At 51.8% G+C, this 70,244-nt stretch overlaps 1 protein-coding gene and 1 long non-coding RNA gene across 5 annotated transcripts; one reads left to right on the forward strand and one right to left on the reverse strand.

The window, feature by feature from the left end:
• Positions 1–13,610: 13,610 nt before the first annotated feature.
• On the reverse strand, positions 13,611–52,309 carry Olfm1 (olfactomedin 1). 3 transcript variants are annotated; one of them, XM_052722652.1, is made up of 6 exons: positions 52,125–52,309; positions 36,483–36,632; positions 31,890–32,045; positions 29,603–29,822; positions 21,690–21,796; positions 13,611–15,274 (listed from the first exon to the last, which is right to left on the reverse strand). In XM_052722652.1, exons 1-6 carry the CDS (start codon positions 52,188–52,190, stop codon positions 14,600–14,602), a joined length of 1,374 nt encoding a protein of 457 aa, XP_052578612.1. In that variant the 5' UTR covers positions 52,191–52,309; the 3' UTR covers positions 13,611–14,599. The 3 variants fall into 3 exon arrangements, with proteins under 3 accessions (XP_052578612.1, XP_052578610.1, XP_052578613.1); XM_052722650.1 differs by lacking the exon at positions 52,125–52,309 and adding an exon at positions 38,600–38,855; XM_052722653.1 differs by lacking the exons at positions 13,611–15,274; positions 21,690–21,796; positions 29,603–29,822; positions 52,125–52,309 and adding exons at positions 30,001–30,336; positions 38,600–38,847.
• Positions 52,310–52,650: 341 nt separating this feature from the next.
• Positions 52,651–59,133, forward strand: LOC128100475 (uncharacterized). Of its 2 annotated transcripts, none has more exons than XR_008214810.1 (3): positions 52,651–52,787; positions 53,406–53,492; positions 55,882–59,133. It is a non-coding gene; the product is annotated as an uncharacterized LOC128100475 (long non-coding RNA). The 2 variants fall into 2 exon arrangements; XR_008214809.1 differs by having other exon boundaries at positions 56,695–59,133.
• Positions 59,134–70,244: the final 11,111 nt, after the last annotated feature.

The raw sequence follows: 70,244 nt of genomic DNA on the forward strand, positions 1-70,244 counted from the left end.
TCCAGGGAGACAGCACGATGCTTCTCCGACTCCCGCCGCTCACCATCCCTCCTGCCTTATCCTTGGATTAGTTTCCTTCATGCAAGAGGATACTGCCAAACTTCACATGCAATCATCACACTGAGCCAGCTCTCAGATGTCCTCTTGGCTGGACTCTGAAGAACAGGGACCGTGTGTGTCTCACTCAGGTCCAGGTTTTTCGCCTGGTGCATCACCCCAGCCATACTTTGGTCAAAGAACAGGCCCAAGGACCTTTGAATGCCGCTCACCTGGCTGAAGCTCTGGGTGGTTTATTTCTGCACACCTGCACCAGGAGGCTGGCGTGCGGCACTATCATCGCCGGCTGCGAAGTGTAATTATAGATGTAAAATAAATGACATGCTAACATGGACGATTACCCGCTGCCTCTCCTGCTGTCATTAGTAACCAAATGACATGGCCAGATGCTCCTAAATGGGCTACTGAGGCAGTGATGGAGGACATAGTAGCCTGGGCCCCATAAGAGGTCAGGGCTGCTCAACCCTGCTTGCCTCTCACCAGATGCAGCACCCCCACCCTCCCTTCTAGTAGCTCTTGCTTGAAGGGCAGGTTTGACTCAGGGCTGAGGCAGCCTCTGACCCACTCCCTAGCACAGCAGCCTGTGGAGGTTCAGCAGCTGCCCATGACCCTCAATCCACTCAGAGTCTCCCACCCCCGGGTGAAAGAGTGTTTGTTCCCTCAGTCTGTGAGCTGAGATGGAAGGTCATGGGGCCAGCCAGCAGAGGGTGAGGATGTAACTGTCCCCCAGTAGCCCACACACACTGGCTCGTGTTGTGAAGCAAGATTTTCACTCTCTGGACAGACATGAAGCCACTGCTGCTGCAGTGTTGATGAGAACTGACCCGGTCCATGTCCATTCGTGAAGGGATTAAGAGAGGACCTGCTAAAGATCGCATGTCTTGAACATACATTGTAAGCTCTCTGCTGGGTCCGGTGTCACATACACCCACTCCAAGCAGCCCTGCAAACCTTAAGGGAGCCTCTCCATTTGGGTATTAGAGACTGCAGCTCAGAGAGGGTGAGTCACCTGCCTGAGGTCACTCAGCTTTGCAGCTGGCCTCACTTCAGCCAAACCCAGCATTTCCTGGTATAGTCTTGGAGGTTCAACAGTTCCCCACAAAAACTCCAAGAGGTGAATTTTTTGCTTTTTGTTTTTAAAGTGAGGGTGGCAGGGATGGTCCCTCATCATTTCCTGCTTCCAGGAAACCATGCCTGTCAGCTTCTCTTGAGCTCAGGCTGGGGTCACATAATCTGTGTCAATGTGACATGCCTGGAGTCACCCTTTCCTAGGAGGACTCAGGAGGAACAACCTAGATCCCTACCTATCACGTGGAGCAGAACGGAGGTGCCAAGAACAGAACACCTGGGTCATTAACCTCTGACATTTACTGTCATGAATCAGAAAAATGCAGCCCGCCAGTCAATGGGGGTGGGCGGGCTCTTTCTCAAACAGTAAGTGATCTTCAGCTCAGCACAGGTGGTCCCTGGGGATAGCAGAATCCAGAGGCTGGGAGCTGTTCTCAGCTAGAGGGGACCCGTGTCAGGCCCTGATGCTGCCCTGGAGGTGAATGTGTCCCCCAAAGCCTGAGGGCTGGGGTGACATGGTGCCGTCCTCTCTGGCCTTTGCTTCTTAGGAAACCCCATCACTTCTCCTGGGCTTCTCCTGTTTGTCCCCATTGCCCGGCAGCCTGGGGATACTTAGGTCGTTTCCCTCTTGATTTTGAAGTCAAACGTTTTCTATCCAGAGAGAAGGCGTCTTCTCTGAACTCACGGCTCTGATTTATAAAGTCAGTCAATTCCACGAAGCTCGCGGTGGCCAGTGTTTTATGTTGCCCTTTTATATGCACAATCCATTTTACGACCTGTTTAAGAAAGAGACAGGAAAATGCATGCCTTTCCTGTGTAGAAAATCGACAGGCCCAGCGTCTCCAATCAATAAAATCACATTCTGCTGACTTGGAGCCGGAAGCTGAAATGTCGTCCGTAGGGGGCGTGCCCCAACTGTGGGTGGGGTGGCTTGAAGGTTCTCTAGGTTGATGCTGATTTATTGGAAAAAAAGAAAAAGGAAAGAAAGAAAAGCAAACAAAAAACCTGATCTGGCTCAGTGCACAGATGACTCAGGGTGGGGCTCACACTCCTGGGGTGATGCTGGGGAAATGACCAGCTCCGCCAGCGCCATCCCCCAGGGTGAGCTGCAGCCTTGCAGGCTGCTCAGTAATGAAGCTTAGTGGGCAGAGGCTGTGAGCCACACAGATTTACATATTATAGGGGTTGCGGTTTGTAGGGTGATGGGAGGACATCCAATCCTGTCTTTGGTGCCGTTTGCAAATTTTCTCAACACCCTACTGAAAGGCCTGGCCTTTGAATACCAGCAGCAATGGGAAGCTCACTCCTGTTGCACTCCCCCCCCCATTTTGACTGAACTGAAGACACCCCCATGCTCTTCCTGTCCTTGGTGGGTTCATGTCTCAAAGTTGAGTGGCCAATGTACCTTGGGCCTCATTTGGATCTAGGGGCTGACACTGACGTGGATTGAGGGGCAGACAGTACCCACTCCAGGTCCAGGAAGCTCTCCAAGGCCCTGCTGTCTCTCCAGGCTGCTCTTGTCTCTGGTTCACAGCTTTCTGCAGTCTGTATTTCTCTTGACTTCTGCTCACTCTATGCCCCAATGAGATAGTTCTGTGTGCGCCCACTTGGAGGTGTCAGGCATGCATGCTTACGTGTGGAAATGTCAAATTCTTTCTTCATAGGGTCTGTGTACTTTGGGCACGTGGCTTTGGACACAGTGTGGCCTGGCTAACTCCTGAGGGAGCTAGGGTGGGCAGGTATGTTGAAGATGCAGTTCTGATTTGGACTCTGAGGCCCTGAGCTAATCCCAGCCAGCCCAGCACAGTGGATGTAATGAAGCAAGAGGGAGGGAGAGTCCAGGCCTGGCTGGGTCTGCCTTTGCCTCTCCAGCCTTCCTGGCAGATCACCTCAACAAGAGAAGTGACTTTGGTCTACAACTTGACCCCACAACTGGGGTCACCACTGGCTATCACTGATGGGATTTAGGTTTTGTCTCCCTGTCTCTGGCCAAGGCAGCTCCTCCTACCCTTTGCTCTCAGGACTATGGAACCCAGGATTGGAGCCGCTGCACCCCCACACAGTGTAGAGAGCCAACTGTCTGTGGTTTGGCCTACAGTCTTGAAGTCAACCAAGGGTCATGAAAGATTTGCCCCCTGAAATCGCTCCTGGTCCTGATCTCATGGTCCTTCTGTGTCCTGCTGTAGGCCTACAAGTCAGCACTGTCATCCTTCCCAGTGTCCCGCCCCTTCCTGTGCCCAGATCTGGCCTCCCCACTGCAGAGCGCCAGCTCCTCTGAGGTTGCTTGCCTCAACATGCATCTCCTTCACTTGTTGGTGCTGAGATCCCACTGTGGCCTCAAGCCCGTCAAGGTTCCTCCAAGTCTTCCTCAGGCCCCTTCCTTACCCTGCCCAAAGCCTTTGGATTTCCTTCCAAGGTTTTGGGCTCCTCCTTACATGATCCTGGCTACTCAGGTTATTGTATTCATTCAGACCTCAAGCCTGTGTTTGGGCCACATTCTCACGGTGACCCTCCACCTCTCACTTTCTGCCTTCCTAGTGAGCTCCATGGCTTACTCTGGTCCCACCAGCTTAGATTCAACTCTGGCCTCTTTGCTGGCTGCCTGGATTTTGTGATCTGCTGCCTGAGAACAGCCCAGCTCCTGGACATGTCCCCTCCTCCCTGCTCCTCATCTGGCATTGACCCTCACTCATGCTCCACCTGCGGCTTGGAGCATCCACCCCCTGCGTATACCATCCCTCCCTTGGGTCCCAGGCACTACATCCTTACGCATACCGGGGCCTCCTTTCCTTTCACTGTCTTTGACTGTCTCTGACTCTTACCCCTTTCTTTTTTTTTTTTTTTTTTTTTTGGTTTTTCGAGACAGGGTTTCTCTGTGTAGCTTTGCGCCTTTCCTGGGACTCACTTGGTAGCCCAGGCTGGCCTCGAACTCACAGAGATCCGCCTGGCTCTGCCTCCCGAGTGCTGGGATTAAAGGCGTGCGCCACCACCGCCCGGCCTCTTACCCCTTTCTTATCACCACATCCTTTGGTGCCTCTTTGGACTCAGCCTCTGTACTATCCACCGTGTGAATATTTTGGGGACTTCCGGTCTCCTGGAGCCGTGGGACCCAGCAGGTTTCGGGGAGATAGATAACAGCAGCGGCCATGCCAGGGAAGCCCACAGAGCAGCGTACAGTGAAGCTGCATGGAGAAACCCGGCTTATGAGTATTGCTTTTGAAACAACCAGTGGCGTCTAATCAAATAACGTTTCCTGTAACTCACAGCTAATTTGTTTCCAGGATCAACCTTGCGAGCTTGCTCCAGTTGGGATCTGTTTGCTGTCTCTCGGTGTCTGCACACGTCGCCTCAGTTCCTCATTCCATTTTGCCTGCTCTGAATAATTCACACATACCAAATTGCTTCTAGCTCCTGCTGCTGAAGCCTGGCGAGAGAGCTGCGTGGGGTGGCTTGGGGCTGGGAGCTGGCTTTCCGCTGCCGTCTTTGACCAGGGGCTCTGGGCCGTTTGAAGCTAGAGCAAAGGGCCAGAGGTTTGGAAGCCGTGGCCAGACGTCTGCATTTTCTTTGCCTTGACCCAATGTTCTGTTCCCAAGGGCAGAGAGGATGCATACGAGGAATCCATCCTTGTCTGGTGGCACGTGCATACCATCTTGGCTTCTCAGCAGGTTAAGGCCTAGAGGATTTACAAGTTTGAGGTCAGCCTGGGTTACATATGAGTTCAAAGGCGACCTGGACAACTTAGGGAGGCCCAGTCTTAAGCCAAATAGAAATAAGCTAGGGATGTGATCCACGGCACAGCATGCAGAGGCCCCCAGCAGCCCCTGGTGTATGTGGCAAGCCTTCCAGGAGACGGCAAGAGCCAGAACCTCAGTGTCTTGTGCCATTACTCCTGGCTCCCCTCAAACTCAGCACACAAAGGGTGTCTCCTCAGTTGTTTAGCTTGAACTGTTTAGGGGGACCCCAGGCAGTGGGACCGGGACCTGTCCCTAGTGCATGAGCCGGCATTTTGGAGCCTAGTGCCTGTGGCGAGACACTTTGCCACAGTCTTGGTGCAGGGAGGAGGGGCTTGGACCTGCCTCAACTGAATGTACCAGGCTCTGAAGATGACCCATGGGAGACCTTGCCTTAGAGGAGGTGGGGAATGGGGGGTGGGTTAGGGGGGAAGGCTGGGGGGTGGGAGGAGGGAGGACAGGGGAATCTGTGGTTGATATGTAAAATGAATGGAAAATCTCTTAATAAAAAAACGGAGGAAAAAAACGGTTGTCTCCTACAAAATGTCTGTTAAACTGTAATGAATAATGGAATGTTCTGGAAGCCAAGCATGAACTCCCAGTGGATTTAGTCTTCCCAGTGGGCAGCTGCATTCCTCTTCTACTTTTGTGGTACCCAGTGGCCATCCATCCATCCATCTTCCATTTGTTCTCATACGGTCTTCCTCTTATCAGAGGTTTCACTTTTTCGTGGTTTCAGTTTCTTGTGGTCATTTCAGGCCCCACAATACTAAATGGATCATTCCAGAGCTAATCCAATCCTCAGCTTTATATTGGTCATTCTGACATGAGTGTGGGGTGGGAGGAGGGGGAGGGATCTCACAGCATCCCAGTATGTCCTGCTAGGTGTGAACAATCCTGTGTCCAGGGCACCCTGGGTACTCACAATGGTCTGCTCCCAGTGCGACTGCCGAAGTATGGTGGTGTTTGTATTCAGGTAGTGCTGGTCTCACTTGGTTATGGCCCTAAAGCAAGCAGGTGGTGCAGGGCAGGTGCCAGGAAGGACAGACTAACTCAGGTGCAGTGGGACATGTGGGGGAAAACACAGTCTTCAGGGGTGTCCTACTCCCCTGTACCTCCAGTCTTCCCTGTGGTGGAATGTCTACTAAAGGGCTGAGTGTACTGAGCCCCTCCTTCAGGCCAGGTATACAATGGGCCCCTGGGTGAGCTTAGGACCAGGAGGGAATTTCTGACTCCTGTGAGGTCAATGTCAACATGTGTACAGGTGGCAGACACATCCATCCACCAACAGTTGATGGGCAGTGGGCTCTGCTCCTGAAGACTGGGTGTTCCCACGTAGCCTGGGAGTGAGGGATCTGAGAGCTGGGTTCTCCTTTCCCGTCCCTTGCCTTATGTCTCCACAGTAGTGCCCTTGCTTTATCAGAGAGGCAGACTCTTCAGTACAGCAGGGTAAGCTTCTACCCACATGTAAACTTAGTTTCCTAGTATGAGGAAATGGGGAAGGGCTATTGATGGACAAGATACTGAGTGCCCGAGGCTCAGTCTAGTGCAGGGCATTGGAATTAGCAGAGAGGAAAGGGCCAGCAGCTGGCCAGGCCATCCTGTTTGAACCCTCTGCATTGGACATTAGAATCTACCTGTGAGTTGGATCCCTGCCATCTTTACCCTGTTCCTGGAGACCCCCAAGGGCATCCTGGGACAGCTCCTGAGTTGTCACTTGCCAAAGGATTGGCCCAAGAACTCCTTAGGAGGGTCTCTGAGTGAGTCCTTGCAAATCTCATTGAACAGATCAAAGTTTGGGACTCAGGCAGGTCAGCGGGCAGCTGGGGCTTTGTCTGGTTCCTGCATGTACCCGACACCCAAGTCAGTGCCCCAGTTGCATCCATACTATGTTCCTTTCTGCTTCCTTCATGGAAAGCTGATCTCTGAGACACTTAGAGTGGTAAGGGGCTGGTGTGTGTGTGTGGTGCAGGAGTGTGGAGAGGGAGGGTAAGGTCTCAGAATACCACCATTAGGTGGCTGAGCCTGCATTTATAAGACTGTGCCTAAGTGTCTCTTGTCACATTGCATTTTTAGAGCAGCAAGCAGGCTGGAGAATCAGCTTCATAGCCAAGACCTGGAGACCTGGGAAAGCCCTGGAACTGCTTCTGTCTCCCCAGGGAAGTCAGGGACAGTGGATCTGGGGGTGGCCCCAGCCTCCCAGAGCTGGTGCAGATGGGCGTCTTCCCAGAAGGAAGGGATGCCGAGGAGGGGTATCTGCACAACAGCCTGGCTCCAGGAAAAAGAAGGTCAGGTTGAGCTGCAGTGGCCTTTAATTGAATCTTTCCTCTCCCGGTCCTTCCTGAGGTAGCTCCTCTGGATGACCCATGCAGCTGCTGTCTGTCTTCTTTATTATGGCTTCGCCACAGCCAATTTAACAGGGACAGTGCCAGACTGGGCGAGACAAACAGCCTGGAGCTGATAGCAAGCCCATCCAGCTAATTATAGGGGTGGCTTCAGGGCAGGAGGCGGTGGGAGAGGAGGTACCAGTGCCTGTCGGCTGCATCGGACTGTGCATGTAAGCGGTCTTGCTGGTCTGAATGGGTCTCAGATGTTGCGGGTGTCCCAAAGGCTGCAAGTTAAGGAAGGCCCTTGCTGGGGATGAGGGTAAGGGCCCTCCAGGAATCACCCAAAATTCAGTCAGCAGAAATAAAAACAACCTGGAACTCATGCCCAAGACATCATTCTTGGCGACCTTATTTTCCAGGCCTTGGTGGGAAGAAAGAGATCAATAAGGAAATCCATTCACTTCTCCAGTCTGCTGGGCTCTTCTGGTCCCTGTGGGCCTGGTGCAGAGGAGGAAAACAGGCCTGGGCTGGGGCTGGGGAAGCAGCCTCAGTCCTCCAGGACTCCCAAAGTCAGCCAATTAGAAGACAGTTGCTGTGTGACAGTGCAGCTGGTGTCAGGGGACCTGGGTCCCTCCTTGAGTTTGTTCCAAACAAGCTGTTCTAACTGGAGCAGGCATTAACTGGTCTCTCCGGGCCTCTGTGTCTCTACCTGCAGAGTGGGGACAACAATGCTTCAGTGACAGAACCAAGTACTCACGTGTTAAGGGGAGGGCACCTTCCCCAGGCTCAGAAGTTAGAGCTTCCCAGGATGCTGGTCCTGCTGGCTATGAAGGGGTGATCATGATACATCTCTTAGTGATGTATGCTTGGTGCTTCTGCCATGATGCTTGGTGCTTCTGGCAGCCTGGTGGAGACACCGCAGCTCTGTGGCTGGCCCTGCTAAAGAGGATGGCTACTGGCAGAGGTCTTGAGCTCTCTCTCCCAGGGCCCCTCCCTTGAGGCCAATGTTGGCGTTCCAAGTGTTGGATGGTGTAGGGCCAGCAGACTGGACAACACTTGGGCCAAGCTTTGGGTGACCTACCAGGGCGTCACTTTGTCTAGCCATAGCCGTACGGTATCAGGTTAGAGAGGAAGCCCCTGGAGCCCTGAGCAAGTGGAAGGTAGCAGAGGGATGCCATGGAAGGAAACATGTGCCTGGAGGCAGGAGGGTAGAGCACCTACTCTGTTGCTGGGAGAGTATGGTCCTGAGGGAGCAAGGTTGAGTTCTAGGGCTCATCTGTTAAAATGGAGGGACTCTGCTCCTGGCTTTGCGCACACGAGAGAGAGAGAGAGAGAGAGAGAGAGAGAGAGAGAGAGAGAGAGAGAGAGAGAGAGAGAGAACAGTCAACAGGATAAAAGGGAGTGAAGAAAGGCCTCCCTCCCCACTTGCCTACCCCTCCCCACCAAGGCAGAGGAGGAGATAGGTGATGCCCAACTCTATGCTTCATGTTCTTTGGCCTGAACCGTGACTCTTTCCAAGGCCACTCTCAGTGCCAAGCCATAGTGACTCATAGATTCTGGGGGCTAGAGGACAAACCCAGCTCCTTTTTGCACGATGGCTCTCGCACATTCTCCTGCCTGCAGTGTGATGAGTAAGGAGCCGTGACTCACCTGCAGAGTGCTCCTGTGTCTGGGGCACAAAGCCTGGTTGGTGGCTGTCCCTGCCACCTGTCAGCCTGGTTCTGGCTTCTGTTTTACTGCCTTGTGCCCATTTCTCGAAGAGGAGGTGATGCAGCCACACACAAGTGAGGGAGCCCCTGAAAGGTTACTTAGAGGAGAACTCAGCTGGTCTTTGAAGCTCTGTGAAGTCTCAGGAATTTGGCACTAGATTTAAGACAAAGATCTACCTCAGAGAGATCTAGTATCTCAAAATCACCAGCTCTTTACAGACTCGACAAGATTAATGAAAGGAAAATTCCTGCTTATATTTGTAAATAAAGTGTCAGAATCAAGCAGGTCGTGGAGGTACATGCCTTCAATCCCAGCACTCAGGAGGTAGAGGCAGCTATATCTCTGAGTTGAAGGCCAACCTAGTCTACATAGTGAGTTCTAGGACAGCCAGATTACACAGAGAGACTGTCTCACAAACAAACAAACAAATAGAAAGACACCAGAACCACAGGGACCATGCCTGGGGGCATTACTTAAAGATGTCACACCCAACTTGCATAAATGGACCTTGGAACCTCAGAATAAGGTTTCCAAGAACAGCATCAGACTGAGTAAGATTTACAGTCCAGAAACAGACTCAAGAACGAAGATCCCTGAGGAAATTAACTCAAGGAGACAAATTTGCTTTGCTCATGGCTTCAGGGGCTCCGTCCATGGCCTGCTGGCTCCAGTGCTTGTAAGTCTGGGTCAAGGCCGTGATGTCATGGTCTCAGGGCACGACTAGGGAAAGCTGCTCACCTTGCACAAGCCAGGAAGGGGAGAGAGAGAGCGAGAGAGAGCACAAGGACAAGATCTATCCTTCAAAGGCATACCACAGTGACTTTTCTTTCTCCAACTAGGTCCTGGCTCCCAGGCACCTGTTCAATGGCGTCCCCTGGAGAAATGTATTAATACTCTCACGATCTAGTCACCTCCTAATAGCACAGGGGGCCAGACCTTCAACATTTGAGCCTTTTGCGGGGACACTTTATATTCAAACAATAACAGGTTCAGTGGAGAAAATCAGCCAGATTAATAGGAATATAATAATAACTGGAATAAACGGGCAGCCTTTGGACACAATAAGGGTGGAGCCCACTTCACTGTGGAATCTCCAAAGCACTGATGGTCTCAACAGCACAGGAGCCTGCATACCCAGTGGGTTCCTAGCAACCTAGGGGTGGGGAAAACAGGACATACTATCTGGATGTCAGATGCTCTAATCATAACTGATAATTCTGAGTACAGTAGAAAAATCTGCAACCGAGCTGGGAGGATTGGCTGGTAAGGTGATTCCTGTACAAGCATGAAGACGTGAAATCAGATCCTCCCAGCACCGACAGGAAACCCATGCAAGGTGGTACGTACCTGTCACCTCAGCATGGGGACAGAGATGGATTCTGGGATTTGAAGCCCAGTCAAACCCAATTGGTGAGATCCCATCTCAAAAATGTGTGGGGCTGCTGAGGCGGCTCAGATAGCTGTAAAGCCTGATGGCATGAGTTTAATTCCATATAGTGGAGGGAAATATCAATTTCAGAAAGCTGTCTGGCTTCCACCTGCATGCTATGGCATGTGTGTGCACATGCGTACACACACACACACACACACACACACACACACACACACACACACACTGAATAAAAATTCAATTTAAAAAGTTGAAGAGTGATTTAGAAAGACGCTTAATGTTGGCCTCTGGCCTCATGTGTGCATTTGCACACAGTTGCATATGCATACACAAATAAGTACACAAATGGAACACATACATATGGTACACACACACACACACACACACACACACGTAAATAGTTTCATATGCTTAAAAAAATCTTAACAAGAAATGAGTGGGGAAAAAACAAACAGTATAAGACATGGAAGTTTGCAGTAAACAGAACCAACCACCTGATGGCCCATTTAATCCTCCCACTGCAAAAATGAGTGCCTCACCTGTCCAAGGCTGATGCCAGCACCAAGCTTCCCACTACCACTTACAGGAGCCCCAAGATGGGATCCAGAGGCCAGCAGCTGCCTTCTGCAGCTCGGGGCTCGAGCATGGGTGGGTAGAAGAGTTCCTGCACACCAGACGTGTGACTTCTGCAGGAGCCAGGCCTGGGAACTCCAGCAGAGTGCAAGAAAAGCCACAAGGTACCTGAAGTTGGTGGCCGGACATAGTCTTGCCACAGAACAGAACCCCTGTAGAAACCGGGGAAAACCCATGCCCAGCTGTGAACAGAACCCTAGGCTTCATGCTCTGATCTCTGAGCATCTCAAAGAACTGCAGGAATTTGATTCCAGGCCAAACTTTTAATAAAGAAAATTCATCCACAGATGCTCTGCTATTGGCTGATATATCTAGTTATTGGAATCTGGGAGATTTAGTGGCAGGGGTTGTTTTATTTGCTCTCTGGATGGAGCCATTTTTCTTACGTATTTAATCTCTGAGCCGAATATTTTCCCTAGCAAATACACTGTCTGAGACAGCAAATCCATGTGGCCCTGTCACATCCTTATTTTGTCTTTTAGTGACTCACAGAATGGGCATTTGCTCACTTATGATTTTTTTTAAACTGTGTCATTAAGGAGAAATTATACAGAAATCAGCCCACAGTTACCATCCATAATCACAGAGCCGTAGTCTGACGGTGTGTGTACAGGGCTCCATCAAAATGGGGATGGGGCAGAGGCCTCACAGCTTGAATGATGGCTTTATCGAAACTTGGGTCTTTTAGATGAATAAGCAGCCAGTCTGTCTCATGGGGGTGGGGTTCTGCATGCTGTCGCACCCCCAGATAATTTGTAAACATGAAAGTATGAAAAAATGCCTCCCACCTCTGAAAGTTTTAATTGGAAGCTCCTCCCGTGGCCGTGTGGCCCTGAGAGCTGACTTGCTCAGGGAGCCTGGCAGTTAATGAGGCTGTAATTAAGGATTAGCTTTCCCCAGACCTCCCCCTCTCCCCTCCTTCCTCCTTGTCACCTCTTGGTGGATCCTGCAGACTCCCAGGCAGAAGAGAAATCAAGAGAAGAAAAGACTTCTTCTTCTTCTTCTTCTTCTTCTTCTTCTTCTTCTTCTTCTTCTTCTTCTTCTTCTTCTTCTTCTTCTTCATCCCCCTCCCCCTCCCCCTCCTTCTCTTCTTTTGAGACTTACCTATTTTGGATACCTAAGCCACTTCTCCCAGATCCCAGAATATGTCAGATAAGAATAGTTACAGGAGAACTGAGAGCCTTCGGGAGGGAGAGCCTCCAGCAGGTTGGGAAGAGGGGAGGCCTCTAAGGTGTGTGTGGTGGGGAGAGGGTTCTGAGTCCAGAAATCAGATGACCAGAGAGCATGCTAGGACCCTGTGTCTGGGGTCTGGTGAACACAGTGAGAGAGAGCCAAAGTGGGCCCTGTTCTCGTACAGGAAACTAAGTGTGTCCAACCTGAAGGTTGAGTTCTGTTACATTCGACCGAGGACAGCTATGGATGTGGCCAGAACAAAATCATGAATTTACTTGAAACACTAAGAGATAGTATTGCAATTTTTTTTTTTTGTAACTTGAACTTTGTAGATAACACTGTGTTAAAATGTCAAAAGACTGCACACACCAGATAGGCTATCTGTATAAGAAGCCCACTTAATCACCGAGGAAGGAGCCTACAGTCCAGGTTGTGGTCCTTGGAGTAGCAGTGGCTGGGAATGCCATGTCAGGCCTGGCTGGTCAGTGCTCAGCATCCCTCTAGAGGTCTCCCAGGTCCCTTCTTACCATCGTCCTGTTGGTCTAACTTCTGTCAAGGACCAGGAAATAAAAACGCCTAATCTGACCAAGCTGGGTACAGTCCATACAGCTCTCGTCCATAGCTACTTCCTTCCTAGTTGCTCACCATGGCAGTGATGCCAGCTTCCAGACAGAACCGTTGTCTGTCCTTAGACATCCCCAGACTCTCAATTCCACAGCAGGATTGAACATCACGGGTATCAGTTTGTCCCGAGTACCATCACTATCTTGTCTGGGGACCAGCCAGCTGCATGGACATGCATGGGAACATGGGAGACTAGTTTGATCACTGGTTGGTGAACACGCACCCTGAACCATGTCCACCCTGAGTGGGGTGACAGGTGTAACTGCAGAGGTGAGGTGAGAGGGGCTAGCTGTCACATCCCAACCCACAACAGAACATAGACAGCGGCCACCTTGTCAAATCTAAGGCCAGGTACATCACCATATGCAGGGAGAGTTCCTCTCATGCATCACTTCTCTAGATGGCATTCAATTCCAGGGCATTCTAGAAAGGCTCTCGACCTGGGGCTGTGATTTGTTCCACAAGAACCTCAGGACTTTCTTCGACACGGGGGTCCACCTGGGTGTCCCGGGACATTATCTGCATGTTGAGCTCTTTGGAATTGCCAAGATATGCACATCTAGGGGTCCCAGGGAGCACTAGGCTCCTTCTGTCTAGATCTGTGGCGACCCTTGGTGAAAGGCTGGGCCGGAAGCGGGGTAGGTTCACCTTCACTGACTGGCATCGTCTCAGCTGGTGACTACCCATGGCCCTGGGGCTGTCTGACATGGGTGCCTGCTCCAGGAAAGAAGTGTAGGCGAGGGGTGGGAGCCCCCGGGGCAGCTCTGGTGGGGGAAACTCCAAGCCTTTTCTGGCTTTGGGGAGTAGGAGGCTAGGGTCCACCATCTAGAAAGTAGCTGTGAAGACTCTGTATGTCCATCACATCTCTCCTGTCACAAATGATAAGCAAAGCGAGGATGTCTCCTAATGTCTTTATTGTTCCTCAGATAACCGAACAGTACAAAGTTGCCCTCTTCTACTTATTTTTTTCTTAAAAAATGACCTTTCCACACATGGCTGCCCTTGGGGAATTTCTTCCTGTTGGAAACTAAAATTTCCCAAGATGCGTCCTTCCCATCCATGGTTACACGATTCAGATAACTTGACAAGAAGAGAAGAATTCCACTGGGTTATTATCAACATGAACTTGACTATGTCTCCTATGAGGGCAAACACTGATTTTTTTTTTTTTCTTTTTAGAAACAGAAACCATCCACTTATATCAATCCAAACTACGGCATCGCATGACAACATTCATTGCATAAATTGAACACACGGAGTTACCACCTTGGGGTATAACAGACGGACACCTCACAACCTAGCTACAGGGTACGCAAGTTCAACAACGTGGGTACGGCAACTTCACTCTACGCACACCCACCATCGCTTCGGGAAGGTACTAGACACAGGTCCATGAGCTACCGGGAGTCTCAGCACAGTTAATCTAAGAGACAACAACACAGTCAAGAAAAAGGCAGCTGCGATACGTGTGGGCTAAAGCAGCCTACACTGAGCGCCGCAGGGGCTGGGGGACTCCAGGTCAGGGGAATGGCCATCACGTCATCGCGCTGATCACGACCTAAGGAAATGTCCATGCAATCCTAACAGTGGGTTGTTCTTGGGTGAGAAGGGCCAACAGTCATCGCCTTGCTTCTTTGAGTTATTTGACCAGAGAGGGATGGGGGTGGGATGGGGACAGCCAGGGAGCCTTGGGCTGCAGTTCCATCCACGTCCATGGCGGTTTCTTCGGAAATCTGTGGCCCACCTGCATGAGTAGGAGGAACACAGAAGGGACGCCATCCCTCGGCGTCAGGACTGTTAGTATTCTTGGAATCATCCTGGCAGCTGTTTCATGGAAATGTCCTCCGGGTGAGGACTTGGACCCTGGGCTTCTGGGAAAGCAGGAGCTACAACTCATCGGAGCGGATGACGTGGAAGAGGGTGACGTTGTAGAGGGTCTGATGGCCGTTGTTCCAGGCATACAGCGCACGGTCCTTAGGGTTGTAGTCCAGCATGGAGATGTGGGAATATTTGTTCTGGAAGGGGATGTCAATGTACTCGTAGGTCGAGGCATTGGTCTGGTAAGCATAGTGGACCTTGGTGCCCCCCGAGTAGCCATTGGTGACGTAGAGGGTCCCGCAAATGATGAAGGCCTCACCGGCGCTGCGCTTGGGGTAGCTGGTGTTCCATGTCTGCAGGATCTGCAGTGAGATAGGATCCAGCTTGCTGATGACAATGTTACCGGCATTCTGGTTGGTGGCATAGACGGCCCAGAGCCCATTCTCGTCCACCATGAGGTCGATGTCTGAGTGGCCACCCCAGGCATAGTGGTACATGTTGTTGTAGCCAGCGTAGTCCAGGCTGCGTGTCTTCAGGATCGTCTCTGTCTTCAGGTCAAACCTGATGATAATGTGACTCTGGAATTTGTTAAAATAGATGGAGCCATTGTAGACCACCTGGCCCGTGCCTGACCAGGGGTGCGGGAGACGGTGCGAGGTAAAATTGTCCGTGTTCATGAAGTCCACCATGGACTTGTACTCACGGACAAAGCGGTTGTTGTGATAACCATCCATGTACCAAACCTGTGGGGAGAGCAGACCTCGTTAGTGTCCCACAGCAGGAGGGTGTGGGAACAAAAACAGAGGGATCTGGAAGAGCCATCAAGACTGTAGAGCATTCTGTCCTACCTCCAAGAACACTGGACTCCTGCCTGGTCCCCACTCAGGCCTATTTTCAGAACCCCTGGGAAGTGTAGGACACAGTGGAGGGACACATGTGGGGACAGGCAGGAAGGCGCTCTGGAATCTCACACATACACAGTCCACAGCCAGTCTATGCAATATACACCAGTGGTTGGTATGGGAAAACCCACCAGGTCCCCAGATGGAGCCCTCTCTGGCGACATGTTATAGGACAATGGTCCCATCTGTTTGCTCACTGTTGGATCCTGGCCAAGGGCTTGGGAGTGTCATCAAAGCTGGGACGCAATGCGGGAGTCAGCCTTGTAAAGGGTACAGCTGCTAAGTAGATGCACACACACTGGGCCGCTCCTGTTTGCAATGACTATTGGCTCTCAAGGTCACTGCGAAGGGCCATTTTCCAGTGTCACGATGGGACACTGAGTGAGTCCTCGCCCCGCCACCAGGCTGTTACCCAAGTACAGTCTGAGTCATCATCCATGCTGGGGGAGGTGTGCAGGGAAAGGTAATTAACCGGAGCTTTGGTTGGCTGTGGGGGGCAATAGCGCATTCCCTAATCTGGGGAAAACACTTTTCAGACTGGAACCTGGGCCTCACAGCCGTGGAAATCAACCAAGTAACAAACTGCCGAGGCCTGAGTTTGAAGGGTTACAAAGGAAGTGATTTCCCATGACTCTTTGCATGCCAATTGACCTGAGAATCGTCCGTACTTGGAACAAAAACCTTGAGTCATTTTGAAGCAATTTTGTAGCAAATGAGATAAGGGTGGGGCTAGAAGGGGAGACCTGGCAGTGGTATCTGCCTGGCATTAAGACAGCTGCTTTATCCACAGATAGCTGGGAAAGCTGAGCAGGGATTAGGGCTGCGGCAGCTCTCAGGCTTGGCATGACGTTTTTGTAAAAAAACAAAACAAAACAACCAAACCTGTGTTCCTGAGACATCCGTTCAGATGCTCAGAAGCAGATGTGCCTTTGTTTTCAATGAGATTAAAAACAACGACGATGACGGCAGTAGCAGGGTCTCGTCTGAGGTGGTTTTTATCCCCAGTCTCTCTCCGACCACCCCTCAATGATATGGGTCACGGATTAGAATGGAGAGGAGTACCGGAGGACCAGGACATGCACAGATCACCCCTGGTCTCTCTGGGGAAGAGCTGCCCACCCACTACGCCCTCACTGGGCTGCCCCGTGGGACAGGGAGTTCTCCATCTCTTTGCAGCTTTTGCTCGAACCACCTTCCACTAGCCCTCCCCGTCCACTTCTGAAAAAAAAACCCTCCTTAGCGCTTTGGAGCGGGCCCTCCAGGCGGAAGCTGGTGACTGGTTTCTGTGTTTCTGGAGTCCAGTGTGTGACAGGACGATACCAGTTTCTAAGTACTTCTAAATGCTCTCTTCTCCCATACACTGGCAAATCAGACACAGGACACACCACTTTCTGAAAACACAGATTACGATGCATCAGGGGAGTGGGCTCCAGAGGCTGAGATTCAACCACACGCTAGGGAGGCTGCTTGGGACATGGGCCATTCTGCAGAGGAGAGCGATGTGACGCCTCATGGGAAGGAGCCCCATTCGTGTGTGTGTGTGTGGAGGGGGGAGGTTGCTCCTCTACTCGGCACTGTGACCTTCTCATCTGAAACGCCCTTGGTTTCTGTCCCTTCCAAGGTTGATGGTTTAGACCAAATTCAGCCAACCTGGGCTGATGCTGTCCCTGGGAAGTGACCCCAGAGAGTTTCTGGCTCTCATGTCCTCTGGAAGGATCAGTGGTTCTTTCCAACCAGACTCAAAAATGCCCAGCTAAAGGTGGAGGGCAGAGTAGAAGGGGTCAGGATGCCTACACAATTGCGTGACTTTATCTGGAGGACACTATTGGACAATGTCATGCACTATTAACCCTCCTCATAGGAGCCCATGGACCAGCTGAGCTGCCGTTGAGGCAAGACAGCCGGTTAGTAAATAGAGGGACCAGAGCAAGAAAAGCCACCCCACCTTCACTCTTCTGTCTCTCAATAGCTGACCCCTGAGAATTCGGACATAACTGACCAGAACACCTGCAAAAGAGAAACACACACTCCCTTTTCTAAGTAACTTCACAAGCGAGACTGTTACAACAGCTCATGAACCATGCCTCAAGTCCGACCCCAGCGCGACCTGTGCATGAACAAGGATTCCTTTGATCCATGTTTTATCTCTCATCGCCCTTCTCCAGCTGTATAGTGGACCTCTAAAAAAGCCTGCTCTTCAGGGAATGAACTCTGTGGATAAGGAAAAGGAATATGTGGGCATATCCTAACACCAAACTTAGTTACAGATTTAGTAGTTTCCAAGTCCCCAAATCCCATCGGTGGCCGCTGCCCAGGCAGACTTGGGTGTCCTTCTAACATCTGTGCTTATCTTTCTGCTTTGTCAGTTAACTTGCTAACTTTGCATCTGTCTCACTCTGTCGCTCTCTCCTGGGGTGGAGGTCAAGGGCCTGGGTTGCCTGTGTAGAGGTCCCCGAAGCTTTGTGGGGCTCCTTGAACTGTCCTGCACATCACCAAGTTGTATCCCCATTACTAGTTTCACCATTTTCTGATGAGAAAACTGATGCCAGGGAGGTCTGCTTAACTGTACCAAATTTAGTTGCTTTTCAGTGAGGAGGGTGGCCAGGGTAGGGCTGCCAGGGCCTCTGTCCAGCATCTTACAGTACAGCCGAGGTGTTAGGTGATGCTATTTCAGGGCCTTTCTTAGTAACGGGACTTTAGTTAGCTCTTCTCTCTGGCTTGGCAAGTATTTGACAAATGTCCTCCTGAAACTGCTAACATCAAGGAATTCAGCCTTGGAAAAGATGTTCTAAAGGGAACTGTTAGTGAAGGGGTGGAGAGAGCCTCGGTGGGAGGCTAGGAGGAAGTGGCAGGATGCCAGCCGCCCCAGGAATGTCCCAGTAAGTACTCCCACTGAGAAAGGATTAGAAGGGATGTCTAAGCTGCCAGCAGACAGAGCTGTAGGCACCAGCATATCTGCATAATCTAAAGCATTCTGGATAATTCCACCCTCTGTTCTAAGGATCATCTGCTGGCTTTGATGCTGTTTAGATGAAGGGAAAGGGCCTTGAAGTACAGAGCTAAGTGAGGGTTTGAGCAATACGCCACCTCTCTGAACATGAACCTCCTGGGGGTGGTGGGAGCATGGATACAAGCCTCCTTGCTGATATCTTGTGTAAGCTAGACTGGACTTTAAGGTGGGGGACCAGTAAGGGATCAGAAAGAGGGGGTGAGTGGTACACGACTTTGTCGGGGTGTCCCAGTGCAAGTAGACTGTGAGCCTTAGAATCCAGAATGGAGTCTTTGGAACTCCAGGGTCCTGGAGGTGTGGCAGGGTGGTAGGCTGATGTATTCTATGCACAAGATGGGAAATACAGCCAGCTGCTACCAAGATCTTCCTGCTTCGAACGCTGGTGAAAAGGGCCTGGCCTCTGTTGGGGGCTGAGGGGCTCTGGGAAAGCACACAGGCGGCTCACTGCTGAGGGAGGTTTCTTAGCACAGCACTGTACACAGTTGGTGCTTGATCGACACAGAGAGGAAGGCCCATGCAAAAGTATCCCAAGCTAATTTTGTTCTAACAGCTTACGCAGAGGCAGTGGGGGCAGCTGGCTCAGCACAGCCCCTCAGCACACGCTAACGAGAGGCTCTGCAGCTTCCCGAGGCCTCCTCACCGGTCCCACACAATTCTCCCCTCTGCTTCACCCCATCCCTCTCACAGAACCCTCCACAGGGACCTGCTCTAGGGCCAACATCAATTTCTCTCCTCCCTTTGTGTGTGTGTGTGTGTGTGTGTGTGTGTGTGTGTGTGTGTGTGTGTGGAGTTATTGGTCTCCCGTGTGTATGTGATCAAAAGTGAACGGGAGATTGGAAGAAAGCAAAACAAAACAAACACTGCTGGTGCTGATCAATGGTAGGACGAGGCGACGAGTCACTTAGCAGGCTGGATGCCTGGGCCACTGTGGGGAGCACGTGGTTCTGAATGACTGGAGCCTAAAGTGCCCAGAGCAGCACCCAATACTGTGTGTCCGCTGCCAGTCAGCATCCCGCCCCTTTCCCGCTGTCAGCCCTCATGAAGGCCCCTCCACCTTCTAGCCACGATGTCTGCTACCAGAATCTCCTCTCCTGGAAGGCAGTCATGAAGCAAAAAATAAAGACCTAATTGTCACAAGCACCCATGGGTACCCTGACAGCTTTCTGAACCTACATCCTTGCTGTGCCTTGCATCCTAGAGGCCGAGGCACATATATGTGATATCAGAAGGCTCCAGACTTGGGCTCCCCTCTTTGCTTGGCTAGCCAGTGTGGGGTTGATGGTGGTTTTCCTGCTCTGTGATAAGGGGAGAGGTAGTTTGTGCGTAGCACCAGGAGCCTCAGTCCAGAGTCTCGCAGGTTCAGTGACACCAGGGACTAGCCTCTGAGGATCATAGTTAGGCCATGGCCTATGAGTGGTATTAACATTTTCTCAGAAGCCTGGAAGGAGGCTTTGGTGCTGGAAGCCATACAGAGAGCATGGTGTGTGGGGAGGTGGGGAGGGGCACAAGTGTCATTCTCGGCAATCCAGAGGGGGTAACTAGACATGACATGGTTGGGACAAAGCCTGGCACACTGGCCTGGGCTTCTTAAGCACCTCCTGTCTTGGCCCTGTCTTTCTCCCCATAATGCCATTGTCATCCACATCCGTAGTGAAGGATGTTCCTAACCAAACTTCAAGCAGAGGTAGGTTTTTCTGATGGGCTGTGGGTACTAGCACAACCTAAGCGTCCTAGTTAGTGTTAATTATCTACATTAACTGTCAGCTTGACCCAACCTAGAATTAACAGAATAGAGTCTCAGTTGAGTAATTGTCTTTGTTAGGTTGATCTATGGGCATGCCTGGAAGGGACTGTTTTGCTGGTCTTAACTGATAGGAGGGCTCATCCCATGGTGGGCAGCACTATCCCCGTACAGGTGGTCCGGAGCTATGTTAGAAGGCTAGCTGAACACAAGCCATCAATTAGCATCCTCCATGGTTTCTGCTGTAGTTTCTTGGCTATGGATGAGTTCCCTAGACAGAGGTAATGCTTTGAGGAGTAGCAAACAGGTCTACCCTCAGGTTCCTGCTTGAGTTCCTGCCCTGACTTCCCCTAAGGAACGTGACCTGAAAGTGTAACATAAAATCAAACCTTTCCTCCCTAAGTTGCTTTGGTCAAAGTGTTTTATCACTGCCACAGAAAACAAACTAGAATGTTGAGAAACTGTGTTACTATCACAGTCCAGCAAACAGTGTGAAAACAACGTATTCCCACACATCCATGACCTTATTGTATCTTAGCGGCAGCCCAGGCAGCCCTGCAGAGCTGGCTGAGGACTTTCACGGCACTGGTCTCTAAAGCTGACGCATCTACCGGGCTTTTGCCCACCCCGGTTGCCTCTTATTTCCGGTACTACCCAGTCTTGCTCCGGAGAGATTTGAATCTCTCTTGCTCTGCCTGCCATGGAGAGATATGGTAAGTCTTACAGGACCTCGGATTTCAGGCTCCTTTCTCTGGGCCCAGGGAGGAGCTTCCAGTTTTCTGCTTCTGCCCACTATCCTGCAGTCCTCTGAAAAGAAGAGCCTTGGGGAGAAGGATTCCCGGGAGGCCCATCCTGGCTGCAGTGATTAGCGCTGCGCTGCATCAAAGGACCCTGATTCACAGAAGCACAGCTTCCCTTCCATCTCCGTTAGAGCTTCCAGAAGTCCCTGACTGTTCCTTACAGGCCTCCTCCATCAAGGCGCCTCCCAGCCTCGGACTCCCAACGCCAGTCCCCAGGAAGGAGAAGTCGGCAAAAATGGGCCGTTGGCTCACGTTTCTTTTCTGAGGTTTGCCCAGGGGGAAAACACCCAGGAAAAAGGAACCCGGCCTCTTCTCAAAATCAAAAAGGAACACAGAGCTTCTATCAGCCATGAAAGGAATGGCAAATGAGTACAAATCAGCTGTCATTAAAACAAGAAAGCCCTAATAGATTCTATGCCCGAAGCAGAGGCAGTAATGGGAACGGCCCAGAGCGGTCAGCATGCAGGAGATGCCTGAGCACCATGACTGTCACCACCATCCTCAAAGGGACAGCCTCCCCATCCCACTATCTGTCATTTGTGTTCGTATAGGGGCCTCTATCAGCTGACCTGGGAAGAAGTCCTTGGGAGACTCTGGCTCTACCCAGTCCACAGCCCCTGAAGCTGTCTGCCTGGAAGGTAGACCCTAGGGTGAGGGACAGAGACCAGGTCTTTTAAATCTTTTAAGAGCTCCAGGGAAACTTACCCTGTTATCACCTTCTGGGGCCAATGGGTCTGTCATCCAGGACCCGAACCTTGAGCCAGAGGTCTTGACAGTCACCGGGTCACTTATGCCTGTCAGCTTCCCGCAGGCTGGAACAGAGTGCACATGAGTCAGAACTAACAGACGACTGAAAGCCTTGGACCCCTCCTCCAGTGGCACAGCTGGGCTGGGGGTGTGTGTGCTTCATCCTCTTCCCCTAGAGCCCAGCAACCCATAGTGGCACTTACACAAGCCCCAGCAGTGGCCCAGAGGAGCCACCTCTTCCTCTAGAGAGAGCAATTGAGCAGGCCTTAGCATGACTCCTTGGGAGCAAGAGGCCAGGGCAGCCCCTGTAACAAGTGAGGGTTGGCCATAGCAAGCCCTCACTCTTCTCTGGGAAATGGGGCAAAAGAGCCCAGTCCTCTCTGGCCGCTGGAATAAAGCACTTAGCTAGCATGGCAGGCAGCAGGAGGGGATTTAGGCTCTATGGGAGACACTGGACCCAGGCAGGATTCACCTCCCCATACAGAAAGACAATCCTAGCAGCCTGAAACAGCACCCACACTGTGGGAGCACCTTCCTTGTGCATGTGTCTCTCCTCCCTTGTACATGTGTCTGTCCTCCCTTATGCATGTGTCTGTCTCAGAAGCAACACCCTGATGGAGGCAGATGGAGGCTTGCTGCTGTCCTGCTATGTGTGTGTATGGGGTTTATCTGTGGGCTTTCCATGCTCTCAAGAGGAGCAGCCCCTGGCAGGATGGCTGGGATTTGATCATCATGCTCTTTGGGATCTCGAATATGACCTCTGCAGCCCTCCCACCTCGCAGATGGCCAGAGATGACCTTAGAGCCACAACTTGATCAGTCAGGAGTGGCTAAGGCTGTGATCCAGCATTCCTGCCTTAGCCTGCAGCGTACTCGCCAGCTCTCAGCCTCCAGATTAAGCCTGATGTGCAGGACTCCTTTCCATCCCACTAGGTCAGGCTTGAGTGTGACCCCCCCCAAGTCTATAAGATACCCCCCAAGGGCAACATTAGCATACATACACAGTGTCTGCAAAGTTCAGAGAAGATCCAGGTGCTTAGGTGAGATTGTGAGATACTTAACCTGAGACCAAAGGGAAGCAGAGATAATCCTACACAGAGCAGGGTGGGTCAAGCCCAGGGGAGGGTGCAGCTCGTCATGCTTCCACACTTAGCACCATCTCCCCAAGCCTGAAATGGGGTGAGCATGTCCACAGTGGCACTGTATGAGACTGGCAAGATGAACTGCCCAGCGTGGCCCAAGAGCCAACAGAGAGGGGACCTTGGACGGAGGGAGCTCAGCAGGATTGAGAGGATATTGTATGCACTGCAGACACTCCAGGCCGGGATTCCCACCAATGCCCCAGCACTGGCACTCCTGCTCAGACTGGGAGGGGAAGTGCCACACTGTGCCCACTCTCTTGTCCCTTCCCCAAAGGCACTCCCCGCTTCCAGGAGGAATTTGGATGCAAGGGTCTGAGAGGTCCATTGCTGAGCACACAGCATGCCCACTTGGCCTCTGCACATACTGCCCTGCCCTGCCCAAGCCCTGGGTTTGGAGGAGACACCAAGGAAAGAGAAAGGGAAAAAAAGGGCACCGGGGGAAGCCAAGGTTGACCAGTGTTGGCAGGAGCTGGAGGTGAGGATCCTGATGGGTTTGTAAAAAAATTTCCTTTCCATGAGTGCTGGCACCAACCACACACACACACACACACACACACACACACACACACACACACACACGCATGCACACAAATTCACACATGTTTGCACACCTGCATGCTTCTGAGGTTCGATTGGGTTCATTGGGGGCTTTCTGCAGAGGCTGGGCAGGGGATGTGGGATGCTCAAGCTGGACTCTGCCCCTCGCTCCCACTTTTTCTTCCTTCGCTCCTGTTGACTTGGGGGTGGGTGTTGGATTACCAGGAGACAGAGGATCCTTCCAAAATGGGTGGGAATGGAAAGAATCCAACAGAAGCCAACCCCTTTGCAGGTCCTCTTCCCAGATCCCATTCTGCCATCCAGCCCCAGCATCCACAGAGCCACTGGTCCCTGTAATTTCTCATAGATGGTCTCCCACCAATCCTGGATATATGATCTATGAGCTGCCTGGAGGTTAAGGTCCAAAGAAATCAGCATGCACAGGTGTCAGGGCTGGAGATCCATGTGGAAGACATCCTTATCACCCAATGGCATGCGGTGCTTAAAGCCAACATGTGACTCAGCTACACACTAGAGTTTTCTGAGATGCCAACTCACACTAGATCTGTCCCAAACCCATTGGAGGTCTCTTCTTGGTTGGACAGCTTCTCTGGAAGAAGCCTGACATCTTCCTGTGTATCACCTGAACATGACAGAGTTTCAGGGGAATGCCCAGCCCAGCTTGGATGCCTAGTTCTGGTCCTAGCCTTCCCTGCCTCCAGGGCCAGGCCTATTCTATTCCCACTCTAGAATAGAACACCAACTTCCAACCGAGCTGCTAGGGTGGGCCCAGACACATGCCTAAAGATGTCATCATCTCATCCATCTCAACGACTTCAGCTGAACCCCACATTTCCTAGGGTTGTCAACAAAAGCACCTGGGGCTTGCTGCCCCAGGTAAGAGGTCTCCTCCACTCACCCCACTTTCCCATAAACAAACAAAGGACATAGCTCTCAAAAGAGCCTCTCAATTCACCAGCTGAGAAGTGCTGGGGTCAGTAGGGTGAGCCTCTGGGGAGTGAAGACTGCCTTTCATGTTACCAGTAAGCAGGCACTGTATTACCAGTCCTGCCAAGAGAGCAAACCAGCATGGGTAAACAGCCCAGGCCTTTCAGAATATGCCTGGATTGTTCCGTGAGTCCTCCATGAGCTCGGATGGGAATGTGCAGAAAACAGGACTCTGCTCTCAACCAGGTCAGGGGCAGCTTTGAACAATCCTACCACACTCTGCCCAACTGTCCCCCCACCTTTTTTTTTTTTTTTTTTTTTTTTTTTTAACTATCTCAGGAAGTGACAGGAAGTCTATGTCTGAGTTTTACAGGAAGGCTGCCCAGCCACACCCGGCCTTCTTCTGGTGTGTTTCCCTGGTGTACAGTCTCCAGGGCAGTCAACCTTTCAATGCTCCGGTGCTGGCTGAGGAGGGTAGGGAGGCATGGCCAAAGTGTCTCCTGTTCTCTGAGCAGCTGGGGCGGGCACAGCTCCCAGGACCCATGGGGCTGGAGGCTGCCTGCCCTCCTTAAGTCACGGAGTTATTTTTAGTTCTCTGTCCACGCTAGTTCTGCCAAGACCTCTCGAACTGACAGGCTCTAAAAGAGTCCATGGCAGAGGCTTGGCAGTATCTTGGCACGCCCAGTTCTAGAAAGTATCCCTCTCCAGTCACACACTCAGGATACATGTGGGGGGGGGGGTAGTAGAAAGCTCTGAGGCCTCAGGAAGAAGCCTGTGGGAAGGATGATGCCCAGTTGGGAGGGTCTTGGAATGGAGATGCTGGTCAAGCTGGAAGCTAGACAAGCCATGTGCCTTATGCACTTCTTGGGAGGATGCCAGGCTGAGAAGAGCCTGGACCATTTCAAAGGTCAAGTCAGGCTGAGTATCTCTGGGAAGCAGAGCTGGGTAGGAAGGTCTGTAGCCTCAAACAAGCTTTGACCTCTGGCCTCCACTCTCAGTGTTTAGCCCTGAAACTAGAGAAGAGCTATGTGGAAAGAAGTCTGCAGGCTGGGAACAGGATCCAAGATGCAGATGAAAGAGTCCTAATGCAGACCCAGGTTTGGATCCAGAGCCCACAGCAGGCCTGGGAACATTATCCTAGAGTCATCCTTCGCCTCTTGCCCTGGCCAGGAAAGGCCAAGCCTCTAGTGGACCACTTTTTAGAAGAAGTGGAGGAGTCAGGGCTGGTCTAGTAGGTGTTGTTAGGCTGCCGGCTCCGGAGCACTCTTCCCTTAGGCTTCCATGGCTAAATCACGCTGAACGCTCTCCTCCGTGAGTGATCACACCATTAGCCCCACGGCCCTTGCTAGTGAAGGCCAGCCTCCACCAGGTGACTCTGGCATCTCAAGTGTTAAGAAAGTGTCTTTTGACTTTCCTTAAAGAGTACATAGATCTCAGGGCACAGCACAGCATGGTAGCCAGTGTAGCCTACCCGGGAGCCTGCAATTAGAAGCCTACTAGTGTGGACACTGTGTGGACAGCTCACCTGGCTGGCAGGTAACTTGTAAGCGGGGTCGGGGGGTGGGGGTGGGGGTGGGGGGGCACAAGGTTTACTAAGACATGTCCTCAGTAGAGCAAAAAACACACTTTCCCCCTTGGTTGGCCTTAGCTGTCCGGGGACTTCCAACCCACCTGCAGAAAGAAACAAAACAAAACAAAAACAAACTCCACCAAGGAGCCCTTGGCATCAGTGCCAGGATGGTATGACAGGGATATCACTTCAGCCAGCTAGTCCTCAATGGCAATGGGGACCAAGGAAGCTTGCAGCACCAGGACAGCCTGAGTCTGGGGAGCAGCTGGACTGAGCAGCCTGTGCTGGGGCCCAGGTTCTAGTCTTACTCAGGTTGGCTGCTGGGATCTGACCTTGCAACATCCTCTCAGGAAACACCAGGGTTCCGGGCAGCACTGTCTCTCTCCTGCTGGGGGACAAGACTGGTTCCAGGGGACTGCACTTTCAAGAAAAGGCCCAAGACATGTTATGCCTAAGCTCTATGCTCAGTCCAGAAGGAAGATATTTCAAATTCTAGGTGCTGGCTGGGACACTTGGAAAAGCATGCTACCCAATCAAAATGAACCAGAAACAATTGTAACTCTGGTCCTTGAACTGCATTTTCTGCATGTGTGAAGGCCAGGAAATTTAGGACAATTCTGATAAGAGACTTTGAGAGATGCCGTGGAGCCCTTACCTCCCTCACGCCCCATGAACTTGGAACCAAGTACCTGCAGGGGCAGACACGCCAAGGAGCCTGGGGCTTGAGGCCTTAAGGAGTAACACTCAACTACTGAGCTTCCACATGTGCCGAGTCCCACCCACTGGGCCAGCAGTGAGTGCTGTCCACAGACAGAGACCACATCCTGGGCATTGCCATTCTGTCAGTGGGCCGCTGGGGACACTGGGGGATGATGCCTCTCTGTAAGACTGAAGCAAAGACTGAATTAAGCAGCCACAGGGTATTTAGTCCTGATGCTTCTGGGCTGAATGAAGGTCTGGGACAGATGCTAAACCTATCTATAGACCTATCAGTCAACCATCTGCCACCCATTTCTATCAGCTGCTTATCTATCCATCCATCACCCAGTCATTGACCAATCCTCTACCAATCTATCCATCTATCAACTATGATCTCCCTCTGTTCCTCTGTCCTTCCACTTACTATATCTCCCCACCCCCATTTGCCTGCCTACCCACCTGCTTACTGACCTATCATACCCCTAGCTCCTCTGAGCTGGGCTGAGCTGGTGACATGGACTATATATGCAAATTCCCATAGTGACCCTAGGGCCCAAGGACTCTCTGTACCTTTGTGTTGCAAAGCAGGAGACATTGAAGCGGAAAATGGCAGAAACCTGGAGGAGGCAAGTTGAGTGACTTGCTGCTTTTGTTATTTTATAGCTTGGCAACTCAAGGCTGCCCAGACTGGGGCTCAGAGCCCACTGTCCCAACCCCAGCTGCTGTTTCTCTTCAAGTACATGCTTACTGAAGCCCCTCTTAGGAAAGAAATACATGCTCAGGTCACCTCGCTGGGGCACCCCAGGGTGGGACTATCTGGCCTCATTATTCTCTCTTCATTTCCGAATCACATGTGTCTTAACAGCCCAAGGGCAGCCACGTGAAAGCCCCAAGATCCTAGCCATAAGGTAAATTCACGCAGCTGCTAAAAATAGGCTGAGACAGATGGGAAGTCTGGCTTGGCTGGGATAACCTGGAGAGCTGTGTGGGCTGCCCCCCTCTCCCAAAGGCCCATTAGCTTGGCGGCTTTGGTAATGTCCCACCACGGTCTCCATCCAGATTCTCTTGGTTTCTCCTAGGTATGACACCCCGTCTGGTTACATGGCAGGGGAAACAAACAAAACCAGCCTCTGGGCTCTTGAGAGACCAGGAAGACCTCTAAGTGCTTGGCTGGGAGGGCTGGGAGAGAGGCCACGGTGGACACCCAAGGGAAGACTGGAGGGGACCCATAGCCTGTTCCTCAGCCCAGCACTCTATGCACCCCTAGAATGCATGATGGTGGAGGAGGCTGTCATCCAGTCCCATTCATGGGCTGACTAAGGCTAGCAGCCCCTGTCACAATGGGTCATGGGTTTCACGAGGCACAGAAGCAGGAACATAAACGGGAGATGATTCCCTGGTGGCCCTGTGAGTGTCTCTTCAAAACAATTAGTTCTCAGTGCCCACCATTGTTTCCTAGCTCATCAGGCCTGGGAGCCCAAACCTTTACACTTCTGCTGGGGGCAAGCCAGGAGCAGCTGCTGGGAATCACCCGGAAGCCAGGAGACTACCTGTCTAGTGGATACGCCCATTCATCTGTCACCTAACAGCAGGAATTTGCACTCATGTGTTGGTCTGTGCAGGTGCACACGTGTATGTATGAGCTTCTGTGGAGGCCAGAAGACAACTTAAGGATCATTTCTCAGGAGCCATCCACCTTGACAGTGCCCCTCACCATCTTACTTCCCAAGTAAGCCACGTTGGCTGGCCAGCAAGCCCTAAGACCCACCTGTCTCCTCTCCCTTGTGCTAGGACATGAGTTCTGGGTATTGAACTCATGTTCTTGTGCTTGCTCTGGAAGTACTTAACCAAGAGAACTATTTGTTTGGCTTTTGCCAAGGCTTTTGAAAGGTATTTGTTCTTTGGGATGTTTTAAATTTGTAAGGCATGGATGAAGGGAGATGGAGTCAGAGCTTCAAATGGAGCCCAAAAAAATCTTTCTGGAGGCAAAGTCACCCTAACAATACATGGTATAAAAACAAATGAGTTGGTCAGGCTCTGTGGAGGAATGCTAAAGCTGGGGTCAGGACATGAAATGTACCATTTAAAAATGGCCCCAAATATCCAACAGGTGCAATTTGGCCAAAGTCACTGACTAGGTAATTAGTCAGGCATGAGAACCCAGATGCCCCCCACCTTAAGACTGTCAGGGAACATGACTCCAAGAGGGACTTGCTCACCAGTCCATTCCACCCAAGTTGCTGAGGGCCCCCACTTGTTCTGTCCAAAAGTTGCTGCCACTATACCACATCTTCCAAGAGGGACTTGCTCACCAGTCCATTCCACCCAGCTGCTGAGGGTCCCCACTTGTTCTGTCCAAAAGCTGCTGCCACTATACCACATCTTTTTAGTTCCAACTAAACCTGATGCATTGTCTCAACGTGTTTTATCAGCCCTCTTCTCAGCCTGGATAGAGATGTGTTTCCAGCCCTTTTAAAGTCACCCTAAAAACACATGCATGGACCACACACATGTATATTAAGCACTCACACCTGTGCGTGTGCGTGCACACACACACACACACACACACACACACACACACACACACACACACACACATCCATCTGACAGTATGTGGCATCTAAAAATCATCTTTTTCTTTTCCTCTCTTTTCTTTCTTTCTCTCTTTCTTTCTTTCTTTCTTTCTTTTTCTTTCTTTCTTTCTTTCTTTCTTTCTTTCTCTTTTTTTTTACAAATGAGGGATTCACTGGGGTCTAGAACTGGCTTTGGCATGGGGCTTGCACATGGGTGATGCCCTGAGGTGGGTGTTGCCTGCACTCCTTGATGCTCTCTCTGGGTGGCCCTACCCAGAAGCCCTGATGCAGCCATCACCTGCTGAGGTCAGGCAGGCACTGTGGCTTCAGCACCACTCCCTACACCTGCGTGTGTGGCAGAGTCGGGCCAGGCAGTGCCACACCCGCAGGCTGCTGGGCCTACCTAGTTTTTGCATGCATGCACGGAGCCTTTCTTCAAGATTGGACACTCTGCTCTGAAGTTCATCGTAGTCATAGGCGCCAATTTCCTCTTGCAGCTCGTTAAGCACTGACGTCAGATTCTGGACCTCCTCCTTAAATTGCAATACCAATTTGGCATCGGCCTTGTACTCTTCCAACACAGGAATCAAAGGCCTAAGTTCATCCATTTTCGCTTTTATTGCCTGCAAGGTTAAAATAAGCTGGTTCAGTGCGATGCATGCAAGAACTTGAAATACCCTGCCTTGGCCTGGCTTCTCGCTATGAGAGGGAAGGTGTGCACACTCCCATTTTAGTCATCCATCAGTTATCTGGTCCCAGTGAGTCAGGATAGCGTATTAAACAGTCCTCAGAACACCAACATATTTGGGAAAGCTCTTTATTTGTCAGTCGAGAATGCAACATCTTAAGGTTACATGCTTTAGGTCACATACACAAAGTTTGTGGTTCTTTTTTTTTTCTTTCTTTCTTTTTCAAAAAGTGCATTGACAAGGGTTCAAACTATTCATGGGATGCATCTAGAGTCGCATGCAAAAGGAGGATCCTGGTTGGATTCAAGGTTCCTTAGTGAAATGGTGCTAAGGATTGGAAAAGAATCGTAAAAATGCATGGTGCAAAAAGCTCTCTGGCTCTCTCATGGTTACATGGGGGGACTGCTTCTTCAGTCACTGGCGCATTGAAAAAACTCTTAAGTTAGCCCTGCAAGCAAGAAAATGAAACACCGTTGAAAAGCTAGCTCACTAGCCTGCCTCAAACAGCCATTAAAAGACACATATTTGCATGGTCACGTAAGAAAAATCACACTTTAACGATAGCAAAACAAGTTACTCAAATGGTGAAGGGTCTCCCTCACAGTTTCTCCTGGAATTCCTTCATGCAGGGACTACAGTGTAAAAGGCAAGGGCTTGCTTTTGCTGTCCCAGAGTCTCAGAGTCCCCAGCTTTGGAACTCAGAGGGTGCTCTGTGGATGACACTCTCCAAGGGGAGCTACCTCATGTCGCTGAAGACACCTCTGTCTTCACAGTTTGCTGAGCACAGGAGGGCAGATGCTGGCCAGGAGAGACACAAACTCTCTTTGGTCTGTAAGGTCAAGAATCTCTCTCCAAGGTTAAGTCATGATGGTACATCAGAAAAGGGGGCACAGTGTTGCCCTGCCTGGGACAAGAATCACTGGCTTGTTTTGCCTCAGTGGGATTTGTCTGCTATTATTTTATGTATATTATAGATTTATAACTTCATTAGCTTGCCATTTTGCCTACCTAATGTACTGCTTTTAAAAGGAGAATTAGTTCCTGCTTCACGTAGGGAGTGCATCAAAGGATAACATTAGCATAAAAGAAAGGGAGGACAGACAAGGGCTCAGCAGTTTCCAGCCAAGCGGCTGTGTAATTTGACCTGTTCATTTACATCTGGGCCTGATTCCTAATTAACATGCATGAACACCTTAATTAAGGTGGCAGATAATTCCCAGCCTAGTCCTAGCGGAGAGTCATGTATATATACATACTTGGACATATGTATATATAATTTCAGGTCAAAGGAACGGAGGTTTTAACGGCCAGGGTCACCTGGAGACGCAGAACACTTAACGCAGCTGCATCTACAGTGTGCCTTGTCACAGCTAAATTAGGTCAGAAGTGAAAAACTGCCCTGAGTGATCTGGGCCCAGAAATGGCTCTAATCAATTAAGCTAATCCTCGGCTAATGTGATTTACCTGCAGCAGCTGCGGAATGCTGAGGGCCTCTAATGATACTCTGCCTGGCGAAAATGCCTCAGCCGGAGGAGGAGGGGGCCTGGGACCCCTGCTTCCTACTGGCTGATGAAGGAAGGAGAGAGAGGCCAGTGTGCAATGACGGGGCTGATCAAGCCCCAACCCCTTTAGTGGCCAGAGTAGGTGGCCTCGCTCCTCTCAGAGTGTCACAGCTTTGCAAGGCAGAGAACGTTTCTTGTGGTGTTCCCCCAGGTCCCCAGTCACTACCTCTGTGGGGAAAGGGAAGCAGGAAGGGGGGTAAAATCTGACTTGCAGGAGGAGGGAAGGGAGGAGGAGGAGGGAAGGGAGGAGGAGGAGGGGAGGGAGGAGGAGGAGGGAAGGGAGGAGGGGTGAAGAGAAGTGGGTAACAGAGGAAAAGGAGGAGGGAGGGGAGGACGGAGAGAGGAGGAGGAGAGGAGGGAAAGGAAGAGGGAGGCGGGCAGGGAAGAGGAAGGAGAGAGGAGGAAGAGAAGAGTAAAGCTCCAGGAGGGACACACATACCTTGAACTGCCTGGCCAGATGTTGCTTATGGCTCTCCTCCACCTGCTTGAACTTGGACTCCAGTCCTTTCATTTGATTCTCCATCTTCTCCACGTATTGCAGGTCTCTCTGAGTCCGCCTGTCCAAGACTTCTATGGATTGAGACATGTTTTGCACCTGTCAAAAGGGTAACAGGTTCAAGGCAAGAGCTGCAGCAGATGTCAGGCAGTTTCGTTTGTCTGCTCATCAGCCAGGCTGACCTTTCCCACAGCACCACCCCGGGAGCCAGAAGTGGCCCAAGCATGATTTACCAGTTAATCACCAGCATCAGATCATTAGGACCAAGAACTCCCCAAACACGGCGGATCGGCTCGGTAAACATTCCCTCTACCCTCTTCCAGCAGAACTCTGACAGTAGGGTACACAGATCAGGGCAGGAGCCTTGAGTTGCTCCAGGCACAGGGCTGGGGCCATTTCTCTCTGTGTTTAAGGGTGAGGCCTGTTTCTATTCCATGTTGGGGAATGACTGACATTGTTAGGCAAGCTCACATAGCAAGAGATGAATCCGGAGCGACGCCAGGCCTGCTTAGGGTATAAATCCCCTTTCCCCTGAAGTCTCCTGGAGTGTCCTTGCTGACAGCGTTGGTGTTCTAAGTGTGGAGCGAAGGGATAGCGAGTCGCTCTAGGCTCCGTGCCGAGCCTTTCCCCCACCGCACATGCCATCCATCACCCCCCACAATATCATAGGCAGATGACTGCTCGGCAAACACGCACATTCAGAACACAGAGTCAGGAATCAATCACCCAGCAAATGAAGGATCGCTGTTTTACATCCTTACGGGCATTGTTGAATGGAGTGCAGCCTCAAGATGGGACTCTATTATTCAGCACGATTCCAGAGAGCGTCAAAGAAAAACAGTTTTGGTGCGGCCACCTGCCAGCACATTTCATTTTCAGGAAACTGGCTATGGCTGATGTGAGAATGTATGCTCACCAGGGGCGAGGGGGGCAGGGAGCCAAGGTGCTGAGGATGCTGCTGAGGATGCCGCAGTGGGTTGGGTCATTTTCTCAGAATCTAATCCAATTACTAGCAAGGAAGACGCGTCCTGAATGACAGGTCTTGCTGCTGGATTTTTTTTCTTACTGAATTTGAAAAAGACTCCCTTCTAGGAACTAAGTCCTTGGGATAGAGGCTTGGCTTCCCTGCTCAGTGGTCAGAGCAGTGGTGGCAAGGTTCCCATCCCCCACCACAAACCCTTCAGACCAGTAAGTGGAGTAAAACGGGAAGAGCAGCAAGATGCCTTCCCACTGGCCGAAAGGCCGATAGTGCCCATCTCAGCACTTAAAACCATACGGGATTTTAGGACTTGAAAGCAACACACACATTCACCTTCACATTTCAATTTATAGCACAGCCGTGCATGGGGCTGACTGCTCCCCTCTCTTAGCTGCTTTAAGGGGAATCGACCTGCTCTTGCTAGACGGCCTCTCTCTCCGCTCGCGTCCCTCTGAATGGCTGCAATGCTTCTTCTGGGAAAAGATGTCAAATTTGCTCTTATCCATCCTTCAAGGCCCAGCCCAAAGGCCATTGCCTCCAAAGAGGCTTCCTGGATGAGCTCAGACCAAGGACATTGAACTACTTGGGAACAATACCACCTTCCTGGAGGGTGAGGTGGGCTTCATTCACACTTGAACCCACAATAAGGAGAGCCAGTGCCGGAAGCCTGTGCCGCCTGCCTGGCTCTGAGGAAGGACAACATGGGCACCTCTGCTCAGAGCCTCTCTTCCTAGCCTCCTCCTTGGAGATATGACACCGACAACAAGAACAGGACTCAGATATCAACCAGTCAAATAGTGGGTGGTGTTTGGGGGGGGGAAGCACTCAGCCCAACACAAGCTTTCAGGAAGAGACCACACAGTGTGGGGAGATTTTCTGTCCTCCCTACCAAGGACCAATGCTTCTAATGAATCTCAAAATGCAAAGATTAGCCTTTACATTAAACAAAAAAAAAAAATCTTGAAGATGCCAAATAACTTGGCTGCTTTAAGATGAACCAACAGACATCTGACCCCACTTTCTGGCCAACCACTCAGCTAAATCTCCCATAACAAAACATGGGTGACAACCATACTAACCCTCTGGCAATATCTGCTTCCACACACCTCTTCTAATTCCTGGAGTATCCCCAGAAGCCAACCAGCAATGTTCAAGGTCACAAGGTCACAGGATGCTCTTCGCTGCTATGACAGCAGGTGCCATGAAGTGGGGGAGGGGACATGCACAACAGCCACACACCTGTCCCTATGTGGTAATCACTAATTGCTAATGTTTATTGGCCACATAGGCACTGGCCTGAGGGCTGTTATTTATCTCATTTGATCCTCATAAAACCCTGGGGGGGGGGCAAGCCGGTTCTGAGTCCCACATGCTAATAGCTATGCCAGCTCAGGAGTTAAGAAACTTGGTCCCATCACACAGCCAGCTCAAGGTCTGGGACTCCAAAGCCTCTGCTCTCAGACTCAGACCGTGTTCTTCAGAGGGCACAGCCCCATCCTTATGCCCGCCTTATCCCCTCCTCTGGCATCAGATCCTAGAGGAACTGCCCAGACATGCTGATACCCAGTCTTCAGCAAGGACTCAAGCTGGACAAAAACAGAGCCTCTGGTGCTGGGTCCCAGGACCTGACCTGCTGTGCCACCAGGTGGGTCTAACGCAAAGGCAGATGGTAGCAACACAGAAGCAACTCCAGGGTGCTGAGCTACGGCCAGCCGCAGGGGACCAAGGAATCCAGGGCCTCCTCTATTGCCGCTCAAGATGGCAGGTGCTGTCTGTGCCAGGCCTGGCCCCGCCCCATGGGCAGAGAAAAAGCAAAGTAGAAGAGACAGGAGGCGTGTTGACCAGGCCCAGCCCTAGAGCACAAAGGCGGAGCAGGCTTGTCTCAGCAATGCCAGCAGACACAGTAAATGAAGGACCTCTCTTCCAGCCAGCGCTCAGGCCCTCCCAAAATAGAGTCTACGCGGCAGGAAATGGGGCTTTAAATTTTTAAGCAGCAAAACTGTGGCCTGCATAGGCAGAAAGGAAAGCTACGCGGCCTCATTCTCAGGGGCCCCTAGAGCTTTCTGGAACCATTTCCCAGCTCTGCCCTTCTCCCAAGGCCCCTTGGCTTGGGCCTCAGGCCCCCCGGAGCCCCGCCCCTTTGCTACAGTTCTGAATAATTAAAGGCTCAATTAGGCTCCTGTCTAGTTTGGTGTAAATAAATGTCCGTGGGATCTGTTAAATGTATTTTACTTGAACTCTTTTCGAATGATTTACTCTGGTGGCTAAAGGTGGCAAAACAGACCAAGAAACCAACACACCCTCTACCCCTTTAGGGTGAGCCGGCTCCACAGGAACCATGACGGAGAGCAGGTCCCAGGTCTCTTGCAGATGGGGACTGGCAACTCAGGAGTCATCCCAATTCCCAGGCTGCTTCCTGCCTCAGCAGCTGAGTCCAGGAAAAAGAACTATTCTGCCCAAGGAGGTGGGAGGCCTGAAGTCATCCCAGCTCCAGCTGGAGAGGCCAGGTCCTGGCAGGGATTAAGCTGGGCTCCAAAGTCAGCCTGCCTTCCCCAGCTAGAGGGAAACCAAGGTGATGTCTGTCCTCAGGGCCTGTGTTCAAGTTACAAAGGACCCTTCACCCCACAGATTTCTTCAAACAGGTGAGGACTTGAGAATTCCAAGTCCGCTCAGTAGGAGTCTCAGCTTTCCTGGTGTGTGTGTGTGTGTGTGTGTGTGTGTGTGTGTGTGTGTGTGTGTGATATGTGACCTCACTGTCTCTGTGTGGGAAGGGTTCACCACCTGGAGGCATCTTTTCTTGGGGGAGTGAGATGGGCAAGAAGAAAAGTCTCCTCATTTTTCCTTTTCCTCATGGTAGCACTCCAGGGACTTGTAGTAGTGAGGTTAGCTGCAGAGTCTGGAGTCTCTGGGGGCAGCCTATAGGCACTCTTACTGAGAAACAGAAACCAAACAGGAAGATAGCAGGTCCTATGACTCAGACTATCTCCCTTTCCAACCAGCTGTGTGGCCTGGGGACATCAATCTGAGTGACCAATGCCGCCAGCTCTACTCTGGTCACAATCAAGTGAAATAAGACTCAAAATGTATGCATGGACTGCACATTACTGCCCTCTTGTTAGAAGCGTCCATGGTGGGAATGAATTGCCAGGTGTGACCACTCACTCACCAATGGAGCAGAGACATCGCCATGTAAAGCCTATGTGCCAGGCACCTGAAGTCTACGGTTTTCCTGGCAGCTTTGCTGAGCCCTGTGGACCAGACCCTGAGCATTGCTTCAGAGGAGAAATGGCATAGGACGAAGGAGCCATGCTTCTGGTCTTACCAACAAGCTCTTTCATGGAGCCCCCGGAGCCCAGGAAGCAGGTGTGTTCATCTCCCCACCAGGGCCACCATCTTCCTATCCAGGCAGCCATCTGTCCACTCATTCATTCACAAATATTTAGAGTGTGGCCATGCCAGGGAAGGCCTGGGGTGGGCCCTGCAGGCTGGCCAACCCTCAGGCTGGCACAAAGCACTCTGCATGTGCAAGCTCACACACACCCCTTGCACAGACTCACCTTCTCCAGTAGCTGCCTCAGCTGTTTTGTGCGGGCATCCCGTGAACACATGGTCTGCTGGGGGGCGACCACCGTACAGATACACCTGCCCTCACTGTCCTGGGCAGAACTGTACACCTGCCAGCTCTCCTCAGGGTTGGTGGGCAACACCTGGAGGGGGCAGAGGGGGAAGGGAATGGGAGAGAACAAGAGGAAGAGAGTGAGAATGAGGGAGGTTTGTGCCTAGGTGCCAAGGGCAGAAGCAGATCAGAGACACAATGCCTTAAAAGCCAAGTTCAGCCCTGGATGCACAGAGTTTTGACATCTAACCAGATTAATGCTTGGGGAGGTGGAAGGGGCTGCAGATGTGCTAGGCTGGCTGAGGGGCCATATGAGAAACCAAGTGGCTAACATCTTAGGGAATCAGACACTCTCTTTCCGCAGTAGGTAGAGTCAAGCCTTGATCTGCTGTTCCCTAACACTTGAAGACAAGCACCATTGTTAACAGTCTCCGTCAGCACCTACAAACTGAGAGCAGCAATGGCCTAGAGCTGTGCTGTCTCCCCGAAAGCAGCCTGGCTAAGAGTCTGGCCTTCCAACTCCATGCAGCTCCCACCCACAAGCCATTTGGTGGATGTCAACAAACATGTTGTGTAAGGGTCACCCCCAACCTCAGTCCTGAGGGTTTGCCCAAAGACCACCAGGGACCCAGAGCTGTGAGTGGCTAGGTTCACCTTGTGGGTCTTCTATACCACCCATGACCCTGACCTTCAGAGACACAAGAGGGGCAATAGACACCAAGTCTCCTGCACACACCCCCATGCCCTCCTGCCCTCCTGCCACGGCAGCCTGCCCACTGTCTCCAAATCTTTCCCTGGCATCCTGCTCTTCCCTGCTGTTTTTAGATAGGATGGGGAGGAAGGCAGGGAGGCTACGGTAGTGATATACTTCATTCATCCCACTTCAGTAGCTCAGGACATAGAAGCAGGCAAAGTCGTTATCGGGGAAATTCATCTTGATTTGGTTGTTTTTTGTTTGTTTGGTTTTGGGGAACTTGCTCTGTAGACCAGGCTGGCCTCGAACTCACAGAGATCCACCTGCCTCTGCTTCTTGAGCGCTGGGATTAAAGGTTTTCGACACCACTCCCGGCACTAGGGAAACTCAAAACAACAGGAGAGGTAGACCCAACAAGAATCATAGGTGTGTTTGTGTGGGGTCACACCACCGAGCCCTTGGAAGCAGAACTGAAGGAAAAAGGAGACTCGTCCTTCACCTCTCCTTTCCACTTAGAAGGTTAGGCCGGGACCCCTTTCCAGTGGCCCCTCAATGAAGGGTGGTCTCAGCTCAGCCTGCTCCAGCCACTATGGAAGTCAGCCCTACCCAGACCCTCCACCCCAAACCCTAACCATCACTTCCCTCCCTAGGCTGCTGATGACTCGGAGATGCGATTTCCATTTCAGAGGCGGGTAGAGAGGGGTGGGTGAAGGCGCACCGAGGAGGAGGGGGGGTGGGAATTCCAGTCCCGCCCAGCTCCTCTCAACCTCCTCTGGAGTGGATCCTTAGATCTTCGAATGGGGATGGGAAGAGAAGGGTGCCTTGGGAATTTGGGGGGACTCAGATGAGACCACCGAGCTCTTATCTTCTGCCTTGGGCCCCACTCTGGGCCAGTCCAGTCTGCCTTTTACAAAGTAGGGCGAGCTGAGTCCTGGCTGGACCTAGCCCACAAAAGGCTTTAAGCAGCATCTCCACCCCTTACTTGCTGAGTGACCTTGGCTAAGTCCCCAAGTCCCTAGCTTCGGTTTCCTAAGCTTCCCAAGGAAAGACTTCCTAATATTGGTGAACGAGGACTCTGGACTTTTGAACCCCTCCCACTACCACCAGAGCAGGTGTCCTCAAGCCCCTTGAGGGGACCGGGCGCAGGAAGCATCGCCCCGAGACGCCAGAGTGCGGGTGGCGGCCGCAACTGGAGGCGCTGCTTAGCTGCAGAGCAGAGGGTGGGCTCGTGACCCCGGCCCCTGCATTTCTCCCTCCCCGGGTGACCCCATCCTGTGCCGCACCGCCTGGCCAGCCCGGGGCTCGGACCCAAGAGGAGGCAGGAGGGAGGAGGGGCCGCGAGGGCGCAAGGCGGGCTCACTTACGCCGGTGCTGCGGTCCAGCGTCCCGCCGCTGGCGGCCGAGAGCCGGGTGGTGTTGAGGCCCACCAGCGAGGGCAGGGTCTGGGACATCCAGTTGGTGATCATGGCCATGGTGCTTAGCACGACCCCGATCTTCAGCAGCGGCACCGACATCGCGCCTCGAGTGGCCTCCTGCGCCCGCGCCGCGTCGGCGCTGGCTCCCGCGCCCCGGGCAGCCTCAGGCGGCGGGCACCACGGCGGGCAGGGGCGCCTGGCCGCGTCCCCGCGCCCCCTCCGCCCGCCGCCGCCCGCCCGTCTCCGCCGCCCTGTGCGCCCTGGCCATCGCCGCGCCGCCCCGGCGCTGGGAGGTGACCAGGCGGCCCTGCCCAGCGCGCGCTGCCCGCCCGCGCTGCCCGCCGCTGCCGCGTCCCCGCGCGCTCCGCTGCCGAGAAGGGCCACCGGGTTCTGAGCGCGGCGTGGGCTGTGCGCGGGGGCCGCGGCTGGGAGGCGGGGACACGGCCGGGCGGCGGCCGACGCAATCTGCCCAGGAAATGGGTGGATTTTTCCTCCGAGCTCCGGCTCCCCGCCGCCCCCTGGCTGCAGGCAGCGAGGTCTGCAAACTTGTCGGCCGAAGAGTTAGGGTCACTCAGGAGGACAGACAAAACGCTGCCCCAAACCGTAAAAAAAAAAAGCCCCCAAATCTCGCATGGCACCGGTCCACTGTTCTCCCTCCTCAGCTCTCTCGGTCACATTCACGACCCTGTCTCGTCAAGGCCCGGTTTCGCTCAGGCCTGCCCTGCTTGTGGCTAAGGGTCCCCTTGAGGATGGGCCACGCCACCCTTACTGCTGGGGTCTGTCTCCCCAGGTGGATTGAGTCCCCGTCAGTTCGGGGCTTCCCCTGAGCCCCAGAGGGGAAGAGAAGCTCGGGTGAGGTCTCCGGTGCCAGCGCAGGAGTAAAGAAGGGGCTACAAAGTGAAAGACACTCCCGGGAACCTTGGGCAACTATCTCCGAAGGAAGGGACAGTTGGAATACCTAGCCGGACCTCCCTGGGCTTCTGGGAGCAGGTTTAAACAGAGAGGGGGTTGGTGTGCCCGATGTGCACAGTAGGGGGTGCAGGAGAGTGCGCCCACCTACCATCAGGAGCTGCTGGAAGCTTAGGGCTCAGCAGGCGCTAGAGGGACCACACCCAGGAACGCGGGTGTTTGTACTGTGGGCCAAGATGGGCAGGGGTCCCTCTCAGGAATCCAGCTCAGGGGCAGGGCGAGCTTTAGCAGCATGTGTGCCAAGACTTGTAAGTCTCAGTACAACAGCACAGCCGGCACACCTTAATAGTGCTTTTGACTTTGCAGCAGCCTTCTAAGAAGCTGAGGAAAGCCAGTGCCTGTGGGCATTCCTCCAAGTTGTCCCTAGCCCTGGTTAAAGAAAGACATCCTATTCCCCAACTCCCACTGCACTCTTTCCCACCTGGTCGATTAGAGACTCCCTGGAAGAGGGGTTAAAAGAGATGTCAGGAGGACAACGGGAGACTTGCAGATATCTGCCAAGAGGGATGTGACACCTTCCTAGGTCTTTCTGTTTTCTGTCCCTATTTGCGGAGAAAACTTCAACAACAGCCAAGATGATCCTGGCCTGAGTGCTGGGTGTGAGGCTTGCTGGCTCAAGAAGTCAATTGGAGTTGTTTCTCTGGTTAATGCATGGCATTCATTGGTGCCTCCAATTTGGGGCGAATGCCAGCAAATTACAACTGTTGGGGAAGGGCACCATCTCTCAGTGAAAGCTGGTACTGCAGGCTAGTCACACCCAGCGGTCTTGCTGGATTCGGCTTGCCCTGCCTTGCCTATTTCACACAGATTCAGGGCCACAGCTGTGTCTGCCCAAGTCATACGCACTTGTTCCCCACTATACAAAGGTAAGGGATGCTTAATGTTTCTCAACAACTACAAATCCAGCCAGTCCAGTCCACAAAAATCACTGCCATCTCAGAAGTCACAGACGTTTATTGAATACCCTACTTAGTGCTAGATACAAGGGGCAGCATGGCCCCAAGCTCCACGTCAGATGTAACATGGAGGACATAATTGGCTTTGTTAGGCACACTACATGGCCAAATACCGTAAAACCTTTCTTGCTGTCTGTCTGACAGGCAGATATCCCCAAGTGGAGGAAGGCCTCAAGTGACCACTCTACATGTAGACAGACCTTGGGGTCAAGCTGAGCTTTGCTATGAACTTCCATGAGATGGTGAACCAGCTAATGAGCCTTTCTGTGGCTCAGCTCTCTCACCTGCAAAATGGGCTTAACAATAGCAATTTTCCTCTGTGAGGTGTCATTAGAATAAAGGATCAGTGCAGGAACAAGCCTGGTATGCTGTGGTGACAGTCATTGTCACCTTTTCAAATGACAAAGTGGGCTCAGCCAGCAACCTGTGTTGGGCAGGCTGTGGAGCTGGGCTTTGATGCAAGATGTGATGCCCCTGAGCCCTCTGACATTTCTTTGGGGCTGCTGTCAGTCAAATGTTACGGAGAAGTGAAAGTGGTTCCCCAGAAGTGGAGACCCCCTCTGGGTGGGGGAATCTATGGTAGACATAATGGTTTTGAAGAGCTCCCGAGTCTGCTTTAGGTGAGTAATGTTCCAGGGTTCACAATTGCTGCCCTGAATTAGAGGAGCTTAACTTAGCTGGGCTTTTGAAAGGAAATGGAATCCAGGGCGTTTGCAACAATGAAGCCTGGGTCTGTTCAAGTAGTTCCAGAAATAAGTAGGAAGCCTTCAGTCCCACCGGCCAGGAGCTGTCTCCCACCCTCACCAGGTCAGGTCATTGTGCCATGACTTGGAGATTTGACCCCAAGCTCATATTCCTTGTGAGCCTATGTGGGGAGTCATAGCTAAGGAGTACTAAATGTAGTTGATGCAACTCACATAGAACTTGCCAGAGAACTGGCCACTAAATTCCCAAGGTCACTGGGAACTAAGCTGACGTTGAATGGCAAACATTCATCCAGGTGGAAAGAAATGCTAACCCTACCCACATTGGTGCTTTTCTAAAGTGACAGAGAACTGGAGAAACACACATCTGATCACCCCATAGAGAGTGTGATTGGAACAGAGGTGTATAATGAATACAGAGCCAGCCTTCCAGCTCCAACCCACATCTGATCCTCTCTCACCAGAACACCAGCCTCTCCACCTGCACCCGAGGCTCTCCACCTGCACCCCAGTCTCTCCACCTGCACCTGAGTCTCTCCACCTGCACCTGAGCCTCTCCACCTGCACCTGAGCCTCTCACCTGCACCTGAGCCTCTCACCTGCACCTGAGTCTCTCCACCTGCACCTGAGTCTCTCCACCTGCACCTGAGCCTCTCCACCTGCACCTGAGCCTCTCCACCTGCACCTGAGTCTCTCTCACCTGTACCTGAGTCTCTCCACCTGCACCCGAGTCTCTCCACCTGCACCCCAGTCTCTCCACCTGCACCCGAGTCTCTCCACCTGCACCCGAGCCTCTCCACCTGCACCTGAGTCTCTCCACCTGCACCTGAGCCTCTCACCTGCACCTGAGTCTCTCACCTGCACCTGAGCCTCTCCACCTGCACCTGAGTCTCTCCACCTGCACCTGAGTCTCTCCACCTGCACCTGAGTCTCTCCACCTGCACCTGAGTCTCTCCACCTGCACCTGAGTCTCTCCACCTGCACCTGAACCTCTCCACCTGCACCCGAGCCTCTCCACCTGCACCCGAGCCTCTCCACCTGCACCTGAGTCTCTCCACCTGCACCTGAGCCTCTCCACCTGCACCTGAGCCTCTCACCTGCACCTGAGCCTCTCACCTGCACCTGAGTCTCTCCACCTGCACCTGAGTCTCTCCACCTGCACCTGAACCTCTCCACCTGCACCTGAGCCTCTTCACCTGCACCTGAGCCTCTCCACCTGCACCCGAGCCTCTCCACCTGCACCTGAGCCTCTCCACCTGCACCCGAGCCTCTCCACCTGCACCTGAGCCTCTTCACCTGCACCTGAGCCTCTCACCTGCACCTGTGTCTCTCACCTGCACCTGAGCCTCTCCACCTGCACCCGAGTCTCTTCATCTGCACCTCAGTCTCTCTCACCTGTACCTGAGTCTCTCCACCTGCACCCGAGCCTCTCCACCTGCACCCGAGTCTCTTCATCTGCACCTCAGTCTCTCTCACCTGCACCTGAGTCTCTCCACCTGCACCCGAGTCTCTTCATCTGTACCTCAGTCTCTCTCACCTGTACCAAATTGCTCCACCTTCACCTGAGCTGATCTGAGGAGCTGAGAGGTGTGAGCTAATCCCTCCCAACTCTTCCAGGTCCAAAGCAAAGTCCTGCTGAGAGTCTTTTTCCAGATTTGGCAGAAGGGCTGACTCTCCCATAGGCATTTGTGAGGGACCTCGGGAAGAGCTACAGTAAGTGTTGTTTGATTTAGTATGCTACACAGCACTTCCAGAAGTGATCCTTGGATTGGGGAGGAACATAGGCATTTACATTAAAGCATCCATGGTGCCAGCCAACAGCCAGTGTTCCTATGGAGAAACTCAAACCCCAATGTTACATGATTTTCCCTGAAGCAAGGGCTCGCCCACATTTGCCACTGAATAATCATCACAGTGACGGAGCAGGTGCTGTGTGCAGACAGTCCTGGGGGTCTGCCATACAGGATGTCACTGGGTCTTCACAGAAGCCCACAGGGGCGTGCTACCCCCACTCCCTGTGTGTGAGCTGCTTGACTTTGGAAGATGACCAGGTATGACCCAGGCAGTGTGATGAGACAGCGCATTCTCAGGGCAAAGCCCCAAATCATGGTAGTGTCCTTGCCCCTTGGATGTCTTGGCAACAGTTTCTTGAGTGCTGGGAGTGTGCAACCTATACAACTCTCAATCCTGATGGCCTCTGGAAATCAGTCAGAGCTCTCTGCAGCTCTTGCTCCTGAAGCTGGTAAGATCTCAGAAGACCCATGTTTCTGTCACCCGTGGTGACACTGTCAGGTCTCTATCCTCATGCCCTCACCTGGCTAGCCTTGGCAAACGTATCAACAATCATGAAAGAAGAATACTGGCCTCCCTCCGTGGCCCGAGTTCCTCAGCTCTGAAAGTGAGAGCTGAGTCTACAAGTTGGGTCAGAACACTTGCCCAGACACAGCCCTCCTGCCAGGGACTAGCACATGGTAGGTAGGGGGTGAGGGATGCTAAGGAATTGTCTGGTAATGACAGGGGATGAGGGCCAGGAATGCACAGGAAACCAGCACCACCTCAGCACCAGAGAACTGAGGTCATAGTGCAGGAATCTGCTCAGGCATCGGGGCCAGCAGTGACCGCTGGAGGGAAGCAGGTCTCCAGTTCATTTCGTGATGCTCCCTAGCAAAGGACAGTTCCATAGGACAAAGCCTGGACGACACGTTGACTATGACAATGTCCATGTGGCCTATTTTCAAATAGTTTGAGAGGAGGAGGGAAGAGAAGAGGGGAGGAAAACTAGAAAGGGAGGAAGAGGGAAAGGGGGGCTAGGAGAGAGGGAGGAAAGAGAAAAAGAGCAGCAGAGACAAGGGGAGACTGAAATAGAGGGGCCGAGATTGTGGGGGCATTTACCCAACCACCCCCACAGTTCCCCAGAGTTTTCTTGAGTGCGAGCAGCAGGAAATATTAGATAGAAGGATTTATTGCGGAGAATATCGCGGAGATAAACAGATAGAAAATAAAGGATAGCCTTGAGAGGGCCTGGAACCTTTTCCAACGGGCCCCGACTGTCTCTGCCCCAGGGTTTTTATAGAGACGCCAAGGGGTGGAGCAAAAGACCTCCTCCCCCAGCACAGCCAAGTGCAGACCATCCCAGACACCTGCACTCAGGCCCGTGGTCCTAGTCATCCTCTATGCGGACCTGCTGGGTAAAGCCACGAAGAACCCGAGAACGGGCTCCCACAGAGATAGAGATTGAGGCAGACATCAAGAAACACAGAGAATACAGAGACAGACAAACGAACAGGGATGTAGACACAGAGAAAGGAAGATAGAGACAAAGAGACATACAGAGATGGGTAGAAAGCAGAGAGAGGGACAGAGAGACAGACAGTGGCAGAGAGACAAACAGAAGAATTCTTTCCTCTTCCCTGTCCTTTTTCTCTTTCTCTGAGACAGACAGGAATAGGAAAATAATTGCTTTTAGCCCAGGACATTCTTCCAGCAGTCACAAAAGGCCCCAAGGGCAGCCCGGCCTTATATCGCTCACATGAGCCCATATGGGTCCTCCAGGAGCACAGATGGGTGAAGTTGTGTTCTCCACCCCCACCTCAGCCTGGCTCCTTGTACTCTGGACTACCACCCACAGGCCACGGGCATATGACCTGCCATTTTTGGCATACCTGAGCAGCTTTGGGGACTACGGATGTCTTGCTGCCCTTGCTCTCTGTCTGTATCATGGGAAGTGAGGATGAGAGGGGCTGTCCTTCCCTGTGGTCCTGGTGAGAAGGCAGAGCTGCCAGGGCCAGCCCAGCCATGGGAGGGAAATACACTGCAGCCACCAGGATCCACTGTATTTGGGGTTTGTTCTCAGAGCTAGCAAGAGAGCTAATCCAGGGACCTGAGGTCCTCTGACATTCCCCTCCCCCCCTCTTCTACTCTGGTTCCAACCATTCAAGTCTCCCAGTGACCAAGTGTCACACCCTCCTTAGCAGAAGACTCCATGACCACCAGCTGTCCCTAAGACAGCGACCCCCACTGAGGCCAGATCTTCTGTGTTTCTGGCTCACTGTGTCTGTACCTGCTTCCTGTTCATCCAGAGAGCTGACTGCCATGCTGCCCCCTCAGACCTTAGTGGTGCTGCTGTCCTTTTCTAGCTTCTTTAATGTCGGTGGGAAGCCTCAGCCCAAGTGCCCTCAGCTGTCCAGTAGAAATGGGGCCAAACCCTAGGAGTGGCGCCTCTCAGTGGACACATTCCCCTCAGGGCTAACCTGCAGTTTCCGGGAGCTATAAACACTCCGTTTCCTCCTTCCCAGGAGAGAGAAGTCTCCATAGCCGAGGACAGGCTGACTTCTCTGGCAGCAGCACCTGACCTAGATGTGAATTAAACTATGCGTGATTAGAGACATCACGTTGACTGGGGGTGTCCAGCTGGGAGTGGAGGAACACCAAGGATGTCATACCTGCTCAGCCTGTGGACTCTAATGCTGTCAGATTCTGTAGACCAGGGGTGCTCTTGAAGATACTTACTCTCCAAGCTGGACTTTCCCTAAACCCTGCATGGGGGCCTCTCGCTACAGAGTCAAGGCTGAGATATGATGATTCTCAGCTACTGCTAACCAAGGTTCTGCTATCCTTGGAAAAACTCCTGCCTGAGAGTCCCCAGTGACACTGATAGGCACAGGATAGTAGTATACAGTAGACACAGACTGCCATACACACAGCCGAATCAGGAGACTGGACTCAGAGGCCAGGCAGTCCTAGGTAACAGAGCAGGGGCAGCCATGTATTCGGTAGGCGGCAGGGTGTAGGGACTCATATTCTAAAGGCACAATTACTGGAAAAGCCTCATCCCGTTTTTTTGGAGTTCTGCTATGGTTTCTAAATGTGAAAGGCCCTTCTCAGAGCCTATGGGAGAGCCATTCTGTATACTGGGGGCAGCGCTGAGCAGGAGCACAATTCCTCTTCGGTGAGATGGTGAGATGTGCATCCACTCAGACACTGGATAGAACTGATTTAGGGAAGTAAGGTCACTACTGATCAACCAATGAGAGATGCTGAAGAGTCAACATTCTCCCATCTCTCCCTGGGACTCTTCAGTCTCTCTCTCTCTCTCTCTGTCTCTCTCTCTGTCTCTCTCTCTCTCTCTCTCTCTCTCTCTCTCTCTCTCTCTCTCTCTCTCCCTCCCTCTCTCCCTCCCTCCTTCCCTCCCTCCCTCCCTCTTGTTTACTCTGTTACCAAATACTTTGTTTTGTTTAGAGAAAGGGTCTTACTCTGTAGCCCAGGCTAGCCTCAAACTCAAGACAATCCTTCTGCCTCAGCCTCCTGAGTGCTGGGACTATAGGCATGAGCCACCACACCTGGCTTCAGATTTTATTTTGAGATGGGTCCTGGGGATCCTAGACTGACTCACACGCTCTATGCAGCTGATACCAAGCTTTGGCTCCTCCAGGCCCTACTTCTGGGGTGATGGACATTCTCCAGCAAGCCCAGTTTTATGTGGCACTGAGGACAGAACTCAGAAGGGCTTGCATGCATGCTGGGCAAACACTCCACCAACTGTGCTGTATTTTGGGATGTCAGGTTTTAAATGTCACCAAGCTGTAGCCAAGGCGCATCCTGGTCAGAGCTGGGATCAGAAGAAACCAACAGCTCTGTGGAGCAAGGAGTAGCCATGTTCATGTCTGTAAAGAAGCCCCTCTTTCTGGCTGTCACCTGAGAGGTTGCCATTAGCTTTAACCTGGGTGCAGAGAGTAGCTGATGGTCTAGGCAAAAAAGCTATTGGTGAGGAGCCTCAAACAAGGCAGGTCACACGTAGACAGCACTGGTCCCTTTGAGGAGGCCTAGGTCATCCCTGCACTACGCAAACTGCACAGATCTTGCAAGTGATGGAGCCACACACACAGAGATTGGGTGATCTAGAGACTTGGAAGTAGGTGACATCCGTTCCACACGGCTAGGTTCCACTTGTAACTTCTGGGATCTCAAGTCACTGAGCAAATGCTGGACTCCCATGCATACCCTGGCATTGCTCTGAGACTGAGCCTCAGCATGCATTATCAGATGCCTCTGGGTCTTTGCAGGTGAGGGGACCCCCTGAAGCCTGAGCCTTAGTGGAAGAAAAGAAACCCCTATCATGGGGTTCAGACCCTATGATTGCTCCTTCCTGCCTTCCCTGCTTCTCCTTGAATGTCAATTGTCTAGGTCAGCATCTTGTCCCACAGCTAGCTAGCCACCCACAGCTCTGTACTAGAGGTTGGTGTGACCTGGGAACACACCAGGCACCTCCTCTTTCAGGTGCTTCATGACACAGAGCTGTTTATTTTTCTGTTTTAGCAGGCACTTGAATTTCAGGTGTCAGACAGAACTGGAGCTGCATCCAGGGTCCCCACAGAGATTTCTCCCCCTCCCTGAGCCTCAGGGTCCTCTCATTTGGAGAATGAGGGCAACCCCAGGCCATAGAGACATTATGATATGAAAAGCCTACAGACAGGAGGATGTCAGAGCCGGCTGGCTGACCTCCCACACCCTGAGCCTCTCTATGTGTAACAATCTGAAAAAGAGTGAGGGGGAGGGTTTACTTTCCATCTCCCACCCTCCATTGGACACAGTGCTGACCTCAGTCACCTGGAGGTGGGACTAGCCAAAGGCTGCTGGTCTCTGCCAACTTGCACAGAAACAGCATCCACACCCTCTCAAGGCCGGAAGCTGCCTCTTCTCCCCACCAGCCCAGCTCGGGCTCACAGCTCCCCCCCACCCCCCCACCCCCGCATCTAATTCAGTGTAGCTGGTAATTAGTTTTGTATTGCCTTACACGGTGATGTTAATACTGATTACAGGGCCTGATAACTTTAGCAATAAATACTACCCAAGGCAGACAACCACCAGCTCTTGATTGGAGAAAGCTGAGGTGGGAATGAGAAGCAAATCGCTATGAGGGTGAGGGATTTAAAGTACTCTGCTTCCCTATCAGCAAGGTAGGTCCAGGTATCAGAGTGCTGTGCCTCGGGAGCCTCCAACTGTGGTGAGAAGTGTCACCAGCCCCTGAGGCAGTGCCCAGTGAGTAAGTTCTGTGTGTTCTAAAATGACAGCTGCAGGAAAAGAGCCCAGTCCTGCCTGGCTCCCTGTTCTTCCACGTCACATATGCTGTGTGAAGAAGGCAGATGAGGGGCTGGAGTGAGGGGAGGGGCTGTGCAGATGCGCAAGGTGTCCATAATACCCCCTGTTCAGGCTTACTGGGATTCTGAAAGGGGAAGTTAACATCACCTGCTCTGTCCCTACCTGTCCCATCCACAGAACTACCTAGGTGTAGCCAGGTGCCCGGTGCAGGCCAAGGTGCAAGCATCTACAGTGATGAACAGTCCATCAGAATCTAGGACCAAGTGCGCAGTAGTAACTCAGTAAGGACAGAAATGGAACAACACTCACAGCAATAGCTGGCATGAGGGAAAGTTCTATAAGCACGGACAGCTTTGGCCTCACTAGGGTGTCTGTCAGTGACACTGCTAGGGAAAGCCACGCTGGGCTGGGCGTGATGGCCGATGAGGTGCAGCCCCCCAGCATAGTTGCAGAGCATGGGGTACAGGAGGGAAGGTTTCTGAGACTTTTGTCAACAGAAGCCTCTCCAGCCCCCTTCCTTCCTGCATCCTCCTCCCTATCTTCCTGCTAGGGGGTCACTCAGAAATGACTCTAGTACCCAGCTGGGGTGTCACCCTTCTCCCCAGTTTCTTCTGTTCCCCTCTAGAGCACTTGACACAGACAGCACTTGTGTTAAATGGCATGGCGGAGCTCCACATCTTCCAACAAAGTGTATTGCCCCAGGTGACGACGATGAGGACTTGGATTGGTGTGTGACCATGAGGCCATATCTGAAGGGGTTAAATCCAACCAGCTGATGGCCAAGAAAGGCTTGTTACAGAAGAGGGCTGCTGAGTGGAGAAGATGCAAGAATCGGACAGGGGGGTTGTGGGACAGAGAAATCCATGAAGTCATCCCGTTTAATCGTCCTTGCTCTAAAAAGATGGAAACTCAGACTCAGAGAGGGAGAGACCTGACTCAAGGTCACCTGGTCAGTGCTTAGTGCGACTAGAGTAAGACCAGAACCCCGGGTTCAAGGTCATTGCTGCAGAGCTTCCCAGCCTTTCTTATTCGACTCCCACAGACCACACTTCTTTGTAAGCAGAGGCTTGGGGTGGCTGTGCATGGGCCTGGGACAGGGAGCCCCAGTCATGCCTCCAACCCAGGAATGAAATAAACAACCCAGAGCCCCCACCGGGAAGCTCAGGATGATGTCACTGACACTGCCCTCAAAGAGCACGGATGTCAGCCTTTTATTGAAAACCACAGAACAAAGCCACACCAAAGCGCTTTCTGTCTGAGGACAAAGTTCGTGAGGGCCACAGCTTTGCATGGAGCAAGCTGTCAATCAGGACTTGGCATTTGATTGAGTGGATCATTCTGAGCCAGCTGCTGGGAGAACAGATGGCCCAGCACGTGCGCTATGCCCCACCTGCCTGCCTAGATCCTGAAGGCAGCCCTCATTATGGGCTGGGATGGCCCATCCATCTCTGACTGGCTCCCATGCCCACCTGTACCAGTCCACACTCACCACCCTGGGATCTTGGGTCCTCACTGTTTAGAAGAGCTGAAAGCAAGTGCGACTGTGAGGAGCACTTTCTGAGTGGTGGAATATGAATGCTTTCTGAGGCCCAAAGGTGTTTGAGTAGTGTCTCTCGTCACAGTAGAATTGAGAAAGCAGATTTCTAGGCATGGATATCCTAAGGGACCAACTGACTCAGTGAAGCCTGGACTCACATCTCAGGTTGTCACCACTGACTACAAGAACCACCTGTCCCCATCCCAGTGGGGCTCTTGACCTGGGGAGAGGCACCTGAGCCTTCCTAGACTCAACATGGTTGGGCGGTTTGAGAGATCTTGGCTCATGAGACTTGGTGCTGAAATCCCATCACTTTCAGGGATAACAGGTTTCTCAGGCATGATTCTACAAAGGAGACTTCAGAGGCCAGCCCAAGGAGGGCAGGAGAAGTGAGGAGCGAGTGCATCTGGCTGTTCTCAGAGGAACCTCAGGGCTCAGCCCCTGAGAGAGAACCCTCTAGGCAAGCAAATCATTTCATTGTCTTTCAAGCACCGTGAAGGCTTGGGGTTGCGGGAGCTGACCAGGGTCCTGAAGGCAGCCCTCCGGGAGGGAGCTCCTTCTGGGCCCTGAGACGCCAGTGTTGCCTGTGTAGGAGGTCTGCTGAGGCCCCTTGCTGGAAACAGGCTCTGTTAGCACGGAGGAACAGACACCACCATAGAGACAAAGCTTCTATCTGAAGTTGAACTAAAAGTTTCTCCCTCTAACAGCAGATATTTGAAAAGACAGGTAGAGGATTTAGGGAGGAAGAGCTTGTAGTCAGGCAGTGGAGGCCCAGTGTGCCCAGAAGGAAAAAAAAAAAAGGCTTTAAGGCTGGAAGGTCTATGGGGATAGTCACTTTCAAGACTACCCAGGACCAGCCATCTCTATGCCAAGATATGTCAATAAAGGATTGTCCTTTGTAAGGTTAGAAAGATCTGTGTGGCTCTTTTTGGCACATGGATTTGTGTGTGTGTGTGTGTGTGTGTGTGTGTGTGTGTGTGTGTGTGTGTGTGTGTGTGTGTGTGTGTGTGTGTGTGTGTGTGTGTGTGTGTGTGTTCATTCATCCATCCATACACCATGCCCAGCCAGCACCCTCCTCCAGGCTTTCCCCAGAGGGGCCAAAGAAGCTCCTTTCCCAGAGTTCCACAAAGACCCTCTCTAGGGGTAACTGTCTGTCCAGGACGCCCCAAGCAAAAGGCACAAAGGGTGAATGGGGCAACAAATCCCACTGTCAGGTCAAGTTTGAACTGTGTGACCTGGACAGAGCCAACCAAGCCAGCAAGGTCTTCCAGGTGAACAAGGGAAGCCTGTTCCAGAGTCTTCCTCCTGCTCTCTGGTCTCTCCTCTCTCCTTTGTTTCCTCTCATTCTGAGAGATGGATAGATTGTCCAGGCAGCTGGGATTGGGACCAAAAGGTGGGCTGTCATCCACATCCTGGACTTCCGACTGCCAAGGGTGGGGGGCTCAACTCAGATCAAGGCACAGTGGCATCACACAAAGGGCATTTTAATGTCACTCCTGAGCAGCCCAAAAGCTGGCAGGCTCTTTCCCGTGAGCACGAGCACCCTAGTAGCAAAACAGCCTCCCAGCTGAGAGCTCACAGCCTCCCAAGCTGCAATTTTAAAATGGAGAATACCCTCCCAGACACACACTTCGGTTGGTACATTGTTCTGGACAGATGAGCGCTGGGCATCTCCAGCCGTCCCACATGCACACAGCACATCACTCATGCTTCTAGCCGCGTGTGGTCACAGCCCCCAAATCCTCCACAACCAGCCAACAATGCACCCAAGCGCCTTGCAGCTGCCCTTCCAGGGCTTGGTGGCACCATGCCCACCGTGCAGAGGGTAGCGTTGTTCCCAAAGGGACAGACGGGCCACCGAGGGGGGTGTGTTGGGAGGCAGGAGTTAAGTACCTCCGCTGGCAAGAATGCCTGGGGGCTTGGCTGTCACCTCTGTCTTCCCTACCAGATGACAAACCCAGGAAATGAAGACCCTAGTTTGCCCTCTGAACTTCTCAGCAGGAGTGGGGAGGTGGTCTTGAGAGAGGGGCTGCTGTGCCCCGCAGAGCCAGCGCTGCGGAAACCCGTCTAGATCGGCCCGCATCCCTCCCTCAAGCCCCGGCCGGATGGCACTCGGGTCCCCTCCTCAGCCCCAGCCCCGGGGACAGCTCCCCGACTTTGCCCGGCTCTCGGTGGCCCTGGCAGAGGAAAATGGCGTTGGTCACACGTACTTGGGTGAGTTCGGTGCCCATCACCAGGAGGACCAGGAGGCTGAGGAGCTTCCGGGCCGGTTGCATGTCTCGCGGCCACTCCGACGTCCTGGCGTGCGGGGCCTGGGTGCTGGCGGCTGGCAGCTGCGGGGACGTGGACGCGCTCCTGGCTGGGGCTGGGGCTGGGGCTCCGGCCGCGGCTCGGGCTCCGGCGGCGCCTGCTCAGCAGCCGGGGCGGGCGGCGCGCGGGCTGTGCTGCGCTGAGCTTCGGCTCTGCATATTTATGGTCCCGGTTCCGGAGCGACTGCCTCTCGGGCAGGGCTGGGCCGGCGGGGCGGGGGCTGCGCCTGCTTCTCCCCGCGCGCCAGGCGGGTCCCCGCGCGCCCGGGCTCGGCGGAGAGGCGCGCCCTGCGGAGCTCGGCGGCGCGCCCGGGCTGCAGCGATGCCAAAAGTTTGCTCGGTGAGGGGCGCGGGCGGGGGCGGCGCCGAGGGACCGGCGCGCCTAGCTCGCTCGGGGAAGGGAGGAGGGAGGGCGGCGACCGGCGGGGAGGCAGGCTGGGACAGGATGTGACATCAAAAAGGCGGGGGAAATTGAACTGGGCCAGACAACTCCATCCCGGCGGCCTTTAGCCAAGGGGGGCTCTGGAGACCCGTGCTGGAGACTGAGTCAGGGACCACTGAGTGGTGAGAGGGTGGTGAGGGGAGGTGTCGGGGATGGGTGGAGTGGCATCCTCAGACGCCGGGCCCATAAGCTGCATAGGTCCCTCCTAGGCGACCCTTAAGGAGCAGGTTGGCAAGGATATTTCCAGAAACAGTGAGGAGTCAGGTCACCCAAGACTGGGAGAGGCCTTTCCTTGACCCTATACGTGGTCAGGTAGGGGCTGAAGTGTGAATAGGGAGAGGTGCTCTGCTTCATGCCCAGGTGGGGGCTGGGTTGGGGGTGTGATCCCACATGCATGCTGTGGGGGTCTGTCCTCGTCACGCCTTCTTTCCTCTAGATACCTTGTTAGAGCCATAGGTCAGGAAAGGAGCACCCAAGAGGGTCCATGGCTGGGGTCTACCTGTCCTTGTCCCTTCCCTTGGCCCCAGAGTCCCCAGCTAGGGTGGAAATGCCCTTTATGCATGTTCTTGTACCCAAAGCTGTAGACTGTGGGGAGCTTGTCTTGGGGCCAGGCTTGTCTTCCACTTAAATTGTACACTTTGGGGGAGGAGTCCCCAAGGACCTCTGCTTGCTGAGAAGCTCAGGCAGCTGAAGGCTTCGGAGGCATCTCAGCTGATTTGTTCCCATCGTTTTGTTTTCAGTCTTGGGGAAATGAACTCCATAAAGAAAATCCCCAACAGCAAATAGCAGAGCGGTGAGGGATGTGGCCCCAGGCTTTCACGCCGCAGGTGAGGACATAGGGGCTCTGGTGTGGGACCTACCCAGATAGTTCCAAGCAAGATGAGGTGTCAGTTCCTGTGTGGGCATCAGCAGGGGCTTTGCCAGGGTCACTCCAAGCTCTTGAGAGCAGACTCTGGCAGGGAAGCAGGCCTGGTCTGTGCTTTGGATCATGAGTAGGCCACAAGATGGCCTCTTTTAGGTCCAGTGGCACAAAAATAATGTCATTTGATATTGGTCCTCCAGTGGCTGGGTGAGGTTCATCCCCATGGTAGCATCTGGCAAGTGCTCCTCCTTTTCACTGTTGAACAGTGTTTCACCGGGCGTGGCTCTGGGGGTGGACCTTGCTTCTCTCTCTGTCTGCTTGTTCAGGGATTATTCCTGTGTTTGGGTGTTTCCCTTCTCGGCTGCGGCAGAAAGCTGCTGTGAAGCTGAGGGTGAACACTTGCCTCAGGTGCTGCTTTTGATTCCTAGAAATGGAGTGGCTGGGCCAGATGGTTGTGTAATTTGAAAAGTACAAATGGGCTGAGGAGATGGTTCAGTTGGCAAAGCACTTGCTGCAGGAGCCTGGGGGCCTGAGTTCGGATCCCCAGCATGCTCGTAAGAAGCTGGGCAAGCCTGTAATCCAGTGCCAGGGAGGCAGAGGCAGTGGGATCCCTCAGCTTGATGGTCAGCCAAGCCAGCCAGTCCATGAGAGCTCCAGGTACAGTGAGAGATGGGGAGTGAGTGGTGGAGATACCTGATGGTGACCTCAGGCCTACACACACACACACACACACACACACACATACACACACACACACACACACACACACACACACACACACACACACACACGCTCATGAGTCGGAAGAGAGATTAGGCATTACCAAAGCTGAAGGAAGGGGAAGTAAGGAATAGTTACTGAGAACAAAGTCATGTTTGGGGCCATGAGAAAGGTTTTGAAGATGGAGGCAATGGCTGAACAGAGTGGTGACTCTTTCATTCATGGTGCTAAATTGTACACTTCAAATGTTATATATTGGATATATTCTTACCCCAATAAAAATATAATAATGTCATAGACTCAAAACCTTTGACTTGCACACTTCAGATTTATTTATTTATTTTTATTTGTGTGTGTGTGTGTGTGTGTGTGTGTGTGTGTGTGTGTGTGTGTGTGTTGTATGAGAGTCCCTGCAGAAGCCAGAAGAGAGCATTGGTCTGCTGGAGCTGGAGTTACAGGTGGTTGTGATCCTCTTGATGTGGGCACTGAGAACCAAACTCAGGTCTTCTGGAAGAACAGCAAGCACTCTAAATGGAAGACTTGTGTAGAATGGGTGTTAGTGTTGATAAAACTGGTTTTAAAAAATTACTTACACACTCTAGAGGTAGCTCAATGATAGAGCAGGTACAGGGCCATGGGTTCCATACCCAACACACACACAAACACACACACACACACACACACACACACACACACACACACACACAGAAAGAGAGAGAGAGAGAGAGAGAGAGAGAGAGAGAGAGAGAACTTACACATAGTTTTATTGCATGATTTGAAAAAAAAAACATAATACAATGAGGTTAGCATCAAGAAAGTCCACCCCCAGAACCACTGAGGTACGACTTGGTTCTTACGCGTCCATTCTTTCATGCACATGAACAGAAGATTGGGAGTTTGTGGTCTTTACAGCCTCAGGACCTAGGTTCTGATCCAGCCCTGCCTCTCAGGAGCAGCTGTGATCCTGGCTGGTCACCTTTGGGTGTCTCACCCACCCTTGCCTGTGGAGTGGGTGATCAGTTCCCCACTGTGTCCACCCAATGGAGCAAGGAGAGTGTGACACCCAGCTCTGCCCAGCACTCAGGGATGGCTGGAAACAGGGAGAGAGTGAGGTTGTGCCTTGCATGATCCGCCTGGAAACTCGGCATCCCTCGCACAGTGGTGTGAAGTTTGCCTATGACTTGTACACACTTTCCTGCATAGCTTACTGCCTTGCTTATTTTAGTCAATGTTTTCAGCTTTATGTATTGTAATTTTTAAGATTGGTTTGTATCATTGTTAATTATGTGTCTGTGCAGGTGTCCATGGAGCACAGTTATCCATGGAGGACAGAAGAGGGTGTCAGATCTCCTAGAGCTGGAGTTACAAGTGGTTGTGAGCCATCCAAAGTGGTTGCTGGAAACATAACTCCAGGCCTCTGAAAGAGCAGCAATGGCTCTTAACAGCTGAGCCTCTCTGGTCCCCTATTTCAATTTTTGAAATTTTATGTTTTTAATTGATTCATCATATTTGTTTTTCCTTCCACATACTGCCAATCATCACTATATTGTTTCTAATACTCAGTGCAATGTAAAACTGTATAACAGTTATTATACTGTATCATTTAGCCCACCTCTCTAATCTCCCATTCCCAGGGGTTGTTTTTTACCTGTGGACTTGGGGACCTACAGACACAGAGGCCAACAGGATTACACTGTAGCTGAATAAAAAGCAAGGAGAGAATTAAGCAGAGCCAAAGCCACTGGCTTCCCTCGAGTTCATCATCGTGGGGAAAGACATCTATGAAGATTGCCACTGGATGGGGGCCCGTGAATTTCCACCCCACATCCTCACTTGGACTCTGTCCGTCCTGTGTTGAAGGCTAGCCGCTCATGTGCTCAGTTTCTCCTCCCTGTGGTCCTTAGTGCTCCACGCCTGGCCCTTCTCTCAGCTTGTGCTGTCAAGGTCGAAGCCTATGCTGGTTCGCCCAACTTCTGTGTTAGGGTGGATGCAGTCCCTTCCTGTCCCACTGCCCACTGGCTTCTTTCGGACCCACCCTGTCTCAGGGTGGCTCAGTCCTCCAGGCTGCCACACCTCATGCAACTCCAGATACAAGGCTTTCCTGCCTAGGCTCAAGGGCTCGCACTTTGGGTAGCTCTAGCTTCCCCAAGCCAGCCTTGAATCTGTGCTGTCTCCGTCACGACTCAGTGGGTGCCCAGCCACCAGGGTTACCCGACGCCAGGGCCAGCTTGCTCCGTCCCACTTCCCAGCTCCCTAACTACCTCACCCGCTGTCTTCCTGATGGACCAGCCAGCTTGCCTGGTGTGCCTCCTCAGGACACCAGCAAATCGATATACTTTGTACTCCTTTAAGCTAGGCTTCCTGCTACCACTGAGCCTCATTATAATGTGACAGAGTGTTGCCAAGGTAACGGCACTAACTCCCTGTCCTCTCTTCGAATTTCCTAGCAAATGGGGCCTGAAACCTTCCCAGCTGTCCAGCTTCGATGGGCTTTGCCACCAGAACCAAGACCAGAGCCTTTGGATGGCCAGCTTCCCATTGTCGTGGTGCAATTGAGCTAGGTACCCCATGCAGCCTGCTGTTCCCAGCTTTCTGCTCTGCCTCCTCTGACCGAGCTTGTTAAGTTGGGTCTCCTGAATAACGTTTGTTTATCGGAAATGTACTATTTGACAGGCACTATGCCGAGGGCAGGCTGAAGAAAGGGTCAAAGGCAGATGGGCTCATACCAAGGACAACAGACTTGGGCATTATGACCAGCTGTTTCTATCTGGAAGCCATCAGGGAAAGATGGGATGTCTGCTTTCACCCCTATGTGTTGTGTGCTATTTCTGCAGGATTGACAGCTATGGTCATGAAGACTCCACCCATCATCCCAATTATTTGCAGTTCTTAGCCCTTCATCTGGGCTAGTCATGAAGCAGTAACCTACACGCTCCTATTGAATCCTTGGCCTGAGGAAGGGCTGGGATGTTTCAGTCCTCTGGGTGATTCTTGCCCTACCCAGCACCATGATACAGCAACTCCTGCCTAATCACTACCGTCCTTGTCCTCCTGGCCACACGGGGCTATGTTGAGCTCAGTCTCTTGTCCTCCATCCCCTGCTCCCAGATAGCAGAGCAGGCACTATGAATTCTGTTCCCACTTTGCTGTCCCGGCCTCCCAGCTCAAGGGGTCCCAGGTACCCTAGAAGTTGTTCGACCTTCCTTCCCACTCAAGTTCACTCCCTCCAACCCCAACTCTTTATTCTTGCTACTGTGGGGAAAATTAACTGGGTGCTCTCTGGGGAGCCTGATGCCTCACCCCACCTCCGCTCCGTGACCACAAGCTGGGCCTTCCTCCACTTCATTCTGTAGATAGGTGAGCTCTGTCCCAGGAGACCAGCCTCTCGTCTCCACTTGTTCATTTCTATCAGCACCGACACATAGCTGTTTGCCCACCTTCAGTTAAGTGCGCCTCACCCTTCCGGCCAGCATCCGCCATGCTCACCTCTTAGACCCCTGTGCAGAGCTGCGGGTCACCGCTGACTGAGTCAGTTGCTGCTTTTCCCAGTCTCCTCAGTGGCAAGTCTTGCTTCTCAGGACCACTGCAGACAAGTTTACCAGCAATGTCTACAATCTAGCAATGACTTTATCTGCAGTGTCTCCACAGTGGCCGCCACCCACTCCAAGGAGCCATGGCTGCCCCTGGACTGGGCACAGCTTCCCTTTCTATACCCTCAGGCCCTCTTAGCCCTCCTCAGCTCTTTGTGGTTTCACCAACCTGCCGTCATTAAAGATTGAGATGACCCTGAGTTCAGGCCTCAGTGCTCTCTGCCGGGTCCTGCCCCCTCCTCTCAGTACTCACATCCTTTCATGCCTGAACAGTCTCTCCCCTGAATCATAGACTCACACCCGGCCTGCAGCCGGCAGCTCTCTTGGGCTGAGTAACTCCCACGTCTGCAGGTCCACTCCAACCACCTCAGCCCTGCCCTGCTCTTTCCCATGCCACCGACAGCGAGTTTGCTCTTCTGTGGCTGTAACTGGGCACACAGGAGCTCAGCTCTCAGAGCCCTCAGGGTCTCTCAGTCCTCACAACCAGCCCAGCAGCAGATCCTGTGGGTCCACCACCCAACCACCAGTGTTCACAACCAAAGCCACCTACTTTCTGGTGGGTTTCTGATCTTTTTTTGTTGTTGTTAATTTTTTTCTGTTTGTTTGTATTTTGTTTTGTTTTTGTTTATACAGATAGGGTTTCTCTGTGTAGCCCTGGCTTTCCTGGAACTCCCTCTGTAGACCTGGCTGGCCTCGAACTCAGAGACCTACCTGCTTCTGCCACCTAAGTTCTGGGATTAAGGGGTGTGCCACAACTCCTGGCATGCATATATATATATATATATATATATATATATATATATATATATATATATATAAAATCTCCATATATATAATTTGTTTAATTATCTCATCTTATAGTCACCTTTGTCACTTGTCAGAAACTCAGTAGTGTCCTTCACACCTCGGCGGCTTAGATGTCTTCCTGTTGGGAAGCTCTCTATACTGGTGAGGTTTTGTCATCGTGACACAAGCTTGGGTCATTGTTAAGGGGGAACCTCAACTGAGAAATGACTCCATTAGCTCAGCCTGTAGGAAGTCTGTGTGGCATGATCTTGGTTGATAATTGATGTGGGAGGGTCCAGCCCTCTGTGTGTCCCAGGTGGTCTTGGGTCGTATGAGAAAACGAAACAAAGACAACAAAAAAACAAAAAAATCCTGATCAAATCAGCAAGCAGAGCCCCTCCATGGCCTCTGCTTCCGTCCCTGCCTCCTGGTCCCTGCCTTGGTTTCCCACAGTGATGATCTGTGGTCAGGATGTGTAAGTCAAATAAATCTTTTCCTCTCTAAGCTGCTTTTGGTCATGGTGTTTATCACAGCAACAGAAAGCTAACCAGGACACTAGCCCTGATCCCCGAGGCAAGATCCTCCCGGCCACCCTTGGGCCTCTTCATTTTCTGCTTAGCTCTTCTTACTGCCTGATGTAGGCATATGCATCTCCTCTGCTCCCCCTGCCGGAAGGTCAAGTGGCCAGGCCTGCATACTGGAGGGGGCTTTGTGCTCTGCAGCGGTAGAGGTAGGAAGACTTGGCATAACAGACATTTGGTTATTCCTTCCCAAGTCTGAGGGCCAGAAGTCCAAGACCAAAGCGTGCGTAGGGCTGTGCTCCCTCCAGAGACATGTCCTTTCTGCCTCCTGCACTGCCTGGTGTCCCATGCTTGTGGCCACATCACTCCAGACTTCCAGGTCAGCTAACACCCTCGGCCTATCCCTCTGCCAGGCCACCCAGATAGATAGAGACACACAGAGAGACATAGAGAGAGATAGACAGAGACACAAAGATACAAAGAGAGAGAGACACAGAGGCTGACAGTGGAGAAACAGAGACAGAACCACAGATAGAGACAAAGAGGCAGAGAGAGGCAGAATGGGGGCAGGAAGGAGGTGTGAGGTGAAGCTGGGTGGGTATGGGGCCAGAGTGCATGACCTGTGGATTCTGTTCTTATGAGAATGCAGACTTGGGGGGGGGGAATCAAGTAGGAAGGGAAGAGGTCTGTCTGGCTTTCATTTTGGGACTCTGTCTCTCAGTAGAGAGTAGGGAGTTTGAGGGGAGCCCCATGGGGTAGGACATCATCCTGGGAGCACCAAGTTGGTTCATGTGAAGCATGACCATTCTTGGGGGCCAGTAGAGCTACAGAAGGGTATGGGAGTGCATTGTTCTGGTGAAGGCCAGGGCTAGGGTGCTGGGGTTGAGGTGGGGAAGGAAGGGAAACCAATTAGTTAACAGGCATTGGTTTGAGGCTCTGGGTGGGCAATGGGAAGAGACAGCAGGAGAAAGAGAGCAGGGAGGGGGTCAAAGTCAGTTCCACATGACACAGCTTTAGCGCCAGAAAGGAGGCTCTGAGCAGGTTTGCCTGTGGGATGTTGGATGGGGAAGCTGCAGCCCGGATGGGCTCAGTACCCAGGGAACTCAATGGGCTCCCTTTGCAAGAACATCCACCAAGACCAGGGAGCTCCACAGGACAGGCAATGTAGACCAGCTGTGAGCCACTTGTCCCTTGAGAAGCGACGGAATGGCCGTCTCAGAGGGACATTCACGGACCCCACCAAATCCAGGTCCATGGGACATCCCAGACCAGAAGTTGTTCAGGGCACACTCCACACTGTCACTAGGCACACTCAATGGGCTCCTGGAGCTGGCTTCGTGCCCAACAGGCATGAGGCTTAAGATCCCCAGCAGCAGCTCAGAACCCCATTACTCAGTGAGAGAACTCTACTTCTCCACACCAAATCAGAACCTGACACTCCGATGTCACCTTTGGAGTGGGGCTTCACTCGGTGGCCCTGGTTTCTGCCTGGGAGCACAGACCCTCAGCAGAAAGCAGGCAGGTTCTCAGCAGTTCCCACCATGGGTCTGCAGGTAGCAGGTTCAGTGGGTGAGGGGAGCAGGAGGAAGATGAGGGTGTGATGATCCCGTCATGGATCACAGCCTCAGGACCATGTGTGCATTTGGCGCACTTGCGGGACACACATCCTCACTTCTATATTTGAGCACCCTACCTTCACCTTCTCAAGCTGAGGAAGCAGAAGCTCAGAAGTGTGAAGACTCTGCCTCAGGTTGTGGCAGAGCCTGGTTCTGCAGGCTTCCAGGATATACATTCTTCCCGGCACCACACTGCAGCTTTTTGATTTGGCCATTCCCCTACCAGGGCTGGACAGCTGGATGCCGCTTCTGAATCCCACTCTTGCAGCTGTGAGTTATCAGGGTACCACTGGGAGCGTGAGGAGCAAGCTGCTCCACTGAACATCAGCTTGTCAGGTGCTCTGAGCTAAGCCCTGTGCTGCACTGTTTCCTTCCTCCCTCACCATCTGAGCTAGGCACTCATGTGGAAACTGAGGCAGACATGAGGGAAAGTGCTGGCTCAAGGTTACAGGGCTGGGAAGTAGCAGAGGCTACCCTAACTGCAGGACCCATAGAATCCAACCTGGGCAGGCTCCCTCACCCCGGCTCCTTCGCTTTCATGGGGATCCTACCTCAAAGGTACACAGGTACATCTGCAGAGAGAGTGCTTTAATGAACCTGGAGCCTCATCTGCTGCCTTCCTGGGGCTTCAGGCTAAGAACAAAGGCTATTTGTTCACAGGCTATTAAGTGCCTGGGTGATGGTCATTGGTGTTGAAAAAGGCAAAAGGAGATAAGACCCAGCCATTCCCACTGTCTTTATTGCTTGCATTCCATGTTCCATCAGAATTAATCATGAGGGAGTGAGGAGAGAGGGGAGAGGTAGGGAGAGGTAGAGAGAGTCAGAGACACAGGGAGCAGAGAGAGTGGAGAGATAGCAGAGAAAGGAAAGATGAGAAAGATGAGGAGGGAGAGGGACGCAGAGAGAGAAAGAAGAGAGAGCAGAGGGGGGAAACGGGAAAGGGATGAAAGAGAGAGGAGAAAGATGGAGAGAGACAGATCAAGAAAGGAGGCAGAGACAGAGGAGAGAGGGGGAAGGAGGAAGATAGAGACGGGAAAGAAAAATGGAGAGAGGAGAGACAGGAAAGAGTGGAGAAAGAAGGAGAGAGAGAAGGAATGGGAGAGAAGAGGGATACCTCTTCTTCTGTACCAAATCCACTTCCAGGAGCACGCTCACTGGACGCCTTGGTGTGGCCAGTGGACAGGAACGGGGCTGCCCATTGATTGACCTTCACATGTGTTTGCAGGTCTCTGAGCTTGAGAAGTGATGGGTATACGAAAGGGCCAAGCAAGGACCCTCCGGTGGGCTTTGGCTCCCCGAGTGACCAGCCAGAACCAGCACCACATTTACTTCCACTGCTCAGACGGCACAGATTCATGAGAAGTGAAGACAGGTGTGAGGACAGCAAAGGTCTCCGCCTCCTTGGCTGTGTGGTGACAGCATCTCTGGCTGTGGAAAGGGCTGTGGTAACATGCTGGGACCAGACTGGCTTTGCACTATCATGCACTTCTTGTGCACTATCATGCACAGAAGAACCCCCGCCCCAGTCCTCCAGGTGAGGGCTTGGAGGGCTGTGCTGGATCTGGGACTATTTATTTGCCATTTTCACCAGCGTCTCAGACTCCCTTCACCAAAGCCTTCCCAGGTGCCCACCCTGGTCAGCAGGGAAAAGAGGAAGAGCCAGAATCCAGGGGTGGTCAGTCTTCTGCGGCCCACCCTTGTCTTCATACCTCAGGTTTCATCTTTACAGCTAGATCTGCCTGCGCCTCTTTGAGGTAGGTATCTGGGATCACCCAGGGTGTCCTGCTGTTAACTGGAGCTCTAGGGTCGGAGCCCAGGCTACAAGATAAACTCAGTCATTTATCCTCAACAGCCCAGTTAAAGAGACAAAGTAAAAAGCAAGAAGCAGAGGGGGTTTATTCAACGTGGTCATATTGGAAGACAGATAAAGAGGTCCAGTGACCCTCCAAGTCCATCTCCAGGGTCCTGACACAAGGCTCAGGTTCAAATAGAGGATAAGAGGTGTGCATAACTCAGCAATTCTGGTCAAGGTGTGGTTCCCCCATCACTGACCCGCCGTTATTTCAGCTCCGGTCTCTCCTGCAAGGTTATCCCAACTGTGATGACTCTCTTCCTGGGAGACAAGACACCCCGCTGCGCTGTACCTGGCATCAAGCCTCAGCCTTTTCCTTTTCAGCATGAGATTCCTGGAGAAATTCCAGTTCCTCGGGCCTGCTGTTTCCATAACCTAACATCTGAATGTCGTTTCTGACAGAGCAATCACCTGCAGGCACCAGCAGACAGGGAGCAGAAGAATCCACACAGGACTCCATCTCCCTGCCGGAGTGCCTCCTTCCTGGCTGAAATCAGACTTGTTCCTATGTGAGCCATGTTTCCTCCTTCCTGTGGGGTGGAGGCAAGCCCCTTCTCTCTCTAAACTGGCCTCAGGACTATTGCCTCCGTGGTAGTCTGTGACTTCGGGTGGGTCAGTTGGAGCCACCTTGGGCCTCAGCCTGGCTTTCCCAGCAGCCTGCTGCTCTCCTCTCTGGTCATTCTTGTCCTGTGACAGTGCTGTTGGGTTTTTCTTTTTTCTTTTTTCTTTCTCTTTTTTGTGCAGTATCCAAATGTCTTTACCATTTTCTGATTGAGGTGTCCCCCCTCCCCCCAGGGGCAGGGGATCATCTTGTTACAGGGAGCCTACAAGAGATAAGCACCAAGCCACAGTTTCTAGCCAACTGAGTCTTTGTTCCCACACTCAGATATTTGAGAACCCAAATGTAGCCCCTGAGCTTTTAGACCAAGAGGTTTTTAAGGACAAAATCCACATCCTGGTACCTCACTCAGCAGTTGCAAGGGGAGGTTTGCCCAAGCAGGCAGTTTAACAGAAGCTAAGGTAATCAGTTAGCTGGGGCATCTTGGCCTCAGGTCCTGGAATAGAGTTGGGTAATTTCCCACAGAGTCTCCATCAAGGAGATGAAATTCTAGTTAAACCTGAAATGGCCTCAGTAAGAATACAAGACGAAAGAACCTCTGCACTGTCTTGCCCTTTGTTTCAGGGGGTCATAATCTTAGTGCTTTGTAAAATTTCTTTAAATATTTTGGGTAGACAAATCTTTTGTCAAATACAGATTTTGGAATGTTCTTCCCACTCTGTCATTTGCTTTGTTCTATATGAATTAATTAATTGTGTCTGTACATGTCTGTGTGTGCCCCAGCATGTGTGAAGGGCAGAGGGCAACTTTTGGGTTGTCCTTCTCTCCTTCTGCTAGGTAGATTCCAGAGATCAAACTCAGGTTGCTTGACTTGGTGGTAAGCACCTTCGCCCGTTGGGCATCTCACCATCTCGACTTTGTTTTCTTAGTGGGATTTCCAAAGTCCAAAGGTTTTAACTTCCCATCCAGTCCAATGTATCCATTTCTATTTTGCGAGTTGTGCTTTGTGACCAAAATAGGACATTGTTGCCCCGAAGATGGGAAGATTTTTCTCCTGAGCTTTTGTGGTTCTGGTTTTGCATATGAGGTAGGTAGGGGTCGATGCTGATGAAGCAGCCGGCCTCCAACTTGGGCTTGGAAACCATCTTACAGCAAAATCAAACGAGGTTCGTTCCTGTTTATGACTAAGCCTCTGTTTTTCAGGGATCAAGGGGTGCTCCTCCTGTAACCTTAACCACTAATGGTTCTGCACTGCCTGTTTCGGGAAACAGCGACCATGCCTTTGTCTCAGGAGGCTGTTATGGTCACCTTGTTACGCTTACGTTCTGCTTCTGTAACCCACTCATTTGCCTGCCAAATGCTCTACGAGGAAACCCCCTACGCCTGAGCTATAAAAACCCAATCTTCCCCATGTCCACAGCCGATCTCTTGAGTCCCGCCTTAGCGGGAGACAGCCTATGCACATGAATAAAGCTGGCTTTAGTTTGCCCGTGATTTGGGTCGGTGGCCTTTCTCCTCGCATCTGTGGAATTGACAGAGCCTACTTCCTCTCACATCCTCTCCTGCTGGCTCACGAACATTTGTGGAAGTGGCCTTCCTCCCACTTTGAGACATCGATGTGCCCCATGGGACATCTGTTTAATGTCACCTGTAAGAGTGCCCCGGACTCTTTTAGGTATTGTAGGTTTATATGGGGTAGCCTGTTGCAAAGGTCTTTGTGTGTGCTCATTCCTGTGGGTGCACGAGTGTGGCTCCACACATACCATTGTGCAGGTACAGAGGTCAGAGGACAGCCTTGTGTTGGCCCCGCCTCCCACCTTGTTGAGTCAGGGTCTCTTGTTTACTGCTGCCCCCAAATTTCCAAGGAGTCTCCCATCTTCAACTCCCATCACACAACAGGAACACTGGGATCATAGGCCTGTGCTATTGTATCCAGGTTTACATGGGGCCCGGGGATTTGAACTTGGGTCTTGGAGCTTGTGTGGTAAGTGCTTTATTTACTAAGTCAACCCCCAGCTTCTTTACTATTATTATTATTATTATTGAGACAGGTTACCACTATGTAGCCCTAGCCAGGCTGGAACTTTCTAAGTAGTCCAGACTATCCTTGAACTTACAGCAGTCCTCTTGCCTTAGCTCCCAAGTGCTGGGATTATGGGTGTATAATGAAAGGTTTGAAATGAGGAGATTCCAAGACACTGAGACAGATCACTGGGGAGGAAGGAGTTTGCTAGATAGTTCTCAATATTGTGGACAGACAGGCACAGGGGCAACAACGGTGGTGGGGGTTCCAAGGAGAGTCAGGCCTAGCACTAGGGACAGACACAATGGTGGGGGCTCTAAGGAGAGGAATCAGAGCCCACAGGGCAGAAGTAGAGTCTCTTCTACCACCTCTGAGGATGGGGAGGTTCCCGGGCTGCAGCCAGGCTCTCTGATTCTCAAGCAGGAGGCAGGGAACGGGTAAGGAGTGGGATGTGGGGCTGCCAATAACCTCTTTGGTGAGAGATCCTGGTACTAGGAAGTTTGTGAGCTGGGGACTCACTGAGGCTGTCCCAGTACGGTGCCTGTGGGCGTGTGTGTGAAAGGGGAGTGGCTGCTGCAGGTATTGTTGCCAGAGCAGCTGGATTCTGACATGTTCTTACCCGTACCACCATGCCGAACTCCCCTGTCTTTATTACAATATGCTCATGAGCATACTTGATGCCCACTGGGTTTTTTGTTTGTTTGTTTGTTTTTGTTTTGTTTTTTTGGCTACATTTATTTATTTTTTATTTTTATTTTTTGCCAAATGCCATTTATTGAAGGAGGGAGGAGGTCTTAAATACAGGTTTACAGCACAATGGGAGAACCCCAGAGGGCAGAAGTTCGTTACCAATGTTTTACAATCTTGCATCTAAACTGTTAAGGCCCATTATGCAGGATACACAGACAAGGAACTTCCCTTAAGCATTCAGGAAGGTGGAACCCGGCAGGGAATTAGCACAGGGAGGATATCAAGATCAAGGGCAGCAAGCAAGGCAACAGTTACCCAAAACGGGAGCCAGGGACCTACAGGTCCCCCTTTTACTAGAAAATGAGCTTCTGACTTAGGTTGTATGGGACGTCAGCAGGTCACCTTACTCATCATGGAGACCCTCCCAGGCCACACAGGTGCTCTGGATTCTGACATGTTCTTACCCGTACCACCATGCCGAACTCCGCTGTCTAATAAACAATATGCTCATGGTGAGCATACTTGATGCCCAGTGGTTTAAGTACTTCAATTTTGTTTGGTAAAACATGGCTTTGGATAGAGGTTGTTTCCATCTGAACTTCACCCCCTGCCTGTCAGTTCCGCTAGAAGGGTTGCTGAGGTTTATACCAGCTCACACTGACTTCTCCCCTATGGAGAACTAGACTGCCCAGGGTGCTGGAGTCTCAGGACACAGATGGGATCCTTGTTCTGCTTTCTGGAGTTACCATCAGCTTCTCTCAGCAATGCCCATGGCTGTCTGGAGCATGAATCACCTGCTTTGTTAAATTTATCCTTCCGTGGTCTTGGGTGGTATTCTCACAGGAGGTTTTAAAACCTCTTTTCCTAATTGTTTGCTCATAGATGCAGCTGGGCCCTTTATTGTGCATCTTTGCTGACTTCACATGGTTCTGGCGGGGGCTTCCTATATGGGCTTCTTGGAAATTGTCACACAAGTAATTCCTCACTTGTTAATAAAGGCTAGCTGATATGTTCACAGATCTGTATGTGTTTTTTTTTCTTGATGTCCTTTTGGAATCACTAAACCATCCAGTAAATACCAAGGGGAAGTGGTGAGAGCAGGGGCCCTTGATCTCACAAGAAGAGCATGGAGTATGCACTAGCCTCAGTGTGCACAGCTCTCCCACCCTTCCTGCCTCCTCTCGGCTCTGTGAGTGTTATATTGGGCTTATTCTAATGCATTTAATCATGCCAAATGGCGTTTTGTACCTGTTGAAATGATTGTATGGTTTCCCTCCTTTCTGCAGTTAATATGGTGGATTAATTGTTCAATTTTCAAATGTCAAAACCACCTGCATTCTGATATAAACCCCACCTAGCCGAAGCGAATTATCTTTTTATATGCTGCTGGATCTCATGAGTCATGGACATCTTGTTGGGGATGTTTTCCAGTGTGTTCATGACAGAGAACAATCAGAGAGGTTTTGAAGATTTTCTAATGAATTTTTCCATCTGGTAGAGAGGTTCTGCCAGCCTCACAAACAAGTAGTGAAGTTTCCTTCCTCCTCTATTTTCTGAAAGAGTTTGTGCAAATTTGTGTTATTTTTCTTTCCTGGGACACTTGAATTCACCAGTGAAACCAACTGAGTCTGAGATTTTTCTTATTGGGGATGCTTATTATTTTTTTAAACATTTTTTCATTTATTTTACACACTGACCACAGTTTTCCCTTCCTCCTTTCCTCCCATTCCCTCCTCACTGACTCCCATCTACCTCCCTCCCCATCCACTCCTCCTCCCTCTCCATTCAGAAAGAGGCAGACCTCCCATGGGCTTGAACAAAGCATGGCCCATCAAATTGAGGTAGGACCAAGTCTACCCCCCCCCCCCCCACACACGCACACATCAAGGCTGGGTGCCCAGCTTATTTGTTTTTAACAGAAGAGTTGTTTTTAAAAGTAGCTATATGCTGGGTGGTGGAGCAGCACAAGCCTTTAAACCCAGCACTTGGGAGGCAGAGGCAGGTGGATTTCTGTGAGTTCAAGGCCAGCCTGGTCTACAGAGTGAATTCTATGACAACCAGGGCTACACAGAGAAACCTTGTCTTGAAAAAACAAAAAGTAGCTATACAAAGGCTGGGAAGATGGCTCAGTGGTTGTGCCCTTCTGGTCTTGTAGAGGACCCAGGTTTGGTTCCTAGCACTCAAGTCAGGTGGCTCACACCCACCTGTAACTCCAGGTCCAGGGGATACAACACCTGCCTCAGAGGGCACTGTGTGAACATGGCATGGGCACACACACACACACACACACACACACACACACACACACACACGATAATTTTATTGGAGATAGTTTTTTCTCTTCTGGTATCGCACTTTTGGCAAGCTGTATATTTTTTTTAAAGGAATTTGTCCTTTTATCATAGTTGTCAATTTGGATAGCATAAAGCTGTTTGTTATATTATCTTTTTAAGGGCTTGGCATCTTGTCACTCATCTTCTTGTCACTCATGTTCTTGTTACCCTCTGGATGCGTGAAAGATATGAAACAACTATTCTTGGTTTGTGCTGGTTTTTTTTTTCAGTTGCTCCATCTTTTCAAACTTGGCTTCATCCTCTCTCCTGGTGTCGTTTCTCCTCTTGATGTTGGTTTCCTGTTTGATCCCCCCCCCCCCCTCCCGCAGGTCAAGTTTCCATCTTTGAGTTCTTGAGGTAGACCTCTGGGCTGCAGGTTTTAGAACTAGAACTGGAGTTACAGATGGGTGTGAGCATGTGGATGCAAGAGCAGCTGGAGTTATAGATGGGTGTGAGCATGTGGCTGCAAGAGCAGCTGGAGATCCTGACTGCTGAGCCATCTCTCCAGCCCTGAGCTTGCTGCCCTTGCAGAGGACCTGAGTTTGGTTCCTAGCCCCAACACCAGGTAGCTCACAGCCACCTGTAACTTGAGCTCTGGAGGATCTGATATCCTCTTCTGGCTTTTAAGGGCATTGCACTTAGGTGTACATACCCACCCACAGACATACATGCATATAAATAATTAAATATTTTTTTGAAGTACATCTCTACTGGACAGTACAAAGGTATGGTCTGTGTTTCAAAGTCCATTCTGATGACCTCTTGCTTCTCACTGGTGTCTGTACTCAGTTGATGCTTGAGCCTATCCTTCCCCCTGCCCTCCCTTCAGCCCTCTATTTTTTCTTCCTCCTTCCTTTTCTTTGGCAAGATCTCACTATGTAACCCACGCTGGATTTGAACTTGACATCCTCCTGTCTCAGTCTCTTCAGCACTGGGATCTTATGTGTGCCATCATGCTGAGCTTGTCTTTATTTCCGATGAGAACTTTGAGATCATTTACACTGGGGGTGGTGGTTTGAATAGGAATGGACCCCATAGACTATGTGTGTGAGCTTGGCCCATAGGGAGTGGCACTATTAGGAGCCGCTTTGTTGGAGTGGGCATGGCCTTGTTGGAGGAAGTGCGTCACTGTAGAAGTGGGCTTTGAAGTCTCATATGCTCAAGCTACCCCCAGTGTTACCCACAGTCTTTTTCTGCTGCTTGTGAATCAAGATATAGAACTCTCAGCATCATATCTGCCTGCATACTACCATGTCCCACCATGATGAGAATGGACTAAACCTCTGAAACTGTAAGTCAGCCCATTTAAATGTTTTCCCTGGTGGGTCCTGGGGATCAAACTTAAAAGAGTTGCCCTGGTCATGATGTCACTTCACAGCAAGAGAAAACCTAAGACACTGGGGTCTCTTTTTTTCTTTTTTTTTTTTCTCTGCTTCCATCAAAAGATCAAAGTAGGGAAAGGCAGACAAGGGTGTGAACAATTCCATTGCAGTATAGGCTTTAAAAATATTTATTTTTATTTCTTGCACATTGGTATTTTGCCTGCATATATGTCTGTGTGAGGGTATTAGATTCTATGGAACTGGAATTACAGACAGGAGTGAGCTGCCATGTGGGTGTTGGGAGTTGAACCTGCTCTGGAAGAGCAGCTGTTGCTGGAGTTATCTCCAGTCCTGCCTGGGCCGGCAGCCACTCAGACCCAAATAAACACACAGATGTTATATTATTCAAACTGTTTAGCCTAATGGCTCAGGCTTCTTGCTATCCAGTTCTTAAATCTTAAATTAACACATTTCTATAAATCTATACCTTGCCACATGGCTTGTGGCTTACCTGTATCTTTTACATCTTGCTTTTCATTGAGGCAGTTGGCAGCATCTCCTGACTCAGCCTCCACTTCCCAGAATTCTCCTGTCTCCTTGTCCTGCCTATACTTCCTGCCTGGCTACTGGTCAATCAGCATTTTATTTATCAACCAATCAGAGCAACACATTCACAGCACACAGAACATATCCACAGCAAGCAGC

This window comes from Peromyscus californicus, unplaced genomic scaffold (assembly GCF_007827085.1).
Source record: "Peromyscus californicus insignis strain IS unplaced genomic scaffold, ASM782708v3 Scaffold_7__1_contigs__length_154581171, whole genome shotgun sequence".
In the NCBI taxonomy this organism is placed as follows: domain Eukaryota; kingdom Metazoa; phylum Chordata; class Mammalia; order Rodentia; family Cricetidae; genus Peromyscus; species Peromyscus californicus.

Bases quoted from the DNA above. Each gene is read 5' to 3' on its own strand.
- Olfm1 (XM_052722650.1), bottom strand. From the start codon at position 38,749: ATGTCGGTGCCGCTGCTGAAGATCGGGGTCGTGCTAAGCACCATGGCC. The intron at 29,823-31,889 runs GTATGTGTGTCC...TTAACCTTGCAG, and splicing joins ATCTGGCCAGGCAGTTCAAG to GCAATAAAAGCGAAAATGGA. The intron at 21,797-29,602 runs GTAGGCCCAGCA...ACTCTGTTCCAG, and splicing joins TGCATGCATGCAAAAACTAG to CCTGCGGGAAGCTGACAGGC.